Source organism: Nicotiana tabacum, chromosome 2 (genome assembly GCF_000715075.1).
Source record: "Nicotiana tabacum cultivar K326 chromosome 2, ASM71507v2, whole genome shotgun sequence".
In the NCBI taxonomy this organism is placed as follows: domain Eukaryota; kingdom Viridiplantae; phylum Streptophyta; class Magnoliopsida; order Solanales; family Solanaceae; genus Nicotiana; species Nicotiana tabacum.
The window spans coordinates 28,698,497-28,770,585 of NC_134081.1; the positions used below are offsets into that span (position 1 = coordinate 28,698,497).

Genomic DNA, 72,089 nt, shown 5'->3' on the forward strand with positions numbered 1-72,089 from the left:
CAATTCGGCTCATTAGTACCAACAACCCTTTTTCGCTTCTCAGATTCTCTCACCACGCGATCCGGTGGTGCGGTGATATTGGTAGGAACAAAGACACTTCCCTTATCAACAAGTTCTTCCAACCCCTCCACGGCTCGACGCATTCTCCCAACGAACTCTTGTGTAATCTCCCCCAGATTAAATGACGCGGTCATTCCCTCCTCACTATTTCGAAGTAGTGGATTACTCATCTGGAAAACAAAATGAGACATAATGAGGAAATTAGCTTCCTATCTTGAGCTCTATCGCACGATCTGGAGTATCAAAGAAGTGTTAAATTCCTAAATATCTAAGTAGCCTCCTCATTATAGATGTGGTCGACAATACACCAATAAGAAGGACTCAACTAGACACGGCTCCGAGATATCCTAGGACACTTTAAAACCTTAGGCTCTGATACCAAGTTTGTCATGCCCCAAACTCAGGGAGCGCGACCGGCGCTCAACCGAGAGAACCCGGCCGATCAAGCCTGTTAGATTTCCTTCTACCCATCTCATCCATGAATAAAGAGGAGATGTACTCCATTAATCAATCACTGAAAAGATTTTATTAACAACTTCCTTTTCATTCTCATTAGCAGCTTCATTCATAATTTCCAAAACATTACGAGTTTATAGAATTAATGAAAAACATGATTTCCAAATACCAACATTTGTAGTTCAATTCCCAACTTCAACCACAACCCACAACCTGTCTACGGAGCCTCTAAATATAATAGAAGAGTAATATGGAAATGCCGGCAACATGGCCTCAGCTATACCTTCAAATACAGTACATGAGAAACAAAAGATACATGACCTCGAAATTAAGTGGGGATCACCAAATCAGCTGAAAAGAGTGTACTGCTATCATTGATCAATGTCGCCTGCTGAGGAACTACCTGCATCCATTAAAGATGCAGCGCCCCCGGCAAAAGGGACGTTAGTACTGTCGAATAGCACTAGTAAATATAGTTAAAAATTCTCTTTCAAAATAGAATGCCCATATAAGAAAAGGCAACACATAGAAGCAGCAAGTCACAATCAACAATATCCAAATGTCCAGTTAAAACATAATAATTTTTTAAAATACGAACTTCATATATAATTTTTGGTTGGGAGATTATTAGCACCGATATACCACCGTCTTTGTTAGCACGGAGTCCGAACACGCCCGATCGGCTAGGCCATCTCCCCACTGACAATGTGGTTTGACAGGTGATGCGAAAGAAAGTTGTTACCAAGAGTAGTACCACCATGTGCGCAACATGGCGTCTGATCTCCACCTGATTAGCTAGGCCGCCTTCCCACATATGCCGTGTGGGTTGACTTTTCCAATCCACAAAGGTTCCAGTTTCATCCCAATTAAGGGGAATAATATCACAATTTCCTAAAGGTTCCAATTTTATCCCAAATAAGGGGAATAATCACAATCCACTCCTACACCGGCACGTGTAGTTTCAGGTATGGGCCTTATGACCCACCCTTCCTCGGTTTTGCTAATGATGCTCCCAAAAATATTTTTGATTTGATTTGCAAACAAAAATATCATAAATACAATTGTACTCATCTCAACATCTTTCACATTGTATAAATTCTCATTAGTATTTTCAGTCATTCACAACGACAATATTTCCTTGGCTCATTAGGCCATTGACAAGATTCTTTATTCATGGAGCAATGGCCGTATTTCATATTCCACACTTTCACCTCTTTTAATTTCAAGATCACCATCAAATATCAAGATATAGAATATTCCAAAAAATCGCAACTTTAAGTTCATTAGAAATGAACAATTTAAGCACAATAGATTTCTTTCCAAAAAAATAGAGTAAAATAATTGGCAATTGATACGCAAGTTCAAATCATCAACAAGTGACACCCTATTTATTCTTGAAATACTTTCCCCCAAAAATGATAATGTACAATTTTGACTCATGAGTATATAGAACTCGAATCACACTGGATATATTTATAAAGCAAGGCATTAGTTAAAGCAGCCACTTATGGGCATGAATTGAGTACAAAAGCCTTAAGGCAATTCTATTTTCGAAATCGTTTTTAGACAATCGAGTCGAGGTTCATTTCACATTCTTTATCGCATTCTCTCAAATCAGTTGCACTACTAACTACAATCATAACTTAAATTTTTGGCACGTTGGCCACACACTATATCCCCAATTCAATTATTTCGTCTCCAGCCACCTTTATAGGTTATCAACAATAAGACATTTCCAATCAAGACTTTAGGTATACATATGAGCAATTATGAGTCTTAAGCATATCGAGTTTTTCTCACCCAATTGGTATACTAGTTTTCATTTAAAACACAACCCAAAGCCACACTATTTTAATACGCAAACCATACTTTGAACATCTATCTTTTGACATAAGGCTCATTCGGAATAAACAAGTTTATAGGGAGTAACCCGGAATATAGAAGTTAGGAATCTTGAGCCAATCATACTTGATCTTACGGAAACATTATGGATATCTATTCTAAGAGAGAAAGTTTAGCCAACATACCTCGTTTTGAGCTTTTCTTAAATTACTACAACGTTTCGGAAATTATAGCAATCCCAATCTATTTTGAGACATAACAAAATTGAACCATAATTAGGAAGATATTCATGGTCTCAGCTCATTTGAGCATTTTATCAAACACTAGGTGTGCAAATTTAACTACAAGGTTCTTTTACAAGATTTTTTTCACTTCACAACCCAATGTTTACTTTTTTGAGCTCAAGAATCTTCCCACAAACCTTATTAGTACAAGCATGTACAAATAATACTCTTATACCCAAGAATCATACTCCAATTCAACCTTCTTTTACCCAAATTCGAAATTAAAAAACTAGGGTATGGAACCTTACCTCTTAGATGAAGATCTTGTGGGTTTTCCTTGTTAATCTTCCAAGATCTGAGCAAGACTTGATGAATAATTAGCCTAGGGTTTCCTCTCTCTCTAAAACATTCTCCCTTCTCTCTAAAACATCAGTTTTTTGCTCAGAAATGATCCAAAGCGTGTATTTAACGAAGTAGGGTCGGGTTTTAAAAACCCAAAAATGGAGCTCCGGGACAGGTTCTGCGGTCGCATATGCGACCTCATAATGGTTATGCGGACCGCATATCGGTCGCATAATTGGTGTCCAAAATATCCAAAAAATCTGTCTGAGTCTGCGATCACTATGCGGTCCGCATAACTATTATGCGGTCGCATAATGCACCGCAGAACAGTTATGCGGTCGCATAGTCAACCGCATAATTGCTCCCAGATTAACCCTCTCCTGCCTCACTTCTGCGGCCATTATGCGGCCCGCATATCGATTATGCGGTCACATAATGGACCGCATAAACGCGCTTTTTCGCCAAAAATTTTCCTTTACTTTTCGGTGCATTATTCAACCCAAAAAGTCCGAGCCGCGGCGAGAAGAATTTCTAAAATCCTTAAGCACGTATACCTACTCCGGCACCACGAAACCTTGAATTCATTTGCGAAATTTTACGGGGCTGTACACTTAAATACTTCAAAATTTTTCGAGGTGTTACAGTGATACTCAGTCTTAGGTGAAGGATAAGACATGTCCTAAGCCAACCCCCAGGGCGCGCATGGATTATGATCCTAAGACGAGAAGCGCCACGACATGTCTAGGGCCAAGTGCCTAGACATCTTACGGGCGACACAATTGGAGCATGCCTTCTAGGTAGGCTTCACCAACAGACACATGATCGTGCTTGAAAACCTGGGAAAGGAGATAGATTGGTCTGCAGCGAGGGGAACTACAGGCGCTACACGGACAATTCGGTGCCGCTGGCGAGCGTAAGGAAATGGCCTGTGACATCCTACATTATTTAGTTCAAACAACCTTATATTCTAAATGCTTTCTATGAGGACTTTTCGGGAACTCTAGTACCAAGAACAGTCCCGACTTGTCATAACTTTTTCTAACTTGTATTAAATATGTCCTTATTAAAAAGAAAAAAATTCATCTTGTACATTGTATTTCGTAGTTTGTATTTTACAAAATATTGATCCACATTTATATTATCGGTATTTTTATTTGCTGCCATCTACGTTATAATTTCCTACAAATAGAGTAATTAAGTCTTCCTCTCACCATCAACTATCGGTATTTGGCAATCATCAGACAAGATAAGATATCTATCTATGTTTGTTCACTTTACCTTAATTAATTTGTAGTTTTCATTCAAGTGCGACGTAAATGATAGCATTTTAGACACAAATGGTAAAAAAGCAATATAGAACTCCACCTAACTCAAGATCAATGGACAACCATAGAACTACTATTCAATATTTAAAACATTTGCCTAACACTCAGTGTGAAATACATATTAATTAATTGTATTCAAGCGGTAAAAGTATATTTAGAAGATGTACTGAAATTTATTTATTGACTTGGCATAAACACCATGTATGATAATTTTCCCCCTAATATTATTCAAATATGTTAAGAAATATATAGTTTTGTTGTTCTATTATAAGTTATTTTTCACTTTTTGTGGCCTCTATCAGTCTATTTTAAAAAAATGTCAGGAAATAGAGATATTATATTTCTATTAAACATATCAAGAATAAAAGAAGTGTACCAACGGGGATGTAGCTCAGATGGTAGAGCGCTCGCTTAGCATGCGAGAGGCACGGGGATCGATACCCCGCATCTCCATTTATCTTTTATTTTTCTTCTTTTCTATTGAACTGATGCTAGCTAATTGCTTGCTGCTGATTGCCGAATGCGAGTAATTGCAAATTCTTGAACCTTTCTATTTCCACGTGAAGCTCCAAATTTCTTTGTTTTTTATATTTATTTTTGCTTTTGGTTAATTAATTTTATTTTCACTAGGCCTGGATGCAAGTGGCTGCTGAGTTGATAAATTGTAAAGTTTTGTAACTCCTGATACAGAGAAAAGAGTAATATTCATTTGAGACTGCATTGTTAGAAGGAAGTCTAAATAGGATGCGTCCTATTTAATTTATAATTTTAAAGAAACAATTAGCATTAATATTATGAGAATTAATCGTAAATTGACAAGTTTTATATTAACTATTAACCTATTGCAATATGCTTCTTATTTAGATTTGAAATCGACAATAAAAGCAAGCTCACACAAGCGTAATACCGGTCTTGAAACCAACAACATGAGCAAGTTCACACAGACATAATTGTTATTGTCGTAGAAAATGCTGACCAAAAAAAGGAAAAAACGCAACATAGATAGGAAATAGTATATAGGGTAAAATATGATATGACGCGTGGTTGACTAAAATGAGGATATATGAAATCCAAGATGGAATGGCTGAGGACCGAACGCAGCCACTGCGCTTGTCACCGAAACGGATAACGTTCATAAAAGTGTATTAAATACTCTGCGTCCAGTAGCATTTACTAAGGAATATTCTACATCATTAAGAGCGACGATCCGTTACAAAAAATTTGGCATTTACACTCAACGTTACATCTTCATCAATGACCCTAATAATTGACATTAAAGACGGCACGATCCTAGGACCTTCTTCCCTAGACATTAGGGTTGTTCATTTGGATCGGATATCCGAAATTCGAACCGATCCGTTCAATTTCAGATTTCGGATTGTGTTTATTAAAATTTCGGATTTCGGATCAGATTCAGATTGGTATAATTTTAATACTATCCGATCCGAAATTCGAAATTATTAGGGCATGTATAAATATTAAACTTTAATGTAGGATAATTAGTACTTTCTTTACATTTTTCTCCAAGTTATTACCTTTACAATTGATGGATTTAGCTACATTGGTACCATAGTACTCTCATAATTGCAGAAACATGAATTTTCTTACTGTATTGCCTCTTTTACAAAGAAAATATACATATGAGTTTGCAACTTTGAGGCATAATAATCCGATCCGAAATTCGAAAATCTGATCCGATCCAAACTTTAAAATCTAATCCAATCCGATATTAATTCAGATCGGATTCAGATTGCATTTTTTAGAATTCGAAATTCGATATCTGATCTGAAATATGTTAAATCAGATTCGATCTGATCCATGCACAGCCCTACTAGACATAGCTATAAATCGTGAACTTAGTTATCAATTGTAAGGGACACGAAATTTCTGGCAAGAACATATATTATATTCTATACAAAGCTATATACAATTTTACTCTCTTGCTTTTTGATCTCATTATTACTGTGTTCGGAAACCGTGTTCACGTAATCACTATTTTTGCTATTTCATCTGCATTCCAAGGCTAAGTACTGCGTATTTCTTCGATTATTATATTATTTCAGGATCAAATTAGTGATCATTCAAAACCTCAGGAAAAGGTTGGAAGGAGCAAAAAGCAAATGGCCCGAAGAGTTGACCGGAGTCCTAAGGGCCTACGGCGAAATCAAGTACAGGAGAAACTCTTTTTTCCCTCATGTACGGTGTTGAATCCCTAATCCCGGTTGAAGTGGGCAAACCCACTTTGAGATATTCTCAAACAAATGAAGAATCAAACAACGAAGCAATGCTAATTAACTTGGAACTACTCGAGGGACGCAGGGACTTGGTGCATGTAAGAATGGCGGCTCAAAAGCAGAGGATGAAGCGATATTACAATTGGAGAGCCAACTTCCATTTTTCCAAAGTAGGAGACTTGGTTCTAAGAAAAGTAACACAAAATACCCAGGAGCTCAACACGGGAAAGCTAGGTCCAACGTGGAAAAGCCCTTACCGGATTTCAGATGTCACTAGGAAAGGTTCATACGAGTTGGAGAACCAGAATGGAGACAAGTAGCCCAACAACTAGAATGTGGCACACCTCAAAAGATATTATTGCTGATGAACAACACTCAAACAGAAAGTGTGTGCTGCACTCTTTTTCCCTTCGTTTAGATTGTGTCCCAATTAGGTTTTTCTCGCAAGGTTTTTAACGAGACAGTGACGGAAAGCATACTACGAAGACAGCAACAATAAAACCTTTGATAGCAAGGCAAACGAACAAGCTTCCACTCGGGGATGATTAGGTATTCTTTGGTTCGATAGCGAATTCTCACCGGGAAGTTAAGTTTGCTACCGAACAGAGGTTACCCGACCGTTCACGGGCACAAACGACCAGAGGACTGTTAGGTATTCTTTCGCTTGATAACATGGATTCCTAAGGGGAAACAAGATATGTTCTAATTCACATTCTGCGCATTCAAATATTGGGGGGAATAGTATGAGGATACGGCAACAATGACTGTCACGTCAACAGGGAACGAAAATCCGAAAACAAAATACATCATCGGGACCGGGGATTGCGCAGCCAACCCCGCAGAAACAAGGTGTACAAGATAGCCACAAGTAATGGCAATTTCTTTTATGCATAGAAAAATGCTTATGTAATTTCTGAAAATAGAAGGAATAAAATGAAATCCTTTTGCTTTTATCTTGTTTCTTGTCTGAACGATGAGCTAACTTTGTCATTTGAAAGTTAAAAAAGTATTTCAAATGTTAGTGCCGTAATGAACAGGAGACGTCCTCTTCAAGAGCACCGTAAACATAAGAGGGCCCTCTCTTACAAAAACCCTCATGTTAAAGGGTTGGTTCCGGGCGAATCAATGCCTGGAATCCAAAATTCCATCGGGGAAAAATACATCCGAAGTCGCATATGAAAAGGATGCAAAAAGCAAACTTGTGCAAATATTCATAAAAACCCTCACGTAAAAGGATAATACTCGGAACCAAAATGCTTCGAAGAAAAGGCATCCGAGACTACACATACTAAAACACGAATTGAACAACATGCGCAGAATACTTGAGCAAATGCATAAGTTAAATGCTTGCATGGATATTCAAACGAAAGTAAGACTCAAATGGCACTTGAATATAAAGAAGAAAATATGTCTTTATTTACAAGAACGGGCCAAAACGTTACAAGTGCAAAATGGAAAAAGAAAAAGCTAAACTGCAGCGCCTCCGGGACCAGGAGGAAGAGAAGTATCCGCATTGCCGGGAAAAGTAGGTGTTCAGTCGATGGCTTAACGCTTTCCCTAGTTTGATATCCGTCCTCATCGCCTTCCGATCCTTCTTCAGTTTTTGAAAACTCGGAACCAGAATCAGAAGAACTTGGAGCATCAGATTGCACTGGGAGTCTATTTTATGCAGCCAACTGAAGCTCTCGGGCCTTAGCAATTTCGGCATCAACACCAATGATACCAGCTTTGGCCTCTTCCAAGGTTTTCCTCCTCATGCTATACATGGAATAAGTTTTTTCAATAATGAGGGAAGCCGCTCGACGCTTAAGTTCTTCTTTTAGTTGAATAACCTCGGCGGAAAGGTTTTCCCGGGTGGATCTAGTAGATTTGAGGCTGACGTCAAGCGCGCGGACAGTTGAACTAAAGAGCCTATTATGATCGATAGTTTTCATGTACTTCTCTTTTAGCTGGGCATATTTCACCTCCACAACAGCAAGATCTTCACTTTTGGAGTTCAAGCCTGCCTCCAAGTTAATCACTCTTTCAGCGCAGGTAGCCTCACGGACGGTAGCAGCAAAAATGACGTTTTGGACTTCTGCCCAGTTGGCCTTGGCCTCATCAAAATTGACCCTTAGCGGCCCAATTTCTTGGTTGAGGTTTACCACTTCTTGCTCGTTTTGCTGCAAACGATCCTTCAAAACATCGGCCTCAGTAGCTCTGGTTTCCAGTTCCGAGAGGCGGAGAACAGTCTGGTCCCGTTCTGCCAAAAGTTGATCCCGTTCAAAAGTAAGTTCTTCCTTCTCACGAATCAATCTTTGAAGGCCCTCAGAGGTAAGAAAGTTGGCCTATAAAATAAGAAGAGGAAAAACTTAGAATACACTCGTTCAAAAGTAGAAGAAATAATAGAGGAAAGAAGGAACGTACCGCTGTGGCGTTATGCATAGCATTGTTCAACAAACACTCGCCCGAGAGTGTCTGAATCTTTTCCCAATCTTTTTCTGAAGCAAAAGGCTTCAGGTAATTAGTAAGCTCCACCGGCCGCGATAGCAGGTTGCACCCGATAGAGACCGAAAAAGTAATATTCCTCCTCCTTTGTGGATCTTCAGAAGGAGCAACATAATTTTGCCTCAAGTTCCCATGAATTGGGGACTGTGGAAGAGGAACACCTTCTTCATGGTTAGGTGCGGTCGATGGAGATGGTGTAGCAACAGCTGGTGAAAGAGTAGACGAAGATGGAAATAGTGAAGCAGTTGCTGGTGTTGGTGAAGGTGGAGATGAAGCAGATGGAGTTGAAGAGAAAGAAGCAGTTGCATCAAATGCAGTGCTGGTTGTTTGATGCTCGCCAACCAAAGACGGCAAGGACCTGGTACTCAGCCCCGCAGCACCGGTTGCAGCAATTAGGGCCCGAAAATGGAGTTGGCACATTCTACCAAATTAGACTCTCCCCAAAGTGCCGAGATATCGTCTTCAGTTGGAGTAACTATCTCAACAAATTGAGCATCTTGTTGAGATGATGAGGATCGTCGCCTTCTGTGTAAAGAAGCTCCCTCATCAACAGCTGCTTCTTCATCATCAATCAACATGGTGTCTACGACCGGCCCATAAGGAGAACCATCCATCGGAGATGATTCGGGGGCATCAACCTTTACCCTTTTATTCTTTTCCCCGGCGGCGGAGGAGTGTCCTCTCTTTGTTTGTTTATCCTTTGTCCGGGGACTCCGTAAAGAAATATTTGCACCCGAAACAGGCTCGGAGATACCTGTTCGAGTAAGTGATTCCTGAAGCAGCCTCGCTGCATCAGTAGGATTAGCCAGAATGTCCTCCCCGGGGACAACAACAGAGCCCGCAGGTAAACCTAATTCCATGAACAAAGTCAGAAAGGTTCAACCAAGTTCTTCATATACAAAAATGAAAGCAAGGTAAATTAGAGTTACCATGATTTTTGGCCTTCCACCCGTATTTAAGGGTTAGTGTTTTCTACGAACGAGTTTCGGGCATTATGACGTCCAAAATCTTCTGAACCCACCGGTTCAAACCTTCCACCACCGGTGGGAGCCATCGAGTTGCTGAAATATGTGAATGGTGACGAGATGATACGGCGATAAAAGAATATCTAATAAGAGGAATATTATACAAAGAACTAACGAGTGCGGTTCCAAGCAACCAGAAAAGATAGAGCCGTTGTCGGAATGATGTCGTTGGTGGCAACTGCAACGAACCGCTCCATCCACCCACAATCATTGTTATCATCCATGTTAGACAATAAAGCATGGTGGCCACGCTTGCAAAGGTTTATCATTCCCCAGCGGAAGATTTTTGGGGAATAGAGATTCATCACATGAGCTAAGGTTAGTTCCTCCCAGTTTCTTGGCACAAGCGTTGGAGGCAGGCGATCGTCCTCCACACCGAAGGACTTACCTGTGCCAAACATACCTGGTAGCGAAGGCAAAACTCCGCAATCACGGAATCAAGCTCTCCGCTCAAAGAAAACGCATCCAAAGTAAAGGAATACGTGAAAAAGTATGTAAAACCTTCCTTGGGAAGGGTCACTCGCTCTAATAGATCAGGAGCTATGATTTCCAACTCATTGCAGCGACAGTCCTCCTTTACAGTAGGAATACTAGAAGGACGAATGGAAGAAGAGTATCTACTAACAACCCATGTACGAGGGTTAGCAGTAGGAAATTTTTCTTCAAAATCCTTTGAAGTACTAAGCCTTCTTGGGAATATGGAATCTACTATTGGAGGAACGGAATCCTCGGTTTTGTTCTTATTCTTCGTAGAACCACCACGTTTGGAGGAAGAAGGTAAAGAGTTTGTGTTTGAAGAAAATTAGAAAAAGGATGGAAAACAAGAATGCAAATTAGAAGCTCAAGCAATTGTGAAACGCAAAGGAAAAGAAAGTTGCATATAAGTAAAATTTTGGCAGCTAAATTCATGGCCATGATTACCTTGATAACCGGCTAAAGCTGTGCTGAATCATGGGATAACGCGTGTTCGGGGCATTAAATACGGAGAGACGTGCGTCTAATCAACTATCATAGACCTTTAGAGGGAATTATAGTTATTCCTACCAAAAAGGCGTCTCTACCAACTTTCCGGTAACACAAAGTTATGTCACCGAAAAGCAGGGAGACTATCTGTATAGGGTAAAATATGATATGACGCGTGGCTGACTAAAAGGAGGAGACGTGGAATCCAAGATGGAATGGCTGAGGACCGAACACAGCCACTGCGCTTGTCACCGGAACGAATAATGTTCATAAAAGTGTATTAAATGCTCTACGCCCGGTAGCATTTATTAAGGAATATTCTACAGCATCAAGAGCGACAGTCCGTTACAAAGAATTTAGCATTTACGCTCAACGTTACATCTTCATCAATGGCCCTCATAATTGACATTAAAGGAGGGCGACCTTCTTCCCTAGACATAACTATAAATAGTGAGCTCAGTTATCATTGTAAGGGACACAAAATTTCTGGCAAGAACATATATTATATTCTATACAAAACTTTATACAATTTCACTCTCTTGCTTTTTGATCTCATCATTGCTGTGTTCGAAAACCGTGTTCACGGAATCACTATCTTTGCTATTTTATCTACATTCTAAGGCTAAATATTGTGTATTTCTTCGATTATTATATTATTTAAGGATCAAATTAGTTCACTTGTCTAGAAACCACATATAAATTTAACTGTATCGTTTTACAGGCAAACAAAAATCACGTATAAATTCAACTGTATCATTTTACGGATAAACAAATAATTTTTTTTTTTTAGATTTATCTATGAAGGTTAGTGGTCTTAGTATATGCACCCAACCAAATTATTTGAATGTAGTCATTTATCCCGCTTATTTGAATGACGCGTGGATTTAGTCAAATATATCCTTCAACAGTGCAAATTAAGAAAAGGCCAAGGACAAAGGGCATCAGTATGTTAATTTAATGATAGAAAACTAGTATACAAATACGATGAAGGGTATTTCTGGAATTTCGTTGACTCCAGCTGTTGTGCAACTTCTTACTATCTGCTCCTGGTTCTGACGTTTATTACTGTAGCTGTGCGAGGTTTTGATCAATAATGTCCCTTATCTTTGAGTGTAGGTCTATTTTGGTCCCTCAAATATAGTCCTGAGCATATTTAGTCTCTTAAGTATGTTAAAGTGGAGCATCTTTAGTCTCACTGACACAATGTGTTCAAAAACTAATGGTGTTACCCAACTCTGATTCATGAAGCAAATCTTCTGCTCTGAAGCAAAAGTTGCCTCTTTTTTTATTGGATAACGCAAATTATCACTTTAATTTCTCATTTTTAGATAATGTCTTCTAAAATTTCGACCTTGAAAATATCTCCTTTTGTGGCAGTTTTCAATGAGAAAATGTTACTGTATGACCGCTATAAAAATAATAGCCGAAAAATATATAAAATTTGTATATTTTGTATATATATATATATTTCTTTTTATTTTTTTTTGTATGTTAATATACAAAAAATATACAAACTTTATATACTTATTTCGCTACCAGATGTAAATTTGGCACGGGCTAAAAATGATAATACAATCTGGTTATTCGTTTGCTTCAATAATATGCTTAGAAGTGATCATGGCAGCTCTATTTTTTTCAAATTTTAACTTATTTTTTTGGAAAAATCAACCGAAATTTTTAAATATACACAAAATAATTTACAAATTTTATACATTTTTTCGGCTATTATTTTAACGGCGGCTATACAGTGTCATTTTCTCATTGAACACTGGCACAGAATAGGATATTTTCAAGATCAAAATTTTAGAAAACATTATCTAAAAATGAGAAATTAAAGTGATAATTTACGTTATCCAATAAAATGAGAGGAAACATTTTGCTTTAGAGCAGAAGATTTGCTTCATGAATCAGAGTTGGGTAACACCATTACTTTTTGAATATATTGTGTAAGTGAGACTAAAGGTGCTCCACTTTAGTATACTTAAGGGACTAAATATGCTCAGGGTTATATTTGATGGACCAAAATAGACCTACCCTCAAAGATAAGAGACAATATTGATCAAAATCTCTGTCAGTAAGATTAAAGATGCTCCACTTTAACATATTTAAGGGACTAAATATGCTCAGGATTATATTTAAAGGACCAAAATAGACCTACCCTCACCTCAAAGATAAGAAACAATATTGGTCAAAACCTCTAGTTGCGCCTTTAAGGCTTCAGTAAATTTAAGTCTGAGCCCTCTTCAGTAATTGTATAAGGAGTGCAACTTTTCTCTCTTTCACCAAAACTAGTATATGTACCTGCACGTTGCGCAGAATCATTACAAATAAAAAAAGTGCGGTGAGAGATAATAGAAACCGATGTATATTACAGACTAAATTTACGGAGCGCATTCAAAAAAATTAAAGCAAAAAACTAATAGATGAAAATATCACTAAGGCCTTAAAAGAGAAAAATATGTCATAAGTACATCACTTAAAAGGGCTACAATAAAAAATATCACATTTACTTTAAATCTAATTTCAGCTCCAGTCCCAAACGAAGCTTAATCAAGGCGCCCCAGCTCATATTTTAAGCAGCTCCAACATAAACCACATATTTTCTTTAACCCTAATCTCATCCCGTACTTTAAAGTAGCCCCACATATAGCAAATAGCACTTGTGCAATATCAAATATGATGGCTGAAGAAAAATGAATTGGAAAAATCATCCCTGAAAGTATACTTGAGATCCAAAACAGGGCATTCCCATTTTCGCAATAATCAACAAATACATTTTCAATGTTCAATTTCTAATCAATGGTTTAATGCAAAAATAAATTACATAAATTCTCTATTTTCTTGAGGACAAAATCATCGACCAAGTCTTGATAGAATTAATATAACATTAGCTCAACTCCATCATCCTGTTATTGCAGCTTGAACTTGTCATGCTAGTCTCACCAAATGAAAATCTCTCAAAAGACTGAGCATTAAGTACTAATATGACATAATAAGAAATAGTCAGTAGAGAAAACATGCATAAAATAAAGTAACATGAAAAAAAAAACATAGTTTAACTATTAAAAAAATACCTCCAACGACCTTTTTAAGTGAAAAATAAGGATTACCCATACCGATTATTTTCCGTCATTTTCGATAAAAGCACTTTCTCTAAAATATGGAATTTTTAAGTCGCTAAAACTAAGTAAAGTATAAACAAAAAGTATATAAATAAAAAGCTTTTTGCCTCATTCGTCAATTCTTTAAAATTGTTCAAAACTTCAAAGTACTACACTTACCATTACAACTAAACACTACTGAAGCTTAAACTTTTGGCTTAGCAAAATGAATGTTATTCATCTGTAAACACATTGATTTTCAATAGCAGCAAAACTTTTAGAGTTCAGATAAGTCCAACTATATTTTCAACAGTTAATAAATCAAGGCTTGCCTTCTAACATGATTTCCATATCCTTCGGAAAAAGGTTTTAAAGTTACAGTACTAACAAAAAAAAAAAAATCCTCTTTTAACACCTAATTGAATAAAGCAGAAAGCTAGGCTTATAATCATAAACTCCAAATTGCATTGGTTAAACATAATATTTTTTATAAAGGTTGCAAGCATCATGATGAGTATAAAGTAGATTTATTCTCTTCAAATAAATATTTAGAAGCAGCGATTCTTATAAATATGATATATAAGTTATGAAGTTAAAAGTCAACAATCAGGGTCTCTAAACATGAATATATACTATATAGGCTCGTACCAATACTTCGTAGTAAAAGAATAATCTGTATTTTTTGCTAGCTCAAGCAATATTTCAATCTTATAGGCATGATATCTAAATATTGGTAAAATCCTTTCTTCCATAATAATACTTCTGCAGAATACTTGTTTTACCCCACAGTGGCCAATCCTAAAAATTCTCAATAACTTGTAGGCGGTATGTTATTGCCTATGAACGTGATTTCTAAACAACAAAAAGAATACATGCACACATGTATATCCGACTTAATATTTCAAGCTTCTTATTTTAATTTAATCATTATTCTATTTTTTTTAAGACGCATAGAGGCATGATATCTCTTATGCGGATGGCACCTAGATCCTAATATTTTTTTATACAGATAAAAAGTATACTTTAAATGTGAAAAAGATACGATTAGGAGCATTCGAGGGTCATGAGTCCAAATATATATATATATAAATAAACTGGTGCATCCACAATTTCAAATCGTAAATACGTCTCAAAATATATATATAAAAAAGGATAACTATGCCGATGAAATGGATTGAAATAGAAGATCGATGGATCATCAAAGAGATGGATTGATTTTCTTACCAGGAAAGAGATGGAACTTTTCTGAAGGAAAGTGTGAATCAAAATAAAGACAATGATGATGCTTCTGAGAATCCTGGGCAGAAACATTGGTGGTTTAGGAGTTGAGATGCTTGAAGGAAATTGATAATTTTTAGGGCAAATACGCGCAGGAAGGGAGTTACATCAGTAACTTCCCAATTTAAAATTATTGTTTGATTAAAAATATAGATATTTTATTATTTTGAAATTTAAATAGAAGAAAAACTAATTTTACCTAACTTAACTATTTTTGGCTTAAAATTGACACATGGCATTTTTTTCACGCAACACTTGGCAAAGTCTCATTGATGACTTTTTTCCTTTTAATAATAGATAGATATTTTATTATTTTGAAATTTAAATAGAAGAAAAACTAATTTTACCTAACTTAACTATTTTTGGCTTAAAATTGCCACATGGCATTTTTTTCACGCAACACTTGGCAAAGTCTCATTGATGACTTTTTTCCTTTTAATAATAGATAGATTTTCTATCACACAAAAGAAAACTCCAAAAGCTCTCTGCCTAATTCTCTATTGACAACTTGAAATGAAAACTATCAAATTTGAGTCGAATATAAATGTAACAAAGAAATCAAGCAAAGACCCAGTTGACTACATTAAGCGAGGTCAGTTTATGCTGCCCTGTTTTCCTTCTTTTTTTTTGGGTGTCCTTTTGTTGATTTTCTTTTCAATTGGTTAAATATTTATCAATATTTGCTGCTTCATTTTGTGTTTCGTTTGTAATCATATCATCGCATGCACTGGATTTCGATTTTCATGTCTATTGTTGTTGTTAGTCCATGTATTCTCCCACTTTCCACGGATTTGTTTGCTTCTAATTTTTTTGTCAGCCTATAAATAATAGTACTCCATACTCTTGGATCTCAAATTAGGAAAAACTCCTATAATGTGGTAACTGTAAGATTTGAGTTTTTCACTTCTTTGATGGAGATGAAATTATTGGGGATACTATAGGCTTTGTTTTGACCCATGGCCGTGAATGTTATGGCTCTTTGAATCATTGGTTGCCTTTAATTGTTATTTTTTTCCTCGAAAATTCTCTTGAATGTAAAATAGATATTGTTTGTCCTTTTCACCATTTTATATATCCTTCTCAAATGTAATTTATTGAACTGAAATTGTTTTCTCTGTTGTAGATCTTATCTTATAGATTAGTGGGAATTGATACTTATTTTCGTTTTTTGGCCCCATACGAAATTAAATAGAAATAAACGTGTTCTTCCTAAATCGGTGAACATATTTTATTTTATTGTTCCTTACAGAAAATCTGATTACTAAAAATTAAGATTTTGTTTAATTCATATTAACTGTTGATGTTCATTAGTATAACATACTTAATTTGATTCTCTCCTTTTCACATTCTGAATCCTTCCTTTTTTCAGGGTTGAAGAAAGAAGGTTGGCGAAGTAACAAAGGAAAAAAGTTGGTTAGAGTAAAAAAGCATATGAACAAGAACATAAATCCTCTGCCCCTACTCTTTTCATAAAAATTAGAAAGAAAGCAATAACTGTTTGAGCATATGTATTCACAAACCACAAGCATCAAAGGGTATTATAATGTTGCACTTTGACAATGGACCAAGAAAGGCAGGTAGTCATTGAATGAATTTGCCATACTTGGTTAGGATTCTATCCAAGCAGATTATGTTTTTTCCCCTTGTTATATCTTGTATGTTTCAGTCGGTGTAAATAGGGACCTTTGATGTATAAAAAATATCTTCTCAATGTTGATTTGTTATAATTTTATAGTTGCGCAAATAACAAACAACAATGTCGCACGAAGAAGAGACAACGATTTGTTTGTGGTCCATCACTTGATTGGTTACTTATCCTAAAATCATGTATTCGCCTCTCCCCATTGTATGACTTGTTCAATTCACTCGTAAGCACTTCGCGTTTATATATACAGGGAAAAGTCGCATTTATATATATAGGGTTCGGAAAAGGCTGCGTAAAGATAAACTTGGAGTGTTAATGAGGTCTGCCTCAAACAAATACTCCTCTTGTCCTGCTGGGCAGTGATGTCTTCACTTTCTTTAAAAACTACTAGGAAAAAGACAAGCTATATAGAGGCAGTTAAAACACAATCCAAATACTTCAAAAAGTTTACATCTAATAAAAGTAACAAGGTATAAACTCCTATGAAAAAGACAAATAGAGCCAATTAAAACAAGAAAGTAGCCTCTTATAAAAGCAAGATGGTAAAACATTCACTCGAGTATTACCTATGTGTATTGCTCCAACTTTTCTCAAACTTCAAAAATGTCGTTGTACTCGTGTCTTTTTCGAGAATCGACACAAACCAAGTAACATTGAAGAGCCCGTAGAACATAGCCTACTGCTACAAAATAAGCCTAATATTGATATAACAAATAAAATCTTTATCTTACAAATATTAATCTGAAGTCTGCGTTTGCTGCCTCTCTGCATTCCCAACTTCCTTATTCTCAACTGAAGTTGTGCTGCAGCTGTCAAAAACCTCAAACTCTGAAAAGGATTTAATATCCCTACCACCCTCTCTGCTGTTTTTGCCCTTAATCTATCTGCATCTGTAATCATATTTTCCAGAGCTGATCTTAGTGTCTTTATATTTTTATCCACTTGTCATATTTCTCCACCTACGACATAATATAATTAAATAATTTAATATCTAACGGTTTAAACTTTTAAATAAAATGATAAGATGTCCTAGGACCAAAGTCAAAAAGTATATTTTATCTAAATATTTAAACAATACGATTCAATACCTATCAGGGGCTGTCACACTTTCTTGAATTTTGGCCAACTCATCAATAAGATTCTTCTCTTGGACCCTTGTTTCAAATTTCAGCCCATTAATTCTCTCAAATCATCTACGGAATTCATTACCAAGGAAAAAGCTAAAGCCGGTTTAAACCCTGCAATCCATAAGTAACTTTTTTCTAATGGAGTAAACCATGCAGGAGAAAACACGTGGAATACATTTCTATGAGACATTCTTGATTTTTCTTCAAAGTATTCTTGGTAATGAGCTAGGAAACGTGAAATAACACCCTCTTGTGATTCATTAAATGTGTTTTGTGCTATTATAAATTCATTCAAATATTGTTCTTGGCGTAATAACCAGCCTTGAAGAAAAGCCTCAAATGAACCAACAGTAATATAAATTGACGTTGTAGTGGAATTTGTATGTATGTTGGTCGGTGGTGAAGAATTTTCTTGATTCTTCTAGTAGGAGTAACTCATGAGAATATATAATATTATGGGCTGCTGTCTTCGTGCAATGTTTTGGCACTCGTAACGTTGCTATCGGGTAGACTACACGAGTGTCAATTATGCAGGTAGCACTTATTTAAGAGCCAAGAGGCTAAGTTGAAAAATTATGTGGTATAGACAGGGCAAAAAGGAATTCTTTTAAGAGAAGATTCTAATGTAGAGGTAAAAGGGGTTTAAAAATTATTTTAGATCATAGGTTCTAAACCTCAAATCCAAAGTGTGACATTCTAATATTTTTTAGAAACCCCTTACATAGGTTTTTGGCTCCGCCCTTGAGCACACATTGATATTAAGCTTCTGTGCAGGAAAAATATTGTTGGATTATCGGTATTTCGTTATTGGATTAATAGTTCCAATTTAATGTTATTTGATTACTGACTCAGTTTGTTCAATGTGATTAACTAATAGCCCAATATTTCATCCATAAGAATTTCTTTTCATTTCATACTCTGGAAAAAGAAAGAAAAGAAAAAAGGAACATTGCAGGTAGGAGACTAAATGTTGTATTGCATGTTCTAAGAGTGTCAAACATTTAATTAACAACAACTAATTTGATGGCCTGGGGCTGGGGCTGGGGCTCACAAAGGAGAGTTGAAATATCGTGCTGATTAAACAGTCGACATGCCACTTGTTGTTGAGCATGATTACTTACTATTTCAGAATGACAAAAATGCACTTCAAAATCCATCAGCTTTTCATTTTTCTTGCCACTTGCATTTTCCAAGTCGCGACATATATAATGTATTAGGAGAGGAAAGAAGTAAAACTAGCTGAATATATTCCTACAATTGGCTTCCAAGTCACTAGTCATTCTTCGGGGGGCGTGCACAATTACTCAGTAATAATAAAATATGTATTTACTTTTAAGTCACTGTTTAAAATGTCTTTAGTCTTTAGTCACTGCTTTAATAAACTTTTATCCGCCCGGACGAAAATACTCTTCTTCTATAATTCGCTGAAACCTATGCTCTCTGCTTATTTACGTCCTTTTTGGGATTGCAGAGAACTTCGCTCAAATTAAGGACCAAGTATCCTTAATTTTTGAACTTCCAACTCTAAGTTCAGGACCAAGTGTCCTTAACTTACGAGCTTGTTACTGTAAGTTCATGACTAGTTGTCCTTAATTTATGAGCTTGTAAGTCTAAGTTAAGGACTACCTGTCCTTAGTTTTTGAGCTTGTAACTCTAAGTTTAGGACTACCTGTCCTTAACTTTTAAACTTGTAACTCTAAGTTCAGGACTACATGTCCTTATTTTTTGAACTTGGAACTCTAAGTTAAGGACTACATGTCTTTAATTTATGTGCTTGTAACTCTAAGTTAAGGACTACATGTCCTTAATTTTTGAACTTCCAAGTCTAACTTCAGGATCAAGTGTTCTTAATTTTTGAAATTATGCCCTTCTAATTAGGAATTAAGGACTAACTTTGATATTTTCAAATAAGTTGGGGAAGAACTTACTGCATGGGGAAGAGAAGTAACGAGAGGAGTTTGGGAAATTTTGATCGGGAGAAAGGGTTTTGAAATTTTGATAGAGGGTTTGGGAAGGAAAAGAGATAGAAGAAAGGGTAACACCGTCTTTTCATATTAATTTTAATAGACTAGTGACTACTTTTGCTCAAGTACGCAAATGCAAACCTTACCCTGCTCCGGAGGAGTAGAGACTAGAGAGGCTATTTGTGAAGAGGAAGTCAGTAAAAATAAATTAGCACACTAAATGCACTTGAAAGGGAAAATGACAACTTTCTGCTTAATAAAAGATGGGAGTATCTGCTTGGGATCTCTTATATATTCTACTTACTATATTATTTACACTGCAAGATTCAAATCCACTATGCTGGACAGGAGATGGGATGCCCCTGTTAACAATATAGGGGCCACTTATAAGATTCACCGCATCCTGCATAGATTTGGAAAATATAACTACTTGACTCATCAGAATTCAAAGGTAAATATAAGGAAGAAGCATTTTACAGTAAGATGATTCCATCTGCAGCTTTCTTGACAAATGCCATCATGAAAATTATTCAAAAAGAAACTACAGAGGGCACTCATCCATCTTGTATAAGTTCTGCCATTGTCTGTTTTCCTTATCCAATACATTTTCAAGTACATCAACAGAGCACATGAAGATCCCATATAGGAGTTCTTTATCACAAAAAACTCAAAATTTCCAAGTTGCTAGTTATAACAAAGTTCTCTTGTACACAGAAACAATGAATTCGTTTCCAACTATTCCACTATTTCCAGACCACCAGATACACTGATGAGTGAATTAGTGCAATGATGTATATAATCTCATGTCAACTCTTACAATAAAGGTACATTCTTTACTGCTAATTGAACATTTAGCTTTTGAACAAGTTGGCAAGTTCACCCTTCTCATACATCGAGGTCAAGATATCACACCCACCAACCAACTCACCCTTCACAAAAATTTGTGGAAATGTAGGCCAGTTACTATAGTTCTTCAACGTCTCCCTCAATCCGTAGTTGTACTCTTCATCAAGTACATCGACACTTTCATAATCGACACCTTCACTTTCAAGCATGGCAACCACCCTCTGTGAAAATCCACATTGTGGTGCACTTCTTGACCCTTTTATGAAAGCAACCACCTTGTTTTCCTTCACAAGCCGGTCAATGAGGTCCTCCAAGGGCAATGTCAATTGCACATGACGACCTGGTGTTAACCTCAGATCAGTCTTCTTCTTTGGTGGCTGACGTACCCATGTTGAGTTTCCTGGTTCGTTACCCGGTGGGACCTTTCCGGTGGCTGCAATATGCTCTTCCATCCATGATTTCCATGATTCGGTTAAAGCTGTTCTATCTGGCTCATCTACCACACCAACCTACAACACAGTAATTTCAGTTATAAGTATTCAAAGGAAAAATATAATCTAAAAATCAGTGAAACCATAAAAGGAGAGAAAAACAGATGCGAATCATTTCAACAGAAATAATAACCGGTACAGATTTGTCTTTCAGTGTTAATAAGATTGGCAATTTACTATGCTTACACTGCTTAGAGGATTCCGTTATAATATTCAGGGAGCAGACAGGAATTGGTCACAGCAGTTGAGATTCTAAGCAAGAATCACTGTGCATGTGATGTTTGACAAAGTTATAAGAAAATATTCATATGTCAAATAACAGTAAAATGTTGTTAGTATAATTTATCCAAACAAAAAGTAAAATGCTGTTACTATAACTAATTAGCCATGTTGGAGAACACATTGATAATATATTCCTGCGAAGATCTTCTTATGCTCTAGACTAAAGAGGATGTTTATTTCAGCTGTGTGCCTTATGTTCACTGTAATGAAAATTCCACATATAAAGTACCAACTAAAGAGGATGTTTATTCAGCACGGTGTGCCTTATGTGCACTGTAATCAAAATTCCACATATAGAGTACCAATCCAATATTCTCATTATGTTTCCCCTTTGCAATTTGTACTGTGTCTTATAACAAATGATATATGATAAAGAGTGCTGATTAGAGGCAGCAGCGAAGAATGGTATTGCCAGATGCCGAGCAGCAATCAAACCAAATACTAATCTGTCCCCTTCTGAAGCATAATGTAGTGAGGTAAGTAATCAAGAATAGAATGAAATCATGAATGCCTTCAATCAGAAATGTGGACCACCTGTTTTCCGTTGTACTAGCAGAACCTTCTCTAGCCACTTTGAGCACTAGAAACAAGCTTTCTATGGCAGCTTTGGGCATAACGAATTGATTTTAAAACTTATCAAGCTGACACCCAGCAGTGGCAGCGGCAGGCAGAGGCAGAATGATGATCGGTAACAATGAGGACAGTGATGCTTATGCTCGCTCTTCTATCATTAGTTAGTCAGGAAAAGCAGATAACATTGATCTTTCCGACCAAAGAGTACACAGTTCCAGTGGCTGGATTGTGCAATAAAGATTCATAGTCGAATAAGTATGTTCTTCTGACTTTATAAGGAGTTTCTCTTTGAGTTTCTTCCATTTAAAGAGGCACCATTGATGTCCTATGTTCAAGACAGTTTTTTTCTTCTTTTTTTCCCTTTTGAGAGCTGGATTAGAGGGAAAGTCTGGTTTCCAAGTTAGTGTTCAAGTCATAACCAGAAACTGAACAGTTAGCTTGGGACAAAGGAGGGAAAATATCAGGAAATGGTCACCCTGGGAACTATTTGCAGATTTGCAGTAACTAGTTCCCGTTATCGTCTATCAATTGTGAGTAGAGATTAGAGACCAAAGAGACTCACTAGAACAGGCAGAAAGAACCAAAAGGAGGACCCTTAATAATACAAATGAGGCTACTGCAGGCTATGCAACCATGTTATTAGCTCCTTTAACAAGTTGTTCCATAATGATTTGAAAGAATTGAAGGTCATACTTCACGCATAAAGTATTCTCCGGCAAAGGAGTAAAGGGAGAGTGGACATATACAATATGCAGCCTTTTTCCTTACATTTCTGCAATCCAAACACGTACATACTCAACGTCTCAACCACGTGACCTACCGGTCACAAGAGGAACAACTCTACTTATGCTCCAAGTGTGCTCTCATGATTTGGAAGATCCAACATAGAAGTTAATAATAGTATTTGCTAGCAACCAAACTATGGGAACTACCCGCTCTCAAACTGAGACAGAACTTTCACCTATGTTGCTCGGACTCTCCGAAAATGTCGCCGGGTGCGTGCCAGATCCTCCAATAGTAGTGCATTTTTGGAGGATCTGACACAGGTGTGGAAGCATTTTGAAGAGTCTGCACAACATAGACTTTCACTTAATCGAGTAACATAAGATGAAGCAGGGACAGTGCACAATGGAAGGATCACACAACAGAATAGCTTACTGAAACCAATTTTTAAGAAGAAGAAAGGCAAAATTGGCTTCATTTCTCGGGTCACAAAGTGTATTTGACTAACTCAAAAAAGAACACCCAAGAAGAAGCATCCTTTTTATGACAAGAAAAACCAAGATATGTGCATTTAACTATTAATGCATTGCATGTCACTTTAACTTGAACTTGGCCACACGTATTCAAATCCATTCTAGTGGAAGAATCACATGAAGCAGTTGTTTACTGAAACCAATGTTTAAGAATAAGAAAAGTAAACTTGGCTTCATATCTCTAGTCAAATGTATACGACTAACTCAAGAAAGAACATGCAACAAGAAGCAACCTTTTATGACAAGTAAAACCCAAGGTTCTCCGTATATTGTCCCCACAATGTGCATTTCATCATTATTGCACAGCATATTACTTTACTCTAACTTGGACATGCTAATTCAAATTGATTTCTAAGTCTCTGTAGCCCAACAAAGATTCTGCAAGTGGTTTTACTCATAGCACCACCAAGAAGCACCATGGTCAAAAATTTCAATTCTATATACCCTTTTGTCAACAAACCCAAAAATGAGAAATATGCTCTATCCATCCTAAACTATTTCTCATAGCATCACAATTAACTACACCTCAATCCCAATTAGTTGGGTCCGCTATATGAATCCTCTGTATCTATTCCGCTCTATTCATGTCCATCTAACTCCATCTAACCCGTGCCTAGGTGAGCACGCCCCAATTCTCATTTAAGTTACAAACCTTTAACTTGTTCCATCAACTTACTACAAGTTATCCCGACCCTTCTCCTCTATCTTAGTTTGTAATTAGTTATGCTTTGCATCATAACAAAATTAAAGCAAGAATATCATAAATATTTTAAAATTTTGCATTACTTATCAAAAAATATACTCCCAGTTAGTAGAGGCGGAGCAAGAATTTGAAACTTGTGGGTTCAATATTCTAATTCTTTTAAGTTATTGGGTTCTTAATCAGCAATTTTACATAATTCAATAATTTTTTAAGACAAATACACGGTTTGGACAAAAGTTACTGGGTTCAACCGAACCCGTATCCGAAGGACTAGCTCCGCCCCTGCGTTGTTAGAGTGGGGACAAAGTTTGAGTGGACACAAAGTCTAAGAGAGAGACTTTTGAAAATTGGGTCTAAAAGAAGTAAATTGGAAAGTTTAGAGTTAAATTATTTCTAAATAAGGAAGATAACATTATTTTTGAGACAAACTAAAAAAGGAAGTGTCACATAATTCGGACGGAGGGAGTATTTTAAATCTTATACATGTGAATAAGCAAAGTTGTTACCTTTACGGAAGAGCAGAGTTGGGGTACAGTATTCTTATGAGAAAGAACACTGGCGGCAATGTTTCGCGATATGCCAACAAATTGCAGAACACCATTACTATCATACACCGCATACACACCAGATTCCTTCGGGAAGCTTCCAGAAATTTCGACAGGTTCTAGAGGCACGGTTAAAGGGTCTGTCTCAGAGAGCTTTTTTACAGCTGAAACGACGATGCTTACGTGGCGAGTTCTGGTTCTGCTATTGGGTCGGAGGGTAATCGAAGGGAAAAGGAAGGAGGGTTTGGGAATAGAATAAGAGGAAAATGAAGGGGTATTTTGGGAAGAAAAATTGGAGAAAATGGGAAGAGACGAATTGGGTTTTGAGAGATATGAGATGTTAAATGTGGCCATGGCAATAACACCAAGAAGATGAAGAAGGTGAAGAAGAACAAATGGTGGATACTGAAGAGCGGACTGTAGTTGGATGAGTTAAATCTCTTTTGTTTGGGTTGTAGAGATTGCCAAATTCAATATATTTTTTAAGGGATTCTTCTATAAATATCTCAAATAAGTTCTAAATTACCAAAATCTAGCCATTAATCATAAACTTACAAAAACTAGCCAAGCACATATAAAAATTGAAAACTCAAATAATTATGGCTCTTTCTCTCCAAGAATAACACGCAAAGATCTCCTTTTATATTTTTAAGCGTGATCAACAACATTAGATGCAAGACGGAAAGAAAATTTCATAGATGAGATAAAAACAATGATGATAATATATATATATATATATATATATATATATATATATATATATATATATATAAGATTCCAAAAATTTAAGCAAAAAGAAACTTTTTTTAATGGGTATGGTTAAAATTCATTGAAAACATATAGACAAATCAATATATAAAATTTGAGGAAGATTGGAGGTGATTTGGACTGATTTGGTATCAAAATTTGTAGTTAACATGGAGTTTAAAAAAATCTTCTACACACATGTATCAAACATGTATCACGCATGTATCTCACACACAGGTATACATGAATATACATGTGTTACACATTTAATACAAATATGATACATATGTGATACACAGTGTGATACACGTATTATTTTTTTCATGTTCATATTATACTTCAAATTTTCAATTCAAACCATATCAAAACTCCACAAAATCATCCCAAAACTGAGATTCAAATTCCTTAAAATGTACCCAATCTATTCTATTAATACTCACTCAAAAGAAAGCAAAATTTTGACCTTTTTTTTGGTTATAAATAGCTAATTGACTAATATTGGTAATAGTTGGCTAGTATTAGTAATATTTTATAGATTGACCAATTTTCATAATAAGCTACTTATAAATGGACATAGTTAGTAGTTTCCCTATTTCTAGCCCATCAACGAAGCCCAAAGTGAAGTTATACTCGCGATGCACAAAATTTTACAAAATATACTCACTCGGATCTGAATCCTTCTATTTTTTCAATGCAACTTTAGAATCGCATATGAAGTTCTTATCTTTCTAATGCAACTTCAGAAAAATCGGATCTTAAATAGTTATATCTCTTCAATACAACTTCAAAATCGAATCTAAAGCTCTTCTATCTTTCCAATGTAACTTCAAAAAATTAGATCTTATGTAGTTTTATCTCTCAATGCAACTTCAGAAATCGGATCTTAAGTTCATCTTTTCAATACAACTTCAGAAAAATTAAATCTTAAGTAGTTTTTATCTCTTCAGTGCAACTTCATAAATCAATTATTAAGTCATGAAGCATAAATTTGTTCTTTGAATTTCAAAAATTCAACATATGATACGCCCAAATAAGCTCAAATTTGAAACATAACTTTCAATATCATAAAAAATAAACCTAAATTATCAAATTGTCAAAACAATAATAAATCCAACAAATCAATTTAGCAACTTAGAAGAAGATGAAGAAGAAACCAAATAACCACCGGATACATGGAACATGAGTACAAAAAAGAAAAAGAAGCAGCGAAGCTCCTAGATACATAGGACATGAATGCAAAGAAGAAGAAATTAGCAGCAAAGAAGAAGAGAAAAAATGTATTTGAAGTTACCCAAAATTTGGTATCAGTTAAACTTTAAAATATAAAAAAAGTACATATTAAATGGGTGTGATCAAATAGGACGCCTCGTGAAACTTTTACCATATACACTGCTAAACGATGTATTTAGGGCTTCTTAATAAAACTAGTATTGGTACCCACGCGATGCGCGGACACAAACCATATTAAATTGCGATTTGAATTATGTATAAATAACCTTAAAATATAAAATTTCCAGATAAAAATTATAGATAATCATTATATATCAATTAAGAAGCAGAACATGAAACTATTTCGCAAATCTCATAGTAGATAACCTGGTTTCTTTTTCTATATTTATAATAATTCAACCCCTTAATCTTAGCACTTGTATTTCATTTCGTTATTAATATTAAAAAATACTAAATAATTTATCTTGTTTGAGCATATTAGATGATACTATTTTAATAAAATTCTTGCTATCACTTTATTTTTCATCTCAAACTCAAATAAGGCCCATTCTTTTAAATTTTTACCCAATTTTTTTGTTCTTTGCTTATAGTTATTATATTATTTAACATTTTTTTTTGAGTAGTAAAAAGGATTTATATATTACGTACTAGATAGAGTTTTGCATATTACATGGCAAAGTGACATTGGGGCTGTGTATCCCCTCAGACAAACAACTATTGTCACTCACAATATTTTGATTTCCTAGAGTTCGAAGCATATTACATAAAAAGATAAGTAGTTGTTTTGACGAGTTGCATTTCCCGCTCATGTCGTTGGTTAGAAGTTGTTGCACAAAAATCGGCGGTTGAGCAAACAGTTTTGTTCTTCCAGGATTATATTGATTGTTTTTTTTAAATTTTTTTGCTTTCTTGGCTCAGTGTTTGTGGGTTGCTCTAGTGGTAAGTACCCTCTACTTCCAACCAAGGGGTTGTGAGTTCGAGTCACCCCAAGAGCAAGGTGGGGAGTTCTTGGAGGGAGGGAGCCGAGGGTCTATCGGAAACAGCCTCTCTACCTCAGGGTAGGGGTAAGGTCTGCGTACACACTACTCTCTCCAGACCTCACTAGTGGGATTATATTGGGTTGTTGTTGTTGTTGCTTTCTTGGCTAATATTGCCTCTCCTGGTGCATTAACGACCTGCAAGAGTAGATCAAATTAGCTAGTATTGTATGGCCATTGTTAATAGCGTTGATCACTTCTGTTGAGTCTGTTTCCACTTCCAATGGGTATAGATCAAACCTTGAAGCCAACTGTAGCCCTTCTTGGAGAGCCTGCAATTCAATGTGTAACGGAAATAGAGTATTACAGTATTTGTGGAAGCCTAAAATCCATTTTCCCGTACTGTCCCTAAACACTCCTCTTATACCTCCTTTTGCATTATCGGATGCTCAATCTATATTAAGCTTTGTCCATCCTTTTTGTAGGGCATGCCAATTAATTTGAATGGTTTTGCTGGTCTGTAAGGGAGTGTTTCTGGATGTCATGAAGTGAAATTCTAGTGCATGATTAAAAAAGAATTTCAATGATGGGTGTAGATTGGTATTGTTGGTGTAATTATAATTTCTGTTGATCTAGATTCCCCAAATTAAAAAGGGCAGAATATTATTTAACATTATTGTACTTTCATGTGATCTTTTATTAGCTTACCAATCGACTTAATTTCTTTCTTATTATCCTTTTAATAATCATCGATAAATCTAGTTTATTTATTCTTGAAATTTATGTATTTTACGCTTTTATCCACTTACTCAGAACTCTTTTACAATCTAAATCTATCAATAATATTTTTGAGCATTATTTAATTATTTAATTTATTTTATTTTAAATTAAATTAAAGTATAAGTAGTCTCACACCATCTCTATTTTATCTTTATACTGTCTCTTCCCTACTATAAAATTTTAATTAATTTTTTATATTAATATTTTACCTGTAATAAAAATAATTTAAATTATATCTTTGAGTTAGTCTAAAATATTAATATACGAATTCTTTGATTATTATGTTCCAAATCAATTGAGTTTTCTTATATTTATTTTTAATATTACATGCAATAGATTTTCTTTCTTTTTTAGTTTCAAGATACAAAATTTGACTTTTAATTTTCGTTAATAAAATTACCTACATTAGAAATTTATTTTATATTTTTAAAATTTTAAATCTTTATCTAGTAAGACTTAAATTTTTGGTGGTCCTATCCATAGTTGGAGCATTCTCATTGTAATTTTAAGAACTTTCTTATCTCAAGTTTAAATAGTCTTTCCCTTTCATTTCTATTAAGTTTTTAATTATTTTTCTTGCTTTAGCTATTATGTTATCATATATGGTATTATCACATTTTCATATGCCTTTTAATTAACTTGCCATTGTATTTAATATTATTATTCATTACTATCCTTTAAAATAATATAGATAGATATATAAATTTTTAGCCTTAAAATAAATATTTATTTTATTTTAAAATATTTCTCAAAATTCTTAAATTGTTTAAAATTATAAATAATATTTTTTAACTATTGTATATTTATTTTATTTTAATTTCTAAACTAATTTTGGTATAAATATTCTCACATTATTTCTAATCCATTTTTAATATTTTTTATTTTTTATTTTATCTATTAGACTTAAGATTTTAGTCTTATCCACGATATAATCTTTTTTATTATATGAATAATAACTTTCTCGTCTCAAATTTAAATAAGTCTTATCCTTTTTCTTTATGATGAAATTTTTGATTTTTTCTATATTTGTTCCTTATTTTTGCTATTATATTATTCAATACATAATATTATTACATTTTTATGTGGCTTTTCATTAGCTTGTCTAATTTAATATCTATTTCTGCCACACTCATTTTACTATAATACAGATAAAAATAAAAAATTATTTCAATTGTAAATTTAACTCTATTACTCATATTTCGAAATATGATTTTTCTTATCATTTCAAGAAAGAATTTTTTTTATCTCAAATTCAAATAAGTTTTATCATTCTATTTTTTAATTGGAACACATTTTCAAAAAATTATCTTATGTTTTCTAATGGATATAAATTATTCATGTAATTTCATATGTAAAAAATAAGTTTTTAAAATAAAATATGAATAATGATATCCTATCCTCGCATATTTTCTAACAAATCTTGTAGGAAGAAGAAATTATGAAAAAGAAGGAAAGGGGCTAAAAGACAAGAGAATGAAGCAAAACCACAGTTGCACACATCATCTTCATATTCGCAAATGTGGAATATACATATGGACTTATGGAAAGAGATAATTAGAGATGAAAAGGAGCATAGTTGCATATGTGGAATCTATATGCGCAAGGTCACATTCGCATACATGGAACATACATTTGCAAGTCTAACTCATGAAGTTAAGAATGGAAGCAAAAGAGTCATAAATGCATGTGTAGAATTTATATTTACAAAGGTCACATTCGCATACATGAAACCTACATTTGCAAGACTAACTCATGAAGGCAAGAATGTAAGCAAAAGAGCTATAGATGCATATGTGGAATCTATATACGCAAAGGTCACATTTGCATACATGGAACCTACATTTGCAAGTCTAACTCATGAAGTCAAGAGTGAAGTTGCATATATGGAATCTACGTACACAAAGGTCACTTCGCATACATGGAACCTACATTTGCAAGACTAACTCATGAAGTGTGAAGCACAAGTGCCATAGTTGCACATACGGAATCTACGTACACAAAGGTCACTTCGCATACATGGATTTCATATTCGCAAAAGTGGAACATGACAAAAGCTACTAATCTTTTCCTATAAATAGCAAGCTCTCTTTGTATAAGAAAATAAAATCTTTGGAAGACAAGAACTAGTCTTGGTCTTTCTTTTTTTGTAGTAAAAATACTTAGTCTTTTAAATATTTCTATTCTTCTAAATATCTTTTCTAGCTTTTCTTACTCCGTAATGGAGTAATCTCTTTTTGTCGGAATAGTTGATGAAGCTTGATATATTTTATAATACTATCTCAGTTTTTATATATTCTTGGCTTGAAACTTTTTATTTATATTTTATACTATGCTGAAATGATGGTTTTTAATTACTCTATTATCACTTATATATATTTTATCTCTAAGTTATTCATATATTAATTTTGTAATTCTTGCAGAGCAAAATTAATATATAATAACTGATGAATAAAATAATAGAGTAAAAGTAATTTTTCAGTTACCTATTATTTCAAGTGAGTAATCTTGCTTGCCTCAGTTTTAATTCTCACCGAGGAATTATTGCACGCAAGATTATTGATATTTAGTAAAAATATTCTCACGAAATTTTTACTTTCTTTTAGCACAAGTCAAGTAAGAAAAATATTTCGATTTAAACGTCAGTAGTCTTAAGTTGATTAATTAACATAATTCTCACGGAGTGTTATTAATTGGTTATTTCTTAGTGAGCAAAATATAATTGTATTAGAAATAAGCAATTATTCTTTAGAGAAATAAATGTAGAAATTGAGATTTTATTATAGTAATATATTATCAAGTGAATTCAATGATTCCCAACTCTTTTTTTAAAATTATAAATCTTCCAAAAGTTATTTGTTTTGTTTAAGTAATTAATAAGTTTTAAACCTCACTCACTTTTCATCAATTTGATTCTTTCAAATAGTAGTTAAAATATTACAAATCTGTAGCATAGGTTATCCAGTCTCTGTGGGACGATATCTTAAACTATATTAGAATTTGACAGAGTACGAGCAGAAAATTCCAATACACATTGGCCTCGTCACTTTCAAACTTAAAGTAATCACACTCAATTCAGATATTAATCATAGTAAGTTATTTTCTTATTTTTTTGAACTCATTATATCTAATGATTATAATAATATTTTCATTATCATTTTAGTTCTCTACATAATATTTCTAAAAATAATAATATTGAGAAATGGAAGAAAATAGATCATGTGGTTAGTGAATAATTATTAAAATAGAAATTCGTATTTTTGAAAAGCTTTCAAAATCTATTTACTATGAAAATGTGAGTCAATCTTAATTGATTTCTAACATAAATTAAATTTGATCAAATCTAAGTTGTCTTAATCTTTATTAGATTTATCTAAAATCTATTTAAATTATGACGTAAAAATGTCAAGTGACATTTTATCAATATGCCACTTGGATTAATCTCATGTCTCACTACCCTCCTTTTAATATACTCCAATATGGATACCCATGCGGTTGAAAATATTTACCTGGCTATACCAATTTTCACAATTTATTTACTTTTAATACTCAACCAAGCACTACAATGGCTTGATTTTAGCATAAGACAAAATCGATATGTTTAATGCTTTTATTGTGAAGATCTTTTCCTTTTAAAATATACTGTAAAATATATTTGTATAATTTAAAAATTATTAAGAAATTTCTTTGATCTTAAATAGGCAGCTTTTTTTCTCTTTTTTTTTTGTCGAAACTCTTAAAGCACTTCTTGTATAGAATCAAAGGACGAACTTGGAGAGAAAATTACTGAAATTTTGAATATCCACCGTTGATGATTATAGATTTACTAAAATTATAATATGCAGTTAAAGTATACTGTTGCAATATATTGTATGCTATTACAATATACTTTTTAGTATAATATTACGTATTTGTATGTTCTTGTTGTGTATTATTGCAAAGTTGTATACTGTTGAAGTATAGTTAAATATAATAGTATCATTTCACGAAATATATTTGTATACGGTCAAAATAGATTTCGGCTTTCCTACGTTCGATCGAGATCGAGTGGCAAGGAACCGGAGTAGGATCTTGAGAGTAAGCTCCGAAGACGGTATAAACAAGCCTCGAGTCCGAAGGCTGCTCGAGCAGTCGGCTCGATAATCTTATCAAGCCCGAGGCATTGTTTCGAGGTCGGAAATGCACCACGCCCACCCCGAAGGTCGAACTCAAGCCAAGACCGAAGTGCCGACCCACTGACGGGTTCGAGCCCGTATCGAATTCGAGCCAGTATCGAGCTCACAGACAAGAGCCGTTACATCCGCACCAAGAGAGAGAATCTTGGCGGGAATCGAGAAAGAGACAAATCATCATGGGTTCTCCACTATATGCTTTATTTTATTATAAATAATGTAATGACCCTCTATTATAAAAGGCGAGATTCTTGTAAGCTATAGCGGCGGTTAGATTGAAAAAGAAAGATATCTCCTTGTGCTTGTCTTACTTCATCTTATTCATTCTTTCTATTCATCATTCTCATTCCCATAATCAAAATACTTGTATTGTTATCTTTGTATCAAAGGATATTACGTATCCTTAGAACCATACATAAATTTAACGTTATCCGATTTTTCGGGTAAACAGCTTGGCGTCCACCGTGGAGCTAAGGATAACGGTGATTGTTTGATATAAATCTACAATACACACCATCTTACAACTTCAAATCAGAAATGGCTTTACCTATCGACCACGAAGCCGGCCTTCAAGATAAAACCAACAACTTGGCACCCGGGGCTAGAAGGCCACTTGACGATGGTGCTGAGGCTCGAATCGAAGTACCAGAAATCCGAGCCGAAGTACCATTGGATGTCAATTCACAAATAGCTCTGGAGGCGAATCAGCATTCCGAACCGGAAAGAAGCATTCAGGGCGGTACTCGATCCGTAGCCCGAGACACCCATAACGCGGGGAAATCGGGGCCAGCTTACGTATGATCTTTAAGATGCTACCAGCCCAATAAGTAGCGATAGCTCAGTTACAGAGCCAAACCCGTATACAAAGCAGGCCGGATTCCAATCCGATTCGAGAAATCACCCCCAGAACGGAGCCCGCCATAGTGAAATCAAACGAGCAAGAATCGGGGACCACTCCCGAAATTATTAAATTGCTCGAGGAACTCACAAAACAAGTTGAAGCCAATGACAAGAGAGTGGAAACATACAATGCCAAGTTTGATCAGATCCCGGGGGCTCCACCAATGATAAAAGGGCTTGATTCAAAAAAATTCATACAAAAGCCTTTTTCCTCGAGTGCGGCCCCAAAACCAATCCCCAAAAAATTCCGTATGCCCGAAATTTTCAAATATAATGGTACGATCGATCCTAACGAACATGTCACCTCTTACACATATGCCATCAAAGGCAACGATTTGGAGGACAATGAGATCGAATCTGTGTTGTTGAAAAAGTTTGGGGAGACCCTCTCGAAGGGAGCAATGATCTGGTATCACAATTTACCACCAAATTTCATTGATTCTTTTGCCATGTTAGCAGATTCATTCGTAAAGGTACATGCTGGTGCCATAAAGGTTGCAACAAGGAAATCAGACCTCTTCAAAGTACAGCAAAGGGTTAATGAAATGCTGAGAGAATTCGTATCCCGATTTTAAATGGAACGCATGGAATTTCCACCGGTCACAGACGATTGGGTCGTACAAGCTTTCACCCAAGGTTTGAACGAACTAAGTTCGACAGCATCACGTCGACTGAAACAAAATTTGATCGAGTATCCAGCAATAACTTGGACAGATATACACAATCGATACCAATCGAAAATCAGGGTCGAGGATGATCAGTTGGGAGCTCCGTATGGACCCGTGCATCAGAACAGGACAGCTACTAAAAACCAAAGGGAGGTCGACAGAGAACAAAGGTCGAACAAAGACCGATATCAATCGTACGTCGCAGATCGGATGAACAACGGCTCAACACGCAATACAGTTCGGAACAATCAAAGGATTGATCGAGGGCAAAATTCTCGGGGACTTATGAGCAAGAGCGACTTTGATAAATATGCCGATCCTATGGACGCACCTCGATTATCAGAATATAATTTCAGCATTGGTGCGTCCGCCATCGTGTCGGCTATCGGACACATCAAAGATACTAAATGGCCTCGACCCATGCAGACCGATCCTGCCCAAAGGAATCCCAATCAAATGTGCGAATATCATGGCACCCATGGCCACAGAACGGAAGATTGCAGACAACTAAGAGAGGAAGTAGCCCGCTTATTTAACAAAGGGCACCTTCAGGAATTTCTGAGTGATAGGGCGAAGAACCATTTTAAAAATAGGGATTTCGACAAGCAAAACGAGCAAGAAGAACTGCAGCACATCATTCACATGATCATCGGCGGCGCTGATACTCCTCAGGGACCGGTGCTTAAACACACTAAAACATCGATTGTGAGGGAAAAATGATCTCGGACTCAAGATTACGCACCCATAGGGACTTTGTCCTTCGACGATGAAGATGCAGAAGGAGTCATCCAACCTCATAACGATGCACTGGTAATATCCGTACTCATGAATAAAACTAAAATTAAGCGTGTGTTAATCGATCCAGGTAGCTCGGCCAACATCATCAGATTGAAGGTCGTAGAATAGCTCGGCCTGCAAGACCAGATCGTACCCGCAACTCTGGTTCTAAACGGATTTAATATGGCATGTGAAACCGCCAAAGGCGAGATAATCCTACCAATTAACGTGGCCGGAACCATTCAGGAAATAAAGTTTCACGTGATCGAAGGCGATATGAGATACAACGCCCTTTTCGGAAGGCCATAGATCCACAACATGAGAGCTGTACCTTCGACCCTACACCAGGTCCTCAAATTCCCAACATCGAGAGGTGTCAAAACAGTATACGGAGAACAACCGGCCGCAAAAGAAATGTTCGCCGTCGAGGAAGCGAAATCAATATCCTTGCCTTCGCCGATAAAGGGATCGGGCATAGAAGGAGAATGGAACACTAAATAGCAATCAAAGATGCCGGTTTCGACCCAGCCAGATAACCAGAAGATCGAAGAAGATGATGATCAGAGGATCCCTCAATCCCTCGTGATCCCCGATGATTCCGACGCCACCAAATCAACAATTGAGGAACTGGAGCAAGTCATACTAATCGAGCATTGGCCCGAACGAAAGGTATACCTGGGAACGGGGTTGAGCCCCGAACTCAGGAAGAAACTTGTTTGATTTTTTATCGATAACATTGATTGTTTTGCCTGGTCCCATTTAGATATAACAGGGATCCCACCAGACATAACGACGCATCGGCTAAGCTTGGACCCTAGGTTCAGATCGGTGAAGCAAAAAAGAAGACCCCAGTCCGAGGAAAAGCACACATTCATAAAGGACGAGGTAACCAAACTTCTCAAGATAGGGTCCATTTGGGAGGTGAAATATCCCGAATGGTTAGCCAATATAGTTGTAGTGCCTAAAAAAGGGGACAAACTTAGAATGTGTGTGGACTATAAGGATTTGAACAAAGCATGCCCCAAAGATTCCTTTTCGCTGCCCAACATCGATCGCATGATCGATGCCACGGCCAGCCACGAGATCCTCACTTTTGTCGATACCTATTTCGGGTATAATCAAATCCAGATGAACCCGGAGGACCAGGAAAAGACTTCGTTTGTCACCAAATATGGAACATATTGTTAAAATGTGATGCCCTTCGGACTAAAAAATGCAGGGGCTACTTACCACGCCTAGTAAATAAAATGTTCGAAGAACAAATAGGTAAATCAATGGAAGTTTATATTGATGACATGCTAGTTAAGTCCCTGTGCGCAGAGGACCATTTGACCCATTTGCAGGAAACGTTCGAGATTTTGAGGAAATACAACATGAAGCTCAACCCCGAAAAATGTGCTTTCGGGGTCGGCTCGGGCAAGTTCCTTGGCTTCATGGTGTCGAATTGGGGAATCGAGATTAACCATGACAAAATCAAGGCCATCGAAGACATCGCCATCGTGGACAACATGAAAGTTGTACAAAAGCTAACGACACGGATTGCAGCCTTAGGCCGATTCATTTCGAGATCATCAGATCGAAGTCACAAATTTTTCTCTCTACTAAAAAAGAAGAACGATTTTGCTTGGACACCGGAATGCCAATAAGCATTAGAGGAACTAAAACGATATCTATCGAGCCCCCACTACTTCACACTCCAAAAACAGACGAAAAACTTTACTTGTACTTGGCAGTATCGGAAGTCACCGTAAGCAGTGTCCTAGTTCGAGAAGAGTAAGGTACGCAATTTCCCATTTATTATATAAGTCGGACCCTAGGAGAAGCGGAAACTAGGTATCCACACCTAAAAAAATTGGCACTTGCACTGATAAGCGCCTCTAGAAAGTTAAGGCCGTACTTTCAATGCCATCCCATATGCGTATTAACCACTTACCCGCTTCGTAATATTTTGCACAAGCCCGAGCTATCAGGCCGATTGGCCAAATGGGCCGTCGAACTCAGTGGGTACGATATCGAATATCAACCCCGTACGGCCATCAAGTCTCAAATTTTAGCAGACTTCGTGGCCGATTTCACGCCAACCCTCGTACCCGAAGTCGAAAAAGAACTCTTATTGAAATCAGGTACGTCATCGGGGGTATGGACCCTTTTTACGGATGGTGCTTCGAACGTGAAGGGGTTCCGGGCAAGGCATAGTTTTGAAATCACCCACGGGTAACACTATTAGGCAATCTATTAAAACTACCAGGTTGACTAACAACGAGGCCGAGTATAAAGCCATGATTGCAGGTCTCGAGCTAGCAAAAAACTTGGGAGCAGAAGTCATTGAAGCCAATTGTGACTCTTTAATGGTGGTGAGTCAAGCAAACAAAACCTTCGAAGTTCGAGAAGGTGGAATGCAAAGATATTTAGACAAACTGCTTGTCACTTTGCACCGTTTTAAACAATGGATTTTACGGCATGTTCCACGAGAACAAAATAATAAAGCCGATGCACTTGCGAATTTGGGATCATCGGTCGAGGTAGATGACTTGAGCTCGGGGACTGTCGTTCAACTTTCGAGATCGGTAATCGAAGAAGGTCACGCTGAGATAAATTCTACAAGCTTAACCTGGGATTGGAGAAATAAGTATATTGAATACTTAAAGAGCGGAAAGCTCCCATCGGACCCTAAAGATTCTAGGGCCCTACAGACTAAAGCTGCTCGATTCACGTTGGCTTCGAAAGGAACGCTATATCGAAGGACATACGATGGACTGTTGGCAGTATGCTTGGGTCCGGGAGATACCGATTACATCCTACGGGAAGTGCACGAGGGCGCTTATGGGAATCACTCCGGTGCCGACGCATTAGTTCAAAAAATAATCAGAGCAGGGTATTATTGGATCGATATGGGCAAAGATGCGAAGGAATTTGTTCGTAAATGTGATAAATGTCAAAGGTTTGCGCCAATGATCCATCAACCCGGAGAGCAACTTCACTCAGTCCTATCCCCATGGCCGTTCATGAAATGGGAAATGGATATCGTCGGCCCTCTGCCATCAACCCCAGGTAAAGCCAAATTCATTTTATTTATGATTGACTATTTTTCTAAATGGGTTGAAGTACAAGCGTTCGAGAAAATAAGAGAGAAAGAAGTTATAAACTTTATTTGGGATCATATCGTATGCCGATTCGGGATACCCGCCGAAATAGTATGTGACAATGGGGAACAATTCGTTGGCAGCAAGGTAACAAAATTCTTCGAAGATCACAAAATAAGAAGGATACTATCAACGCCATACCACCCCAGTGGGAACGGACATGCCGAATCAACGAACAAAACTATCATTCAAAACCTAAAGAAGAAGCTGAACGACGCTAAAGGAAAGTGGAGAGAAATCCTACCCGAAGTCCTTTGGGCATATCGAACGACGTCAAATTCAAGTACAGGGGCAACCCCGTTCTCCTTAGTATATGGGTCTGAAGTATTGATACCAGTCGAAGTCGGTGAACCCAGTACCAGATTTCGATACACGACAGAAGAATCAAATAATGAGGCTATGAACACTAGCCTCGAATTATCAGATGAAAAATGAGAAGCTGTTCTTGTCCAATTGGTCGCCCAAAAGCAACGAATTGAAAGATGTTATAATCGAAGAACCAAGCTCCGCTATTTCAAGCCCGGGGACCTAGTGTTAAGAAAAGTCACCATCAATACCTGAAATCCGAACGAAGGAAAACTAGGACCAAATTGGGAAGGACCGTATCAGATGCTCGAGAACGTCGGAAAGGGATCGTACATGCTCGGCATTATAAACGGCAAACAATTATCAAGCAGCTGGAATGTATCACATCTAAAGAGGTACTACTGCTAAGGTACGACCCTTCCATATTCATTTACATTTCGAAACTGACCCCTGCAGAAGTACGAACAAGAGCTAAGATGGATCTTTCACTCGAAAGCACGCATTGCACTCTTTTTTCCTTAGACCGGTTTTATCCCAAATGGATTTTTCGGCAAGGTTTTTATTGAGGCAACCATTGATCGTGATGTACTTACAACAATATCCGAGGCCTCTTTACAATCGACCTCGAATACTGGGGGGGGGGCATTAGGCCCTCAAATACATCGAGTTCATATGGAAGAAAGTTATTTCGCAACAACAGGGTTCCCATAGGAAAAATTGTAAGAGCCAAATGGTCGAAACGAACCATGCTCATGTAGATTGGCCCAAACCCAGGCGCAAAACATGAACACATGTATAATGACTTGAAAAGAAAGTCCTCCTCTTTACCGACGTCCAAGAAAATTCCTCTATTTTTGAGATTTATTGTACAATAAGAATCAATATAAATTCGACGACTAATAAGCCTACGGGCTACTTTTATTTCGAGTTCGAGCAAGCACTCACTCGACCATTACGCCTACGGGCTACATTACTTCGAGTTCGAAACATTCACTCAACTAATAAGCCTACGGGCTATTTTTATTTCGAGTTCGAGCAAGCTCTCACTCGACCATTATGCCTACGGGCTACATTACTTCGAGTTCGAAACATTCACTCGACTAATAAGCCTACGGGCTACTTTTATTTCGAGTTCGAGCAAGCACTCACTCGACCATTACGCCTACGGGCTACCTTACTTCGAGTTCGAAACATTCACTCGACTAATAAGCCTACGGGCTACTTTTATTTCGAGTTCGAGTAAGCACTCACTCGACCATTACGCCTACGGGTTACATTACTTCGAGTTCGAAACATTCACTCGACTAATAAACCTACGGGCTACTTTTATTTTGAGTTCGAGCAAACACTCACTCGACCATTACGCCTACAGGCTACATTACTTTGAGTTCGAAACATTCATTTGACTAATAAGCCTACGGGCTACTTTTATTTCGAGTTCGAGCAAGCACTCACTCGACCATTACGCCTACGGGCTACATTACTTCGAGTTCGAAATATTCACTCGACTAATAAGCCTACGGGCTACTTTTATTTCGAGTTCGAGCAAGCACTCACTCGACTAATAAGCCTACATGCTACTTTTATTTCGAGTTTGAGCAAGCACTCACTCGACCATTACGCCCACAGGCTATATTTCTTCAAGTTCGAATCATCGACTCAACTTGCAAGCCTAAGGGCTACATCACTTCAAGTCTAAAAAAACAATCTATCGATCATAGAGACTACGAAGTCAAAATTTGATTAAAGTCTTCACAAAAACAAGTCGACCAAGTTGTATATATACAAAATTGTCTACATGATTGATTACAAACGTAAAAAATTAAGAACTAAGCTTCCTGATCATCCTCAGGGGCGTTCGCTTCTCTGTCGGTCTCTTCCCAGTCCTCGGATCCGCTCTTGCTACCGCCATCATCATCATCATCAGAAGCCAAGGCTTCAGCTTCAGTTTCGAGCTCTTTAGCCTTTTTATCTCTTCAGTAAGGTCGAAACCTCGAGCGTGTATCTCCTCGAGGGTCTCTCCCCGAGACCTATATTTAGCAAGTTCGGCAACCCAATGAGCTCGAGCGTTGGCAGTATCCGCCGCCTCCCGTGCCTCCATCTGAGCAGCCTCGGCATCGGCCCGATACACAATAATGGACTTATCCGCCATGACTTTCGACTACTCAACCTCCGCCTTGGCCTCAACAAGCCGTGTTTCAAGCTCCTCGATCCTCTTAGCTTGAGCTGACCCCTTTTTCTTGATGCTTCGAAGGTGAACATCAGCCGATAGTAATTTGGTCAAAATGGTTTCTTTTTCCACAGCCAGGAAGTCGATAGTCTCCTTCCACCGATTACATTCAGCTTTGATTTGATCAACTTATTCCCGAAGTAACCCGATCTTTTCAACCTTTTGCTGTAGCTGAGACAACAAAGGGTTAATATCCACAGTTGAGTCAGACCCATACTTTAACAGAATGAGGCTCACCTGCTTATCGAGTTCAGCCTCTTCCTCACGAACCTTAGCCAAATCCGCTTGGAGGTCCTTTATAGCCTCGTCCTTTTGGCTGCAAAGAAACCGCAGGGCGTCTCTCTCTCACCCGAGACCTTTTGAAGCTCAGCCTCACACTGATTAAGATCGACTTGAAACCTACTAATGGCCTGCACAGTAGGAAAAAAAAACACAAGTCAAGTATGGAAAAGAATAAAGAAACCAAGTGTAGAAAAATCATTACCCGAGTAATGAAATGTTGGGCCTCCTCTAGTAGAAGAGAAGCGTCACCAATATCGGAAGCATCATCGACTCCAGTGAAGCAATTCCGAAAAGGGTCCCCTACACTAGAACCTCTGCCCATATCGGGGGTCTTCAATTCTCGAGCTTCCTTTAACGCCTCCTCGGAAAAGGTTGGAAGAGAAGGCGAATGACCCACTGTCATAGCCCCAAGCAAATCACTCGGGGTGCTCCGATCAAGACTCAGGATTTTAGGACCGATCCGGACCGGTACAACCGCCATCGGCTCAAGAGCTCTGGCAACCTCGATAGCTTTCGCAGATCGGATCACCAAAGCCGAGGCTTTATCTTCTTCTTCTTCTTCTTCTTCTTCTTCTTCTTCTTCTCTCAGTCATTGGACCGAGTCAATAGGAAGGGCAATGGCCTTCCTCCTCACCCTCCGAGTTTTGGGCTTGGGGTCCTCTGACCGAGAGGAAACTCTCCGCTTCTTATCTTTCCCCGGTTTCGGGACCGGGGACTTGGTTTCTTTTTCACCGCTCGAGGGCCTCAAAGAGGCATCCTTGGTTATACCTGCATGAAAGGAAATCGAAAACAAATAGAACACAAAGAATACTTCATAGGAAACAAGAAGCAAAACCTTTCCATGGTTCTTGGCCTCCCATCTACCTTTAGCCAAATCACGCCAAGCACGTTCGGCATAAGAGGAAGTAGAGGCTAACTTCCGAACCCAATCCTCGAGGTCAGGTACCGCTTGTGGCATCCAAGGGGCAGCTGAATATCGGAGAAAGACATCAGAAAAAATCGGGAAAAGACACGAAAAGCAAACAAGAACCACTTATGGTCGAAATTCCATTCCTCGGGGAACGACATCTTCTCTTCCGGAATAAGGTCACGGGTCCTCACCCGAATATAACGACCTATCCAACCCCGATCCGTGTCTTCGTCAATGCTCGACATCAAAGCCTTTGATGCCCGACGATGAAGTCTGATTAGTCCACGAAAGATTTGAGGCCGATACAATCGTATGAGGTGATTCAAAGAAAAATCCAGTCCCCCGGCTTTGATAGAGAAGAAGCGAAGTAAAATCACTATACGCCATGGAGAGGGATGAATTTGACCGAGGGTGACCTGATATCTTCTGCAAAAATCAATGATCACCGGGTCGACGGATCCCAACGTAAAGGGATAAGTGTAAACACTTAAAAACCCCTCCACATGAGTGATGATGCTCTCTTCGGGGGATGAAATTTGTAACACAACCTCGGACCCCAGTTGCAATCTTTTCTGACGGCCTCGAGATGACTCTCCGTTATAGAGCACATATACATCGACACGTGCTAGCATCGACCCAGAACGGATGAAGGATTCTCAACCGTAAAATTGATCTTCAGAGTGCACGGGCCGGGAACATAGTCGTGAATGGACGGCTCCACCGACGCCTTGTCGCTGGACGGTCGTGAAGAAGAAGCTTTCTCCTTCTGAGGTACAGTTTTTGAAGTTTTAGCCATTGGTATGAGAGGAAGAAAGGCAAAGGAAAGTGAAAAATTGACGACACCTAAAACTCTGGTGTAGATGGCTCTAAAGCAACAGAGGAAAAAGATAAGAGAATTTGGAAGAGTAAAGGCATAAAAGTGGTAAAAGTTAGATGGAAGGGTTATTTATAGGCTTGCATCATGACGGTTCAATATCAGAAATGGCCGACCATTATCTGACAAGCATTAAATACCTTGAAAAACTAAATCGATGGGACAACTATCACATACGTCATAATCGGTCCCTGGTAAAATGTCAGCTTGTTGTCCGATCGAACCGTCGAAGATCATGTCGATTCTCACCACATCCTTTATGAGAATCGAGGGGATTATCTGTATACGGTCAAAATAGATTTCGGCTTTCCTACATTCGATTGAGATCGAGTGACAAGGAACCGGAGTAGGATTTTGAGAGTAAGCTCTGAAAACGATACAAACAAGCCTCAAGTCCGAAGGCTGCTCGAGGAGTCGGCTCGGTAATCTTATCGAGCCCGAGGCATTGTTTCGAGGTCGAAAATACACCACGCCCACCCCGAAGGTCGAACTCAAGCCAAGACCGAAGTGCCGACCCAGTGACGGGTTCGAGCCAGTATCGAGTTCGAGCCGGTATCGAGCTCACAGACAAGAGCCGTTACAACCGCACCAAGAGAGAGAATCTTGGCGGGAATCGAGGAAGAGACAAATCATCATGGGTTCTCCACTATATGCTTTATTTTATTATTTTATTATAAATAATATAATGACCCTCTATTATAAAAGGCGGGATCCTTGTAAGCTGTAGTGTGACGGTTAGATTGAAAAAGAAAGATATCTCCTTATGCTCGTCTTACTTCATTTTATTTATTCTTTCTGTTCATCATTCCCATTCCCATAATCAAAATACTTGTATTGTTATCTTTGTATCAAAGGATATTACGTATCCTTAGAACCATACATAAATTTAACGTTATCCGATTTTTTGGGTAAACAATATTTTTACAAATATTATTGCAATATACTATATATATAATTCTTTTTTTAATTTCAGCTTAAATTTTTGATCCCAAACACCTTAAATCAGCTCAAAGTGCTTATGAGCTTCCCAAAATAACTATAAAATATATTTTATAGCACCCACTTCGAATCAAACAACAATTTTCAAGATGAAATTCATATTCAAGAGCTTCAGACTCAATAATTGCGGGTCTCCAAAAATTCAATCTCAATCACCTCAAATCATTTCTTAATGAGTCCAAAATTAAGTATGAACTTCCCAAAGATACTGGAAATAATAATTTGTAACACTCTCATTTCGATTTAAATAATACAAATTCAATATTAAAATTTAAATTTAAGAGTTTCAAGCTTAAAAATGATCGGTCTTCCATATTCTCTACCAAAATCCTTCTAAAAACAACCAAAGACTCAATTAATAACTAGAAACATCGGATTAAATCTTGAGCGGGAACCTCAAACAAAAATTTCGGTTGACTCAAGCTCCTTTTACTTTACAAAGAAGAGTGAGCTGCGCAATGGGTATGCGAGTAATATGTTTGGCCTAAAAGGTAGAAATTGAAAGAAATTTCAAATTGTGTATAGTTTTTCAGCTAGGCGGCTATAACATGGTTAAGCCGATCGGTATTTATGTAAAGTTCCCATTATTATTATTTTTTGAACTTTTTCTCAAGGGGGGTATGCCCAGGAAAGAAATGTGAAAGATTACTGAGACTTAGAACCATATATTCCAATTTGGAAAGCTCCTCTTCGATGACCATTTACGAGTAGTTAAAGGAAAAAAAATTCTTGTATTGTTAGTTGATTTGATCCTTTTTCCATATTTGAATTTTCTTAACATTCTAAGTTCACGAAATGAAAGATGATCACTCTTTACATGTATGTGGCAATTCGGAGCTGTACTTAGTTTCGTAAAATCATGTATTTGTCAAGGCAAGATTGTACTAAAATCAATAAAGATTGGTATTGCAAGGAATGAAGCGAAAAACTCACCTAATTTTGTGTTGGTATCTCTAATTAAATTTCAGTTGTTAATAATTCGTCTTTAAATCAGTTTTTTTTTATTGCCAAGTTGATCAAAGAGATTAACAAATCCATTTATTAAAATATATAAACAGTGATTTATCCAAATTTTTACGCAACCTAACATTTGAACTATAATGCAGTTGCCAGTTGGTGCGCCATATGCATGATCTCTCTCTCTCTCTCTCTCTCTTTTATTTTTTGAATTACTTGTCTGCAATCGAGACCTCATTGATTGGCCAAATTACCAAATACAATGATAGTATAGGTTCCTCGTTTATTTATTTATTTATTTATTTATTTTTTTCTTAGTCAAAAATTAGAATTCGTACAACTTTATTAAAAATGGTACGGGATACTACAAGAAAACCTAATAAATGTTATCCGTAGTAATCTCCTTTCTCAAGAGTGCAAGTGACTTCTTTTCACTATCCTTGCATATTATTGCTTCCGTTCTCATTTAGTTATCCGGATAATAATTTATACACCCATTAAAAAATATTAGGAAAAGTAAGTTAAAAAATCTTCCCCTTGTTAATTCTTTAGTCTTTGTCTATTTATGTGCCTCTTAATTTTAAAACAATTAATGTGAAGGGCAAAGTTGAAAAAAATAATAGTTAATTGTCCCTTGATTAGCTGCCCTAAAACAATGGAGTAATATAAAAAACAAGAGCAACCTTGAAATATAGCTCAAATTAATAAATTATTTTTCTTATTTTAGATCATAAATTTCAAATAGTGTTTCATTGTCTAATAAAAACGTATCTCTAGAAAAATGGTTGTCTCCTTAAAAGGAGGATTTTGCAATATACCTAATTAATTAGAGCAATTCACATGCAGCAAATGCAAAGTGATTTAACATGTCTGTTAGTCAGTACAGTGAAAAGGTCAAATCTGGACAAACAACCTCACAATCTTGATTCTCCAGCATCAAATATTGGACCCACCTTGGTTTGCTGATTAAGGATACTCCTCAAATGATTCCCATTTCCCACCCCACAAAGAATTTCGGAAAACAAATTGAAGAAAACTTATTCACATTAGTGTCAAACTAATGTATATGTATTTACTCATTAATTTTTAATACTTAACCAAAGTTATATATTACTCCCTCCTACAACATGTGAAGGTGATATGATGGTATAAACAAATTATACTAATGGTATAAATAAATAACTTAACTCAACGATGATAAGTTGTATCTTTTGATGCAAATACCGAGTATGTATGTAACTCAATTTTGGAGCAAATCTGGGAAATTGTCACGTCAAAAAAGAAGAATTAATCTAAATAGCCGTCCAGCCAATTTCTTAAATTAAAAATAACCCGTAAATGTAAAAGATATACATAATTCATATATAAAATATGTTTAAGTTTTAATTATATATATAATCAACATATATTCTATATATATACATGCAGGAAAAAGTAACCTGTAAATCCAGTCGGTTATAACCCGCAGGACTTTAGAAGGTTAGAGCAACTTGGCTGTTCCATCGTGCTATGGTTGTTGTGTCCAGATCATCAGGGTTGGTTCAAATGAATAATCGCAGGTGTAGTTGGAAGAGGCTTTGATTAGAATGGCTATATATTGAAAAAAAAGTCAAATGAATTGAGAATGATAGGACTGATTCTCAGATTAGGAAATAGTGCTAGCTTAAATCTGTTAAATATCCGAACGTCTTTAACAAATGACTAGCTACTTACTCATTAATTAACATTCTACAGAAAAAAACAGCATAATTTGCCAGTCAGAAGAAGCTTGTCTGATTAAGCTTATCAGAACCTAATTGGACACAACTTCTTGATTGATATTTGATAGTTAGCTCTTTACATAATTGATATCTGCATCTCACTTGTTTCTTTATTGAGTGACCTTCAATCTTTAGGTCCAATTGCAAGCATAGTCTACCTAATACTCCCTATATTAATTTTTCTTTTTAGTATATTTCAAAAGAAATAATAATAATAATACTTTTTTATATTTACAAGTAAGTTAACTTTAAAACTTTCATTTTATCTTTTGGTGAGATGACTTATAACAATTTAACTTCAAAAATCTCATTTTATCCTTGATGAGATAATTTATAGTACTATCTACATGCTCAGTCAAACAAAACCACATAAAATAGGACAGGGAAAAATATATGAAAATGTAATATGAGGTCTGAAAATGAGTCACACAAGTAAGGTGCACAAATTTATTTAGTACCGGTGTTGGAGAGAGATAACAGATATCTAGTGGAATAATCGAGGTGCAGATAATCGGTAGAATAATTGAGGTGCAGATATCCGGTGGAATAATTGAAATTCATTTTACTTATTTAGCCGGTATACATATATTACACATTGATTGATATATATATATATATACACGAATGTTTGAACACTAAGATTGGCAGAAATATATACCTTAAAGTATCTCTGTGAATGTCATTGTCCATGAATATTCTCTAGTGGCATGTACAAAATACAGGTATAGCAGATCCCAAATGACGTAAGTGTTTGATAAATAAGTTGAACCTATTATAGCAGAAAGAATTGTTAATGTGCTAGTGACTGTAAATGCAAGTCATGAGACAGGAAGATAGAGACTTAGACATCTAAAAATGACATTACTACAGCTAAAACCTTTACTCACCTACTGATCACTCAAAGTTGGTTTTGTCTGAAAGTTACACAGCAGTGGGTGTACTTTTATTATAATAGTTTTTTCATTACTACAATTATTTTAACACACACATGACTCATAAGAAAGCACAAAATATTGGGAATCCTTTGCCAACTTACTATAAAAAATATAATGTCCAACCATACATGACTTAAACTTCACTCCTACTCAAAATCTTATTAAAGCTGAAGTCTACCAAAAACTTATTTCATGTCCTCGTCATTCTGGTGCACTTTCATTAAGCCTTCTTAAAGTAAATAGCTTTTACTTTATTTTCTCAATTAAGCTTTTTACCTCTATTTTCCATTGTAAGCCCATATCCACTCACACTTTTCAACATGGGATGGGCAAAATATGCTAAAGGAAAGCTATCTTTGCCTGTAATTACAGGAATTTTCTGTACATTAGCATTTATTGCTTTATTGTACACTGAAAGGATTAGCACTTTTTCTTCTGGCTCTCTTTTTGGGATTAAATCTTGTCCTAGACGAAATGTTGCAAAGTTTAAAAAACATCATACAGGTGCACCTGCAGTTTCTTTATTGTTTTCAATCTAAAATGCACTATCTTAATATTTTTTTTTTTTTGACATGTTAAAATTTCATTTTCCTTGGCTTAATAGGTGATAGAGAATTGAAGAGCAGTCCACTAGATAATCCAACAGACGATAGGTTCGAGTTTGATCCTGAGGAATGCAGCCTGAATAATGGAAAATGGGTGTTCAATACTTCAATTAAGCCATTGTACACAGATAGAACTTGTCCATATGTTGACAGACAATATTCTTGTACTAAGAATGGTCGAAACGATTCGGATTATCTTCACTGGGAATGGCAGCCTGATGATTGCATCTTGCCAAGGTTAGCAAGTTTTCTTAAAAAATGTCATTTTCAATCCTCTGTTTGTACACAGGGAAATTTCCATGCAAATGAAACAAATATATAGACTGTCAATGCCATTACTTGCTATCTCAATTTTTGCTACAGAACATGTTAAACTAAATTCTTGACAATAAAATTCAGGTTTGATCCTAAGATTGCCCTGAGAAAGATTCAAGGAAAGAGGATAATGTTTGTTGGGGACTCAATACAGAGAAATATGTGGGAATCTTTTGTGTGTTTGGTTCAATCTGTGATCCCAGAAGGCCAGAAGTCTATGAAACAAGGTCGTGTTCACTTTGCCTTCACAGCTAAGGTAATCAATCATCAAGTCAAGAAAACTCTATGCTTTTTCAAGAACAGAGTTTCACTGATAGTGTGAAGAATTTTTACAATTTAACTGTTTTTAACATGTTATTATTCTATTTTCGATATACTATGAAGAGTTACATGCAATTGCAGCTAAAAGTTAACCTGATAGTATAAAAATCTATACATTCTCACATTGTTCGTAATCTGCAGCTAAACTTGTCCTCACATTGTTCAGGAATATAATGCCACAATTGAGTTCTACTGGGCACCATTCCTAGTGGAGTCTAACACAGATATTCATATAAAAGCTGATCCAAAGCAGAGAATAATCAAAGTGGATTCAATCAGTGAACGTGCCAAACAGTGGTTAGGAGTAGATGTCCTTGTTTTCAATACTTATGTTTGGTGGATGAGTGGCCTTAAGGCTAAGGCACTGTAAGTATATATTCAAAAGTTTAAACAAAACAAGTTTTTTCTACTTGATGTTGCAAAATGTTTGAATAAATTAAATGCAGATGGGGAGAGTTTGCAAATGGAGAAGAAGGATATGAAGAATTTGATACAGCAGTATCTTACAAACTGGCATTGAGAACATGGGCAAATTGGATTGATTCAACTATTGATACTAACAAAACAAGAGTGTTCTTTACTACCATGTCCCCTACGCACCAAAGGTAGTCGCTGAAGTATTTCTTGAAAGAGTTTAACTTCGATAGTAATTTTTACACTATCAGATCACCTAAAAGATAAGAAAATGTAACTATCCCTGATAAGTGGAAGTCGTTACCTTAAAAAATATACCAGACAACCAACTATAACGTGTTAAATTACAACTTGTTTGAACTCAAAACTCACAGCAGCATTATTATTCCAAAACATGTGTCAATTTTGCAGAAATGAAGATTGGGGGAACATGAAAGGTATAAAGTGTTTCAACGAGACAAGACCAGTGATGAAGAAGGGGCATTGGGGAGTCGGTTCTAACATCGAGATGATGAAAGCAGTGGCTGGTGTAATAGGGAGAATGAAAGTTCCTGTTACTGTTCTTAACATCACACAATTATCTGAGCACAGAATTGATGGACATGCATCAGTATATGGTGAATTAGGAGGCAAATTGTTAACTGATAAACAGAAAGCAGATCCATTGCATTTTGCAGATTGTATACATTGGTGTTTGCCTGGAGTTCCTGATACTTGGAATAGAATGCTTTTCGCATATTTGTAGCCCACCAATATGGAGAGACAAAAGAAAAAAATGTAAAAACTCTCATGTTAGAAAAGCATACATTGTTTTCTCCTTTCAGTTGCAATTCTTTTTTTGAATATTCTTGTAAGTACATTGAATCAATTTGGAAAACTGCAACTTCAATCTCTTATACATTTGATCTGATTAATCCTAAGTCTAATGGACCGAAAACTCAATGTCCCTATTCTTGAACAACTAATATGCACCTTCTATTTCTTCTTTTTCTTTTAGGTGCGACTAATATTCCATCACTTCAAGAGAAGGAAATGGTTAAATTCTATACCCAAATGTTACACCCGGTGTGTTATCAAGGTAAAGCTGCGAACATAGAGTGCACTTTCTTTAGCTAACGTCTAAAAGGTACCATTTAATTGACCTCATATATTCAGTTGAAATGACAATAAAAGAAGCTTCACATACAAAGATAAAGAAGAGAATAAGAACAACAATGTAAGCAAATTAGGACAAGAAGAAGACTTGGAAAGACTATAGAGATATATTAGACAATTCTGTATAAATAGACAAATTAAACTGTTAGAATCGAAAATTACTATATACTCTTATCTAACCCATAGCATCATTTAATGTTGCAAAAATAACTAAAAATTTGCTTAAAACAGTGACAAAACTAAATAATTTCACTAAAAAAAGGACAAAAAAAAACTAATTAACCTCTACCTCGAGAACGACAGGGCAAAATCAGGGTCTTTGCATAAATCTCACCTAGTTCAATTTCGTTATGGATGGTTAAATTTTATATTCAAATGTTACACCTGGTGTGTTATCAAGCTAAAGCTGGGAACATAGACGGCACTTTCTTTAGCTAGCGTCTAAAAGAGTATATACTCTTATCTAACCCATGTGTCATCATTTAATGTTGCAAAAACAACTAAAAATTTGCTTAGAGCATTGACAAAACAAAATAATTTCACTAAAAAGGACAAAAAAAAAACTAATTAACCTTATACCTCGAGAACGATAGGGCGAAATCAGGGTCTCTGCATCAATCTCACCTACTTCAATTTTGTTATGGACAGGAGTTGGCATCAATATTATCTCCTGTTTCTTGCATACAGCCATGCCCGTGCTCGTCTCTAGCAAAATGTCACCATTATCAAACAAGTACATAGGACTGAAACCCAGAAGATGGCTACTATTTGCCAAAATACTATTATATGGTCCAAGATTGTTGGACCCATATTACTTCATTACCCACAAATCAAAAGAATCTCGAGAGTAATTCAGCCTTTGTAGTCTCATCAACCCGTGCTATGAATGTATTTGATTTGTCTAGATTTGCTATTTGTTTCACTCGAGTGTTGGAGTGCTTCTATTACCCGCTTGACAGAAGCTGCATTCCCTTTGCAAAATATCATCAATTCGTCCGCAAATATAAGATGTGTTAGTTTCAATTGATGAGACATCTTATTTAATTAGTACTCTACTCAAATACTCCATAACCATTACAAATAAGAGAGGGGATATTGGATCCCCGGCCCCTTCTACCTTCAAGGTAGTCATACCCTACTCCATTAACTTTCAAAGAAAATGATACAAGTCATAACCAAGTGAGTAAATTTCTTGGGGAAACTATACTCATTCAACATGTCTTCGGTGAAATCCCACCTCACCATGTCATAAGCTTTTCTCAAGTCTATTTTCATCATATATCTCGAGGTTTTCTTCCCGTTGTAGTGCCTCAGAAGGTCATGCCACACCAGGACATTGTGCACTAATGATCTTCCCTTGACAAAGCTGCTTGAGTATCTACTGCTAAGGATGGAGTATCTTTTTTAGATTCTTGCTCAACATCTTTGAAATGCATTTGTACACCACATTATAACAAGAAATTGGTCTGAACTGACCAAACCCATCAGGGCCTGGACTTTTGTCGCTACATAATTTGCACATTGCATCTTTAACCTCCCTTTCAGAATAACTTTGTATTAGTAGTAATTGTTCCTCCACTGTAAGGGGCTGGGATTAGCTCCATTACTTAATGCTCCAGTAATTTTCAATACACAGCTTGATTGATGCCACATGTCCATATGAAAATTTAATGGTCTCATCCCCTATCTAAGGCTGGTTTTCTTTTTCCAAAAAAAAATTAAATAAATATAGAATCCTGCTTATCCAACAAACTTGATTGCTCTTCCATTTCTATCTCTAGCTTTAATTGGGTATTTGTTTTGCTTTTTGCAAAGAGCATTTAGTTGAAATAATTAAATACATTACTTTCCTTCACCTCGTTTCCAGTTCCATCACAGTACGGAGGTTGTCAATGGCGAGACCTCCTAATTTTCTTTATAACCTTTTCAATTTTTTCACACTAGCATATGTATTGCGAAAATGAGATATCCAAACTAAAAGAAGATAAACACAAGATTTGTTTTCTTTTTGCTTGACTCATAATAAAAATTGTCTTTTGTTTTCTTTTTTCTTTTAAATACAGATGAAGCCTTGTTTACCCATTTCGAAAGCCTGTTGAACTGAAATAAAAAGAAGTTACAGATTTGAGATTTGTCTACTGAATTGAGTTTAGAATTAAGAGAAAAATAATTTGTTAGGCGAGCTTTTCATTACTATGTGTTGAGTTCTATACCTTATTTGTTTGAAAAGAGAAAATCAGTCTTAGATGGGAGAGGAGAACAAATATAATCACACCATTAAATTTTTATATGGACACGTGGCATCAATCAAGCTATAACAACAACAACAAGCCAAGTGAAATCCTACAAGTGGGGTCTGGGGAGGATAAAATATATGCAGACGTTACCTCTACTTTATGATGGTAGAGAAGCTGTTTCCGAAAGACCCTCGGTTCAAAAGAAGTGAAAATGAAGTAATAAACAGATAGTGGCAACAACAAGGTAATTAGACATGGGCACAAATGGAGATACATGTAATAACAGATATCTAAGAATACGACATTATAAAAATCAAGCCAATCGTGCTGGAAATAATGACACAATGTGAAATAGCAAGGGGCTAAGAATAGCAAAATACAGGACTAGTACTAATACTATTGGGATGCCTAGACGAAACTCTAGACTGCTTGTCAACCCACAACCCTAATTTTCGACCTCCACACCCTCTTATCGAGGGCACACCCTCTTATCGAGGGTCATGCCCTCGATAAGCTGAAGTACTGCCATATCCTACCTAATCACCTCACCCCAGTACTTCTTAGGCCTCCCTCTACCCCCTCATCTAACCCGCCATGGTCAACCTCCCACACCTCCTAACCGGGACATCAAGATATCTCCTCTTCACATGTCCGAACTATCTCAACCTCGATTCCCATAACTTATCTTCTATATGAGTCACACCTACCTTGTCCCTAATATACTTGTTATTAATCTTATCTTTCCTAGTATACCCACACATCCATCTCAACATCCTTATTTCCGCTACTTTCAACTTCTGGACATGAGATTTCTTGACTGGCCAACACTCGGCTCCAAACAACATGGCCGGTCTAACTACCACTTTATAGAACTTGCTCTTAAGTCTAGGTGGCACATTCTTGTCACACAAAATAGCAGAAGCGAGCCTCTATTTCATTCATCCCACTCCAATACGGTGTGCGGCATCCTCGTCGATCTACCCGTTACCCTGTATCACAGACCCAAGATATTTGAAACTATCTCTCATGGGGATGACTTGTGTATCCAGCTTCACGTCCACTTCTGCTTCATGAGCCCCAACACTAAATTTACATTCCAAGTACTCTGTCTTCGTCCTGCTCAACTTAAAACCTTTAGACTCTAGGGTCTGTCATCACACCTCTAGCCTAGCATTAACCTCACAATGCATCTCATCAATCAGCACTATGTCATCTGCAAATAACATACACCATGACACCTCTCCTTGAATGTGCCGCGTCAACACATCCATTGCCAGGGCAAATAAAAATGGCCTAAGAATTGATCCTTGATGCAACCCCATGTCAACTGGAAAATAATTCGGGTCACCTTTCACAGTCCTCACCCGAGTCTTAGCTCCATCTTACATGTCCTTAATCACCCTAATATACGTTACCAGAACACCGCTAATCCCAAACACCTCCATAAAATATCCCTAGGTAATGAAGCTAATCCCAACCCCGCTATAAGTGTATGTCCATTCTTCAAAAAAATCCTCATAAGCCAGAATTCTAAGACCTCCAACATTGCCTAATAGTTGTCTTTAGAAGTTCACAAACACTTCTGCAATTTCTTCTGGCTCAAAGTATGTAATTTGTTGATCATTCAGTATTTGGGTAACTACTTGCATCAACTTTCTTTGCTTTATAACATAAAAATTAACTTTTTCGTAATTGCTCAATATTATGCATAAAAATAAATTTTAATTATTTATTATGAAACCCTATCCGCCTCCTCCCAAATCCTCTCAAAACTCGGCTAAATCATGAAATTCTTTCATGATTTGCTTACCTTATTTGCACTATCTCGTTATCATTCATACACTTGTGGTGTTACTTAGTACTTGCCCGATTTTGGCAAGTATTACCTCTCTGAATCGATTGCAATCATCCTCAACCTACAAGATTCAGACGAAAATCTGTCTGTATACGCTCTCAACAGGGTCGTATGGGTTTGATTCACCGAGATTCTTGGATAATTTTGACCATTTGTCAAACTAGGGTTTGTCCGATTTTTTACCTATTTTGATTCGGAATAGGCTATGCATGTGACTTTCCTTATTCCTGCTTAAACTTGATTGATTCTATTTCCTTATTTGTGTTTGATTAATTATTTTCCATGTTTGCTTATTCGATTTCTACCACTATATAACCCATCCATAATTTTTCCTTTGGACAGACCTTAATCACCTTAAGAACTATTCTCTCACTCTCACTTATTCTATACTATTCTGAAATTGAGCTCTTGGCCGGCTGAAAGTCAAGGCCACCGAATTCTGTTCACCTTCCTCCAGTGCAAGCACTGCTCGGGGTCCATTTCGAGGCTCATGTGAACTCTGAAGCACTAGGGAGTTGGGGTTTTACTAGTCTTCAATAATCACAACTATTCTTTAGCTTTTTGAGTTCTTCATTTTTTGTTTAGTTTGTTTGCAACTGGTTAGTACCCTATACTCTCGTAATTTTATTACTTTCTGATTGTGTGCATTTCTCTAGGTGTTTTATATCATGCTATCTCAAACCTGCTCTAATTCTGACTTTTGCTAAGTGATACATGATGTTACTGGGCTTGCAACTAAACCTGATTAATATTCATCGAATGTTGTTTGGACTTCTGGGAAGCTATGTCTGTTTAGAAGTGTTTTTCTTCTTGTCGAATTCCTTACCCATCACCTGTTGTTTTGCTGCAACTATGGGATGACATTACATGAATATTTAGCCTAGCAAGCTTTTCCTTGACCTTATTGGCCTCAATGCTTGCCTATTGTAGATAACAAAGTTGCTTGAATGCTTGTCTCCATGTTTAAGCTTAATTGACTGTTCAAGACTATTGTTGTTTTGATTGTGACTCTTTTAGGAAATTAATACATGCCTAGAACCTATGCCAAATCTTCTATGTATACCTGCTATTCCCCGAAACCAACTTGTGATCATATGAACTATATGTGCTAATGTTGTTGCAATACCAAAGCAGACTCATTCTTTGCTTTGATGCTTTGTGCTCACCTATTGTTTGAGACTCCTAGGATGATTTCAATCCATGTCTTGCTTACTCTTCTTTATACGATGCCTGCTTACTTGACCTGCCTGAAAATCAACCTCTTTTCATCTGAATGCTCACTTATTGATAAACTTAGTTTGTCTACCTGTCCCATATGTTAAGCTCTGCAAATTAGCTGTTCTCATTAGGTTCTTATGTTGAAGTTTCCATGTTAAGTCTACATCTCATTAGGCTTGCCCATGACACTATTAGAACTCCATGTTCAAACCTCTGCTTAAGGCTCCTTAGGATGGTTTTGACCAGGCTTTGTTCTGGAACTTTATTTGAAATAGCCATGTTGCCTTAAACTCTGTTTCTGGAGTTACAACCACAAACCTTGCCGCATATGTGTTTATATGACCTTATCTATAAGTCTTGGTTAGAAGTGTTTGTTGGTCACAACTTAAGGACTGAGTGTTTTAATTTTTAGAGTTGTTCAATTAACTCGGTATGCAGTATCATCTGTATAGCCGAGCTTAACATACTTTGGGTAGGAAATTATTCGTCTGGGCCTGGTATGCTGGGCCTGCTTTGGTATTGGAAGTTTGAAGAACACTGTTTGCACTTGGAGTCTGGGCCTGCAGTCCACGTAGAATTCTAAACCTATCTGAAGGCCCAATTGTTACTGGGTTATTGTGTATTCATATTTGTACCTGTAATTATACAATAAATTCTTTAATAATTTGTAACAAACGATGTGGGAGATTAGTAAAAAGGACTGGGGTACTCTAATACTTGCATGAGTGGGTAGAAAACATGCATATAGGGTCTATGTGTTCTATTTGCTATTACGTCTATCTTGCCCTATTTGTGCACACTAATAGGAACCATGTCTATAGGAATCGCACACACTTCACCTAACTTGTCTAATACTCGTACACTATCTCAAGCATGTTAGTAATCGCTATACTTGATTTCATGTCTACCACTGTGCACTCTTAGACATTATGCTATAGGAACCAAAAGTCTTGATTAATTATAAGAAAGCATGCCTATAAGATCTAATAATACATGTCTTCAATACTTTGCTCATCTAAATATCATGACTATAGGATTTTAATCTATTAATAAACTACTCTTGTTGTTCTCATTACACTGCCCTGCCTAGATGACATGTTTATAGGGATGAAACACTATAAAACCAGGTTCAATTGTCAATCGTTATAAATCCTACCTATAGGATATTATCGCTCGTCTAGAAAGCATGTCTATAAATCAACGTCGCTAATTCTGAGCTTTCCAACAGTTTTTACTGTCTCATTGTGTGAACAATTCAGAGATCATTTTTAACCGCCTATAATCTGCGAATTCATTAGTTAGAAAAAACAATGATGTTTGTATAATACCAGAATTCAGAATCACCTAGAAACCATGCCTATAGGACTCTGAGTTTCGATTCCGAAACTATGTACTGCCTAAACTGCCCGCGTGCATTTGTTACTTATGTGTGGAGGCTAATTTGGGCCTTTAATTGTCTTTATGTGAAGTCCTATCTGTTTTGAATGTCGCTTGGTTTTATCATTTTGAGCCACCTAGGTGAAGTCTAGAACCACCCAAATAGAGGTCCAAAGCCTCCTAGACCACAGGTATGGGATGGGTAGTGCACGCCTATAATACAATTTAGAATTGAATTAGAGAGCCTTTAAGTAACAACTTCAATATAGTAATTGGGTAGCAAGAGATGATAGTTTGTGCCTGTTGAATAATATGAGCAACCCCTACCTTAAGGGAGTGGCGAAGTATTATTTATGTTGCACAGGGTAATCCTTTAGGCTAAAAAACTTAGGACCCCCCTTTTCTTTATATACTTGTTATTTACACTTAAGTCATCTAACATAGACTAATGTAGTTGTATCCTTGTAATCATTAAGGATTTGTACCAATTCTCATGTGTTATGATAAGATTCCTTGACTTCTATACTTCCCTTTGTTTATTTGATCACCTAGCCTAATAACATAATCCACATAGTTTAAAGTTCGGTCGGGACCCACAGTTGTGGACCTCGAGGAGTGCCTAACACCTTCTCTTTGAGGTAATTTGAGCCCTTACCCGATCTTTGGTGACGCAGACTAGTTAAAACAGAGTTATTTGCAAATAGGTATCCTAACGCACCTTAAAAATCGTTAGGTGACGACTCTTCTCTTTTAATTACCTTCCTTTAAAAGAGATGTCACACGTCAAAGCCCGCTTTCGCGAGAAAAAGGAGCGCGACAGCATGACAACTCTGCTCGGGATATACTTAGACTCTTACCATAACGAATTTGACTTATGTGAATTACGTTCCTTATTTTTCTTCATTTGTTTTAAATTTCTATGACATGCACATCCTTTTCCTTATTCACCTTTATCTGTTTTAAACTGCTATGACATGCACATCCCTTCTCTTATTCTCATTTATTTGCTATGACATGTATGACCTCTCTCCATCTCCTTCACCTTGTCTAAGACCGTTATATTATGATTCTCCCATCCCTATTTCCCTACTTGCTTCATTACGTTCTCGCACATTTTCATGAGCCAAACTGACTTCTCTCCTTTTGTCTTTCTTTTCTTTTCTCTTCTTTTCATGTCCACCTTTATTATGTTATTTACTGTTTTTGTGTATTCTTATCATGTAAATACTTGGCAACGTGTTACTATTTCTGCATAAAGCATGTTCCTCATCATACTCCATTCGTGCCTATTATCAATATAGCGACGCTTGATGAGTGCCCGCATTTTCCTAGAATCACCCATTTTAAATCAAAAAGGCCTATTTGCGGTAGACTAGTCGATCAGCGGTGTAATCGACGATCCTGTGCCTTTCCCTCTCAAGTTGTTCACTTGGGAGAATCAGTCTAAACCTTGTTAGAAACCACACTCTAATTTAAAATGTACATGCATCATGCTAAACCTAGTACGGATTGAGACGTCATTGACGTAACAACCCGCTTAGATGAACCTTGTCCAAAGTCCAACGGGATTTCCATAATTTCAAAGGACACCATCATATTATGTGCATTACTTGGAGAAAATGTACCAACATGTTGATCATTATTGCGTAAGTAGTCGAACTTGGAGGGGGAAAGGGCTAACTTTTATTTTTTTGCAAATATGAAGCACAAAATCCCCAGGTTCGGTATGGTCCAGAATATCCCGCCTTTGCTACTTGACTGGTGGAAAGACCTTGCACCTTGTGATAAAAATCATGTGAGGGGAGTACTTGTTAACCTGCCATCTTTACTAAATATTCAACCAAACAGAGAATTGATTGAGGCTGTTACCATGTTTTGGGACGAGAAAAGAGCTGTTTTTCGATTTGGCAATATGGAAATGACTCCTCTCCTGGAAGAAATAGGGGGTTTCGCCAAGTTACCATGGGATAGTCCGGGACTGCTAGTGCCAGAAAATCACACTCCACGCGGTTTTCTGAAAATGTTGGGTTTTAAGAAGAATGATGAATTGCTCTATCTAAAGAAATCATACATCCCTTTTGAGTTTCTTTACGAGCGTTGTGGGCATAGCAAGTCATATCGTCTTCATCATGATGAACTAGCCATTACTTCTTTGGGATGGGTGCATCGTCGGGTTTATGTTTTCATTGTCTGCTTCCTGGGGTTATTGACATTTCCAATGGAATGAGGAAGGATTCATACTCGCTTAGCCATGTTCGTCAGGACCTTAATGGATGGCATCAAAGGCCAAACTTACACTATCATCCCCATGTTCTTAGCTGAGATATACCACGCTCTAGATCGATGCAAGCAGGGATTCAGACACTTTGAGGATTGTAATCTATTGCTACAAGTTTGGCTATTGGGACACTTTCAGAGGGGAGAGCACCATCAAGAGCTTCTGCAAAGGCCACTGAATAACTACATAGCCAACCATCACCCAATGACATTTATTCCAGACAAGTTTGCAAAGCCTGGAAATGTTGTAGGTTGGGTGCGTTTCTTCAGCAATCTGACAGACGAGCAGGTGCATTGGATGTTTGAATGGTTTCCTAGTAGTGAGTTTATCATTAGGTCGAAGGGGACGACGTACTTGGTATTGATCGGGCTGCGAGGTATCTACCCTTATGCTCCTATAAGGGTAATGAGACAAGCTGGAGGAAAAAAGGTTATACCTCGGGTTTCTAACATGGTCCAGTACAAGGCAGATTTCAAGGGAGATGTCATCCCATTTAAGTTCGAAGTACAACATATGTGGAACCAAAAGATCATCATGGAAGGAGAAACCATTGAGTCATACATGTATCATGCCGGCCATATGTACACTAAGTCAAGGACTGATGGAGCTAGAAGGGAAGATGAGAAAGAAACTTTCGGATTGTCAAGGCATGGACGACGATGAATGAGGAAAGTTGGCAAAAGCTTACTTATTGCTGGATATGCGCGGAAAACATGATTGATGGGGTCAAGAGAGCCAAGCACAAAGAAGGTCCTTCAGGGACCAAGTAGATTAGGAGATGATGTTCTTTAGTACTTTCTAGCTTAGATTAGATTTCGATTTAATAAGTCTAAATGCCATTAGTAACTTTATTATTATTATTATTGTCGATTTAGTAAAAGATTGTTTTGGCTCATTTTCGCATTAATGGAATGAAGCAAACTTTGGCACTAATTTTCTCCAAATCTATGTGTCGCTTAGGCCTACCTTAGGCACAATGAGGTCCCCAAATTAGGATGCGAATTATTGCATGAATTTGTGAAACATGTTTAAATATTACGAACACTCTTTTATTTCACCTTACTGACTTGGTTACCTTTTATTTTTTTCTTTCTTTTTGATTATTCCCATTCCCAAAGGTTGGTTCGTGCATACTAGCATCATCAGCATACCACACTAGATCCAGAGGTCCTCCACCTCCTCCTCTACCTAGCGACCCAAAAAGCAAAAGCAAGGGCAAAGGGAAAATGGATGATTTATGTGGTATCCAGAAAGATAATGTTGTTGTGGCAGAAAATGTTGAAACTTCAGATGGTAGAAGCACTCCGGGGCAGAATGAGTTGGTCTTACGTTTGGAGCAGAAAATCCTGGAACTACAGAGCGAGCTTGAGCAGGTCCGAAATTTGGCAAACCTTTCCCTTACTCTCAATGTTCCCGATATCAGTCAGCAAAACCCGACTACCCAGACCCAACACCACCACGAAACACACAAAATCAGAATCCACCACCCATAGCTCCGAATCCTCCCGCACAACACCAGTATTATAATCCCGCACCTCCCCAAAACCTTAACCCACCACCGGTGCAAACCCCTCAACAACACCACCATCATCCAGCTCAGTACCCGCAAACCACTACATATCACACTCCCCAAAAGGCACCACAACCTACTCCTAATCCCCAAAACTCGACCAGCGATCACCCATATACCCAAGTTCCAGGAACTCATCAAAGCAATCTGATATATGTGGAAACCTTACCCCATACCCCGCAGCAAACCATATACATATCTGAACCGACTGAGAAGGACTTGTTCATTAGAAACATGGCAGAGGAACTCAAGAAACTCATAGGGAGAGTCTACAGCGTTGAAGGTGGGAAGGGTGTTGAAGGCCTGAATTATGAAGATCTGTGTATTCAGCCAGATGTGGAAATGCCAGAGGGTTACAAACCTCCATAGTTTGAAATGTTCGATGGCACTGGTGATCTGAAGGTGTATTTATGAACATACTGCGACAAGCTTGTAGGAGTGGGTAAAAATGAACAAATCCGCGTGAAACTATTCACGTGAAGTCTTACAGGAGACGCCTTGTCTTGGTATATCAGTCAAAACCCGTAGAAGTGGGCAAATTGGGTAAGTATGGCATAAGATTTCATGAACAGATTCAGGTTTAACATAGAAAACACGCCAAACATTTTCTATATTCAAAACCTCAAGAAGAAGACAACAGAAATCCTCCGCGAGTATGCTAATCTTTGGAGATCAGAGGCCGCAAAGGTAAGGCTAGCACTTGAAGAAGAACAAATGAACAAGTTCTTTGTTAGAGCTCAAGATCCGCAATATTATGAACGGTTGATGGCCATCGAAAATCATAAGTTCTTAGACATCATCAAGTTAGGGGAAAGAATAGACGAAGGAATTAAGAGTTGGATGGTAATTAATTTCGAGGCGCTACATGCCACGAATAAAGCTTTGCATTCTGGAGGTATTTTAAAGAAGAAAGAAGTGGGTGCCGTCAGGGGCAGCCCTTCCATAAAGCAAGTAAAGCAACTGCTTTAGGCCCCACATTTGTGGGGGGCCCATTGGGAGGGGGGCATTTTTTGTTACACCTAATGGGCTGTGTATAAGTTTAAAAAATGGTTCTATGAAGTGAAAAAATTTAATTTCTTTCTTTAACAAGTATAGAGAAGAAGGATTTACAACTGATATGATTTCTGCCACGAAAATTGCATTTGAAATGAATATCGAACCCGAATTTCGTAAGAAATGTTTGATATATAAGAAATAACAATTTGATGATAATGTTGATAATAAAATCTCAAAATCTTTCGAAGAGTCTTTTGGAGTTGATTACTTTATACATAGTAGACAAGGCTATTTTTCACTTCAAAATATTTTTGAACAATTCGAAGCATATGAAAATACTTTTGGTTTTCTATTTAGCGGTAAAAATTAAGATCACTAGATGATGGAAATTTGAAAAAATATTGCCTTAATATTGAATGTTCTTTAAAGCATAATAATCAATTCGATATTGATGGTTTAGATTTATTTTCGGAATTAAAAATATTAAGAAAAATAGTATAATTAGAAGATAACAGTTTAATTGATACACTCGATCAAATAAAAAGATTTGATTCTTTTTCCAATGCCTATATTATTTATGGAATAATGTTAATAACTCTTGTTACCGTCGCTTCAGCGGAAAGAAATTTTTAAAATTAAAATTCATAAAATCATACCTAAGATCAACATGGTCTCAAGAAAGGTTAAATGAATTAGCTATATTGTCAATTAAGAAAGACTTATTAGGAGTTATTGATTATAAGGAAATTATTAATAACTTTGTATCTAGGAAACGCTAGAAATACCGACTTCAAATAATTCTTTTTTTTTTTAAAGTTAAGGCCCCTCATAAAGTTTGAATTTAGGCCACAGAACTCGTCGGGCCGCCCCTGGGTGTCGTGATGGTAGCCCAGGGCCCTAAGTCTCCCCTCGCATACCAAACACCTCCACCCACATATCAACCCTCAACCCCAAAATACCAATACCCTGCCATCACCTACCATACCTACAACACTCAACCTGCATATTACCATTCACCTCCGCCCGCCCGCCAAAACTACCCAAAGCCATGTCCAAATTTCGACTGCAGACCTCCTAGACAATACACCCCAATTGCTGAACCCATATCCCGACTGTATGAGAGACTGAAGGCCGCTGGTTACGTCACCCATATTGCCGCCGTTGTTATGGAAAATCCTTCCCAATGGATCAACCCTAACAAAACATGTGTTTATTATTCAGGCATGAAGGGTCATACCATTGAAGAATGCTGCACGTTGAAAGACAAGATTCAGACGCTGATCGACACTAAGGTTATACAAGGAAAGGAAGTTGCACCGAATTTCCGCAACAACCCTCTCCAGAATCACAGATGTGAGGGAGTGAACGTGATAGAAACTGATGAGGAGTGGGATCAGGAAGGATCCATCGGACTCATTCGAGAAGGAAACACTTGATAACTGGGAATTTTGACTACTTATTAGTGCCTTTTAGCGTTCATTTTAGTCCAAAAGTGTCTTAATTATATTCCTGAAAACTGATGAAATATGCTTACCTGCAGGAGTATTGGAAAATGAGACACTACGATGAAATCCAACTCAAGGAGGAGTGATCTGAACAAGGACAAAAATCAGGCACAGAAGCTCAAGTGCGGACCGCAGATTTCTATCTACGACCGCAAAATGTGAAGAAAGATCAACAGAGCCCCAGTGCAAAGTGTGGACCGCACAATTATTGTGCAGACGAAGAAGCTACGTAAGAGCAAAAGTTCAGAGAGTTTCATTTCAAGCTCAAGAAGAAATGTGGACCGCACAATAATTGTGCGGCCGCAGAAACAGCTATGCGACTGTACTCAAGAAATGTGTGGTCCGCAGAAGAGCCCAGTGCGGCCGCACCTAGAATTTTGTAGACTGCAAAACATGAGAGATGTGGTCGCAATCCGGAATTGTGTGGCCGTAGAGTCAACTCCAATCAAAATCTGAAGAGAAGTGCGGACCGCACATATAATTGTGCGGCCGTAGAATTCCTGTAGCCGTTTTTACTTGCCCCATATTATATAAATAGACTGCTTTCACGAAATAAGGTCAAGTTTAGAATATTGAAAGTCCTGTAGCCGTTTTTACTTGCCCTTTTAGGCAACTTTAGCTTACTTTGGTGATTTAACATTGGATTTTTATCTTTTAATCTTGCAATATGAGTTTTATCATATTTTCTTCTTTATTTTCTTCTATACCCATTATGAGTAGCTAGATTTCTAACTAGGGTTGTGACCCAACCCTAGTGTGTGAACCTAATGGGTGTTTGATTTATGGCTTGTTTATGGTTGGGTATTTATTATTTAGCCTTGTTCTTGCCTTTAAATGTAGAACTAATGGGATTAGTTTATGCCTATTTGACTTGGTCTCTACTTGAGAAAGAGAGACTTAGTCTAGGAAAACTTGGCTAACAAGAATTTGGGATAAAATCAAGAGATTGATAGTCCCAATTAAAGGGTTGAACTTAGAGATAGTAAAATCTGACTTGAGCATTTTATCAATTATTTTGTTCAATACCCATTTGGACTTGAGAAAGCCAAATTGGGTAAAATCACTCTCTTACCGAGAGGTATTGAGTGGGTATTTGAGTGTTGATTGCTATAATATACCCCGACCAACAAAACAAGCTTTAAAGTTTACAACCTGTTAGGCAAATATCTAGGTGAAGGTCATACCCCTAAACCTTTTACATTATTTGAAAACCATCCAAAAACAATATTCTCTAGTTTTATATCTTTAGAATTGTAATCCTTAACGTAATTTTAGAAGTAAAAATAAAATCATATTTGTGGAAGTGCAACCAAGATACTTCACGTGCTTTATCCAAATATATACCACTAATCCCATCTCAGCTCCCTGTGGATTTGATCCCTACTTCTTGTTGGGTATTATTATTGCAATCGACTGTTTCATAATCTCAAATAGAGGTGTAACTTAGACGAGATCAATTTTTGGCGCAGTTTTTGGGGAGCTAAAAATGGATTTAGCTATATATTTGGATTTGTGTGTGAATTGTCTTCTTTTCCTTCCGTGTTACTAATCTTTTTGGTGAAACAATGGCTCTCAACAACAATGATCCTCTCAGAAACATGCCTTTGGGGGATGTGGACGTGGAAGATGGCCAAGTTGAAGAGGTTCCTCTTGAACCTCAAGCAAATAGAGAGGCCAACCGCCTCAAGACAATGTTCATGTTCCATCCCCAAATCTACCAAGAGCGGATCCACACCGGGTGTTACCGAATGAAGGGTATGCAAGTGCCATAGTCCCGCCCCACATTAGGGCGGGCAACTTTCAAATCACAAATGTTATGCTCACATTGCTAGAGAAATGGGGATTCTCCACCAGGGCTCCGAATCAAAATGCGTACAAACACTTGAAAGGGTTTGTGGACACTTGCTTGGGGAGTAAACAGACAAACGTCTCCGAGGATGCTTTAAGGTTGAGGCTATTTCCTTTCTCTCTACGGGGGAAAGCCTTGGATTGGTTAGAAAGGTTTCCAAATCATTCCATCCATACATGGGATGAATTGGCGGAGAAATTTATTTCCAAGTTCTTTTCTCCCGGGCATATAGCTACTCTTAGAGACGAGATTCTAGCATTCAAACAAGAACCCAATGAGCCATTGCATGAAATATGGGAGAGGTATCGAACTATGGTGAAAGATTCCCCAAACAATGACATGACGGAGGCTATGATTCAATAAACTTTCTACAGGGGGATCAATACTACCAATCAATGCGTGGTCAACCAACTTGCTGGTGGAAATTTCATGACAACTCCATATGCGGAAGCTTGTGAGATCTTAGATGAAATGGTGGATACTTCATCGACATGGCAAAGTAGAACAAATGTTCCTTAAGGTTATCCAAACGTGATTCACCTACATAAAGAATTGCATGATCATGGGCAAGCAATTGCCGAGTTGACCACCATAATGAATCAATTAGCCAAGGCTCAACTTCAATAAGTGCAAGGTCCTAAGCAAGTCAATGCAATGGAGGGAGTTAATATGATGGTAAACAAGAGAAGGCAAAAGGATCCTCAAGTGCAAAACCGTGCGAAACATTATGTGCAAGAAGATAGTGGGTTTGATCAAGATGAATCCTACAATGACCAAGAGGAGGAAGTACAATATGTGAACAACTTCCAAGTGCAAAGAAACAACTCTCAAGGCCCGAATCAAAAATAATGGCGACCTCATGGTAATCAAGGGAATTAGAACGATCAAAACAACCAAGGGAATTGGAACAATCAAAACAATCAAGGAAATTGGAATGGTCAAAATAACTAAGGCAATTGGAGTGGCAATAGTCAAGGATATTGGGGAGGCAACAACCAAGGGGGGTGGAACAATAACCAAGAAAATCAGGGTTTTACGAAGGGGGGTGGAACAATAACCAAGAAAATCAGGGTTTAGGCTTTCAAAGGCCCCCGATGTATCAACAACCGAGAAACCCGCCTCCTTATCCTTCCCATGGTCCAAGCTCTTCCAACAATGAGATGGGACGAATTGAGAATTTTTTCAAACAAATGATGGAGAAGAATGCCGACTCTGATGCTCAACTAGCCTCTCACAACACTTCAATTCACAATTTGGAAGTTCAATTGGGGCAAATCTCGCAAGCTTTAAGCACTAGTCCTAAGGGGGTACTACCAAGTGACACGGTGGTGAACTCAAAGGATGGAAACAACACGGGACATGCCATGGCCGTGACTACAAGGAGTGGAAAAGGTGGGGATGCACCCACCTCAAGTAAAAGGAAAATTGTGGATGATGAGCAAGTGGTACAAGAAGATGATATCCCGAACAATGTGGTGCAAACAAATGACGAAATAAGAATTGATATTGATGACAATGTGGAGAAGACTCAAGAGGAAGTGAACCCGTCTAGGGAGCACATTGTTGAAATACCGGAACCGCTAGTGCCATAGGCTAAGGCACCAATGCCAACGCCTCCTCCTCCATATCCTCAAAGGCTTGCCAAGCAAAATGGTGAGAATCAATTCAAAAAGTTCATTGACATGATGAAGAGTCTATCTATTAATGTGCCATTGGTTGAGGCTTTGGATAAAATGCCCGGTTATGCAAAGTTCATGAAGGACTTGGTGACAAAGAAGCGGTCGATGAATTGTGAAACTATAAAGATGACTCATCAAGTGAGTTCAATTGTGCACTCAATGGCTCATAAATTGAAAGATCCCGACGCTTTCACAATCACTTGTACCATTGAAAGTGCCAAATTTACTAAAGCTCTTTGTGATCTTGGGGAAAATATCAATTTGATTCCCTATTCGGTTTTCAAGACTTTGGGAATTGGACAACCAAGACCCACATCTATGAGATAATAAATGGCAGATCGTACATGAAGAGACCGTTGGGTATAATTGATGATGTGTTGGTTCGTATTGATAAATTAATTCTCCCGATAGATTTTGTTATTCTTGATTGTGAAGTGGACTATGAGGTACCGATTATTCTTGGTAGACCATCCCTTGCTACGGAAAAGGCTCTTGTTGATGTGGAATCCAGTGAACTCACTTTCCGGGTGGGTGATGAAAATGCGGTGTTTCACGTTTACAAATCTATGAGGCAACCAAATAGCAATGAAGTATGTTCGTTCGTGGACTTGGTGACCAATGTTATTATTGATGATACAAGTGCCACGATTAATGTGGGTGACATGTTGGAGGCCGTTTTGCTAAATTTTGATGATGAGGAAATGGATGGCTTCATGAAATGTGTAAATTCTTTGCAAGGGATGGGGTCATACAATTATGCACCTCGGAAACTGTCCTTGGATCTTGAAAATCGGAAGACTCCTCCAACAAAGCCCTCAATCGAGGAGCCTCCTATATTGGAGTTGAAGCCATTGCCTCCACATCTCAGGTATGAATTTATTGGCCCTTTTTCTACTTTACCGTTATTCTTTCCTCTTGTTTGACTAACGTGCAGGTAGACTCCACATTGGCGGTGCTATAAAAGAGGAAGAAAGCTATTGGATGGACATTGACGGATATTCGGAGAATAAGCCCTACATTTTGTATGCACAAGATTAATTTGGAGGAAGATTCCAAACCCTCCATTGAACATCAAAAGAGGCTAAATAAAGAAATGCAAGAGGTGGTCAAAAAGGAGATCATCAAGTGGTTAGATGCAGGGGCTGTTTACCCCATTTTCGATAGTTCGTGGACCTCTCTGGTGCAATGTGTCCCAAAGAAAGGAGCATGACGGTAGTTATCAATGACAAGAATGAGTTGATTTCTACAAGAACGGTGATCGGGTGGAGAGTGTGTATGGACTATCGCAAGCTCAACAAAGTCACAAGGAAGGATCATTTCCCACTTCCCTTCCTAGATCAAATGCTTGATAGGTTGGCCGGCCGAGCTTTCTATTATTTCTTTGATGGGTATTCCGGCTAAAATCAAATTCTTATTGCTCCGTTGGATCAAGAGAAGACTACTTTCACATGTCCTTATGGTACTTTCGCATTCTCGCGAATGCCATTTGGGTTATGCAATGCACCGACGAATTTTAAAAGGTGTATGATGGCTATCTTCACAGGCATGGTGGAGGATTTCCTTGAAGTCTTCATGGATGACTTTTCGGTGGTCGGGAATTCTCTTGATGATTTCTTGAAAAAATTGGATAAGGTTTTGGCAAGATATGAAGAGACGAACTTGGTGTTGAATTGGGAGAAATGTCATTTCATGGTTGAGGAAGGCATTGTCCTTGGCCAAAAAATTTCAAAGAATGGCATTGAGGTCGACAAGGCGAAAATAGAGGTGATTTCTAAACTTCCACCTCCAACATCCGTGAAGGGAGTGAGGCATTTCTTGGGTCATGCGGGGTTCTACCGGCGTTTCATCAAGGATTTTTTCAAAGTGGTGAACCCCTTGTGTAAGCTTTTGGAGAAAGATGCCAAATTCCATTTCAATGAGGATTGCATGAAGGCATTTGAATTTCTCAAGTCCAAATTGACAACTACTCCTATTATCACCGCCCCAAATTAGAGCTTGCCTTTTGAGCTCATGTGTGACACTAGTGATGTGGTGGTCGGAGCAGTTTTGGGGAAACGTGTCAACAAGATCTTTCATCCGGTCTACTATGCTAGTAAGATCATGAATGATGCCCAAGTCAATTACACTGTAACCGAAAAAGAGCTCCTTACTATTATTTTTGCTATGGAGAAGTTATGCCCGTACTTGATGGGTACAAAGGTGATTATCCATATGGATCATGCGGCACTTCGGTACCTTATGAGCAAGAAAGATTCAAAGGCTCGGTTAATGAGATGGGTGCTTTTGTTGCAAGAGTTTGACATAGACATTCAAGACCGAAAAAGAAGTGAAAACCAAGTGGCAGACCACTTATCTCGTTTGGAGGAGGAGGGAAGGCTGATTGATGGCCTTGAAATCAATGACTCCTTCCCCGATGAGCAACTCTTAGCCATTTCAATGAAAAAGGTGCCATAGTTCGCGGATCTAGCAAATTATCTTGTGAGTGGTATCATTCTGGTTGAGTTCTCTTCAAATCAAAGGAAGAAGCTCAAACGGGATTGTCAAGACTATTATTGGGATGAACCGTACCTCTTCTGGATTTGTACCGATGGCGTGATTAGAAGATGTGTGCCGGAGGAGGAACAAGTTGAAATTCTTGGGGCTTGTCATTCTTCACCCTACGATAGTCACCATGGGGGAGCAAGAACGGTGGCCAAAGTGTTGAGTTGTGGATTCTATTGGCCTACTCTCTACAAGGACGCAAGTGATCTAGTCAGTGATTAATGTCAAAGGGCCGGTGGGATTTCAAAGAAAAATGAGATGCCCCTCACAACCATCTTGGAAATTGATATTTTTGATGTGTGGGAAATTGATTTCATGGGACCGTTTGTAAGCTCTTGTGGGAACACCTACATTTTGGTAGCTGTGGATTATATGTCAAAGTGGATCGAGGCCGTTGCTCTACCCAACAATGAAGCTACAAGTATGGTGGCATTTTTGAAAAAGAACATCTTCACAAGGTTTGGTACTCCGCGGGCCATTATAAGCGATGGGGGGTCGTATTTCTGTAACAAAGCTTTTGATATCTTGCTTAGAAAGTATGGTGTCACTCACAAAGTCACAACCCCCTATCACCCTCAAGCAAGCGGATAAGTGGAAGTCTCCAACCGGGAGATCAAGAGTATTTTGTCAAAAACAGTGAATGCCAACCGGACGGATTGGTCAATGAAACTTGATGATGCTTTATGGGCTTATAGGACTGCTTATAAAACACCGATTGGGATGTCTCTATACCGGTTAGTGTTTGGGAAAGCTTGTCACATTTCGGTGGAACTTGAGCACAAGGCCATGTGGGCTTTGAATAAGCTAAATCTTGAGTGGGATGTCGCCTCCAACTTAAGGGTGGCACAATTGAATGAGCTAGATGAATTTCGATACCATGCATATACAAGTTCATCCTTATACAAGGAGAAGATGAAGTACCTCCGTGATAAGTACATTCAGAATAAGGAGTTTAAAGAAGGTGATCTTGTGTTATTGTTCAATTCTCGGTTACGGATGTTTCCAGGAAAGTTAAAGTCTAAATGGAGTGGCTCGTTTGAAGTTGTGAGTGTGACACCCTTTGGTGCATTGGACTTGAATAATAAAAATTATGAAGTGTTTAAATTCAATGGCCATCGGGTGAAGCATTATCTGGGAAAAGTTGGTGATGGCCACGTAGTGGCAGTGATTCATTTCAAGTAATTGATGGTAATCTGCGTCATGTCGCGACGTTAAATCGGGCGCTTCTTGGGAGGCAACCCATGTTTCTTTTTCTTTTCCTTTTTCTTCATCTTTAGATAGGTCTTGTTTTGTGCTAACTGGTTTTGAAGTGTGTTGCAGGAATGAGTGTGCTTTGCAGGAACTGTGCTCAGGAAAAGTGGCTAAGTGTGAAAAAAGTGCGGACCGCACAATTTTTAAGGCCACAGCAGAAAGGGATCTGCGGTCACACAATAGGAGATCAGAAATTGCAAACTCTCTGAAGTTGTGCATGTCAGATAAATGGCCAAAGTGCGGCCGCACAAGGAAATGTGCGGTCCGCACAAAAATGTGCGGACTGCAGATCATCAAAAGGGTAATTTGTCACAGGTAAAGGAGTGCAGACCGCACACAAAATTATGCGGCCGCACTCAGCTCTTGAGTCCTTGCCCTAACTGACCAACTATAAATAGTTCCTCCTCACCACTGTTCAAAGTTTACGAACTCTGAACATTTGACACAGTGCACTCAATTGATTCAAGCATCTCACTCTCATTTCATCATCTTTGATTCTTCCTTGCATCACTACATTACTGTTATGTTCAATTCATCATTAAATTTTTCAATTTTCTTAATTTTGTTCATAATTACTTTAGTTATTTTTAGGCCTAATGTCAAATTCATCATCATGTGAGCTTAAATTTGTGTGTGTAACTTCCTATTTGCTATTTAGGGGATGGGTAAACTGTGTATCATGTCTAAATTTCTACTACCATGTCTAAATTGTGCGTGAATTAGAAACCCTAAGAATCTGCCCGATGAATTTTTGAATTGTGCGGCCGCATAAGGAATTGTGCGGTCCGCAGATCAGTAGGCTAGGGCATTTGGTGTAGAATGATTGTGTGGACTGCACTTGAAATTGTGTGGTCCGCAGAAATTCAACCGCGGCCGCAGAAACGTGTGTGCGACCGTAGATCAAGCAATTCTCTGTCTTTAGAGTGTTGTTATTTTTGAAGTTTCAATGTGCGGCCGCACCCAAAATTGTGCAGACCGCACTTCAATTGTGCGGTTGCACTTAAAATTGTGCAGACCGCAGAACCATCAATGCGGCCACACTTTCAAAATTATGTGGTCCGCACAAGCCTATCTGCGGCCGCACCCAAAAATATGCGGACCGCACTTCCCCCAACCTGCATACTGTTTGTCTACAACTGTCTGATACTTTGGATTTGAACTATAACTGATTCCTCTTGCTATGTATTGCAGGCAATGGTTAGATCACGGGGATGAGGTGATACATCCAAGGGGAGGGGTGAACCTTCCATAGGCAGAGGCAAAAGCACCTTACCCCTCGCCCTCCAAAAAGTGATTAGTAAGAAGGCAACAATAGGTCGAGGTAGACAGCCGGAGCCCTCCGAATCAAGTTCATATGCCCCGTTTAGGGAAGCATCGAAGGGTGACTTAGTGCAAAGGTAGCCTGTTGTGCAATCACAGCCACAGCTGCCCCAGGACAGATACTAATTGAGAGATGAGCCTACCACTTCCGAGAGTACTTCTGAGGGGTTGGAAGGGAACAGTCAGGATT

The 72,089-nt window shown here is 37.5% G+C and overlaps 2 protein-coding genes, 1 long non-coding RNA gene, 1 other non-coding gene and 1 pseudogene across 4 annotated transcripts; 3 read left to right on the forward strand and 2 right to left on the reverse strand.

Annotated features, from left to right (window-relative positions):
- The first annotated feature begins 4,629 nt into the window (after window positions 1-4,629).
- On the forward strand, window positions 4,630-4,702 carry TRNAA-AGC (transfer RNA alanine (anticodon AGC)). Its single transcript has one exon. It is a non-coding gene; the product is annotated as a tRNA-Ala (tRNA).
- An 11,095-nt stretch (window positions 4,703-15,797) lies between these two features.
- LOC107758977 (uncharacterized) lies at window positions 15,798-16,891 on the forward strand. The gene is made up of 2 exons (XR_001642091.2): window positions 15,798-15,929; window positions 16,707-16,891. It is a non-coding gene; the product is annotated as an uncharacterized LOC107758977 (long non-coding RNA).
- A 681-nt stretch (window positions 16,892-17,572) lies between these two features.
- LOC142166380 (protein ZW2-like) lies at window positions 17,573-20,591 on the reverse strand (annotated as a pseudogene).
- On the reverse strand, window positions 20,545-25,215 carry LOC107758982 (bifunctional monothiol glutaredoxin-S16, chloroplastic). The gene is made up of 2 exons (XM_016576840.2): window positions 24,731-25,215; window positions 20,545-21,428 (listed from the first exon to the last, which is right to left on the reverse strand). The coding sequence occupies exons 1-2, from the start codon at window positions 25,121-25,123 to the stop codon at window positions 20,925-20,927; spliced, it is 897 nt and encodes a 298-aa protein (XP_016432326.1). The 5' UTR covers window positions 25,124-25,215; the 3' UTR covers window positions 20,545-20,924.
- A 22,403-nt stretch (window positions 25,216-47,618) lies between these two features.
- On the forward strand, window positions 47,619-49,886 carry LOC107796037 (protein trichome birefringence-like 3). The gene is made up of 6 exons (XM_016618756.2): window positions 47,619-47,917; window positions 48,018-48,255; window positions 48,418-48,589; window positions 48,821-49,020; window positions 49,101-49,259; window positions 49,480-49,886. Exons 1-6 carry the CDS (start codon window positions 47,734-47,736, stop codon window positions 49,811-49,813), a joined length of 1,287 nt encoding a protein of 428 aa, XP_016474242.1. The 5' UTR covers window positions 47,619-47,733; the 3' UTR covers window positions 49,814-49,886.
- The last annotated feature ends 22,203 nt before the right edge of the window (window positions 49,887-72,089 follow it).

Excerpts from the sequence above, each read along its gene's own strand:
- LOC107758982 (XM_016576840.2), bottom strand. The coding sequence starts at position 25,123 with ATGGCCACATTTAACATCTCATATCTCTCAAAACCCAATTCGTCTCTT. Across the intron at positions 21,429-24,730 it reads AACTCTGCTCTTCCGTAAAG|GTTGGTGTGGTAGATGAGCC; the intron begins GTAACAACTTTG and ends ACTGTGTTGTAG.
- LOC107796037 (XM_016618756.2), top strand. The coding sequence starts at position 47,734 with ATGGGATGGGCAAAATATGCTAAAGGAAAGCTATCTTTGCCTGTAATT. Across the intron at positions 48,590-48,820 it reads ACTTTGCCTTCACAGCTAAG|GAATATAATGCCACAATTGA; the intron begins GTAATCAATCAT and ends CACATTGTTCAG. Across the intron at positions 49,260-49,479 it reads ATGTCCCCTACGCACCAAAG|AAATGAAGATTGGGGGAACA; the intron begins GTAGTCGCTGAA and ends TCAATTTTGCAG.